At 39.9% G+C, this 72089-nt stretch overlaps 1 protein-coding gene and 1 pseudogene across 1 annotated transcript in view; both read right to left on the bottom strand.

Moving 5' to 3' along the window:
* The window catches only part of LOC102965530 (nuclear RNA export factor 3), a 33819-nt gene extending 31996 nt beyond the window's left edge, over positions 1-1823 (bottom strand). The window contains exons 1-2 of the mRNA XM_042973962.1: positions 1725-1823; positions 289-410 (exon numbers count right to left, since the gene is read on the bottom strand). Of these exons, the coding sequence (XP_042829896.1) occupies positions 289-410; positions 1725-1823 (221 nt within the window). The remainder of the gene's footprint in view (positions 1-288; positions 411-1724) is intronic.
* Positions 1824-12699: 10876 nt separating this feature from the next.
* On the bottom strand, positions 12700-67209 carry LOC122235280 (annotated as a pseudogene).
* Positions 67210-72089: the final 4880 nt, after the last annotated feature.

Genomic DNA, 72089 nt, shown 5'->3' with positions numbered 1-72089 from the left:
CACCTCCCTAGCATTCCTCCTTCTCCTTAATGCCCAAGACGCACATGCCCTCAGAGCGTCATGGAACACATCTTTGTCCACACAAAATAGCCCAGGGAATGAGAGAAGTAGAGGCAGACCCTGGCCCCACGCTGGGGTCACCGTCCCCAGTTGATGGTATCTTTTTACAAGTAGGGCATCATCAGTCATTTGCGATCTCTTCTCTTGATCCGTGAAGTTTGGAGTCAGGGATTAAAATCAACACACCATTTCCACTTAAGTAAGGAATTTTGTGTCCTCTCAGTTTACCTGCGGGTTAACATCAAAGAAGCATGTATTCTCTTTGAGCTCCTGGAGATACTGCAGAGGGACAAGAGCTGTGAATCTGTAAGTTTGACGACCCTCTCAGAAGACTCTCCCGTGAGGCATGTCTAGGGAATATGAGAAGATTGGGTGAGCAATAAAAACAAAAGCTAGTAATACCTGGCATTGCTGGAATGAAGGGGAAAAGTCATTCCCACAGGTTGTTGGTGCCAAATGATGCTTTATTTGTTTTCTGGGGCCCATTTGATCATGGCTTAATAACCTAAGTGGCCTTTGATACAAAAGCCCGATTTCCACCTTTTGGGGAGATTCAGAGAAGGGTAAAGAAAAGAATCAGCAAGGTGATTCTGAAGCACCCAAGTTAAGGGGCCCTGGCTGAGAGGGCAGGACAAGTTGCCACAGGAGTTCCCGGCTCCAGGGAGGAAAGACAGCTAATCTTTACAGAGGAAACTGCTTACAAGGCTCTGACTCCTGTTTTTCATTCAGTGGCTGGGTTAAATCTCAGGATAACCCTGGTAGTGAGGTATGGCTATCCTTCCTTCATGGGTGTGTGTGACTCCAAAGCACAGACACACATGGCGAGGAGGTTATGCCTCTTTCTCCAGATCTCTGCAAAGAGTGGGTCTTACCACATTATTAATATTAATCCCTAATGTGATATCACCCCTTTAGAATATTAGAATGCTTTCATTTTTCCCTATCTCACTTCTCTTTTAATGACATATTTTTCATACACATTTCTAAGTGTTTAGCTAATGGTCCCATTTTATGCCTCATAGTATGTCCTACAATAATTCTAGAGTTTGACAAGCAAACCTGCTCAGTGAGTTTCTGTTTATTCAGCATCCTGTTTAGATGGAAATTGGCTGGAACAGGATAATGAGAACTCCATATACTGCTGGAGGAGAGCTAATTTGGTTCTTTGCAACTTCTTTGCAGAGACATTAGGCAACTTATGTCAGAGAGGAAAGTGGGGTCCCATCAGCAGCCCCACTCTTATTTCTGACCTGCAGAGAACTTAGGAACCTGTGCCCGAGGAAGCATGTGTAAGAAGGGCCATGGAAACATGGCTGGTCATATCAAAACAGCCCCACCGTCACCTTATTAGAGAAGTCTCAGAAACACTATTTTCAGAGAAAAGAGGATGCCAAAGGGCACTTACACCACGATAACACTTATATGTTTGTAGCTGAAACATGCACACAATTATATATGTGCAGCATTCTCTCACAAAAATTCTCTGAGGATGGCATCATTATATCCATTTGACAGATGATAAACTCAGACTCATCACAAAGGGAAGTCCATCTTCCAGAGTCACCTAGGCAGGAACAGGAATGAGATTCTACCTCTTACACTCCCCAAAAGACAACCAACAGTCTCCTTGATAGATGAAAATCTTCTAGGGCTTGAAAACTTGCAGTTTCACACATTTCCAGTATTGTGCCCACGTGGATACACACTCCCCAGCCCTTCTCTTTGAAGAAGCTGATGGTGAAGCTGATGGAATTCCGGTGCATGGTCCCGTAGGGTGTAATGGGTCTGGTGTCTGGGTCAAGGGCTTGTGATTCCTGCCTCCTCTTTATCTGCACTCTCTCTTCATTTGGGGGCTCCACGGGAAACTGCTTTTCCAATATCAATGTAGAAGATAAACATAGAAAAGGGATATGACAATGAATTAAAGGGCACAGCTTGATGATCTTCTTTTCTCACCCCCAAATCCCTCAGCAAAGCCGTCCTGCAACACAGAAATGGTCCTAAAGGTTCATTCATTATGTGAGTGGGGGATACTTACTACCACATTTCCGGGTGGTCTCTGTGGGAGTTATGTTGTTCGGTTTTAGGTAATAGTCATCACTCTCTGGGAAGGAGGAGAAAGATAGGACAGGACGCACATTTCTTGAAGTCTTCCTATGTGTCATGTACTCTGTACCAGGTTTCCCATTTACCTCCCCCTACATTTCTGTAAGGAAAGCATTGTGGGTCTCCTTTTACAGATGACCAAGGGTAAGCCAGTAGAGCCTAAGTAAGATTTCCACATATCATAAACCATACAATTGGGTTCCAGCTTTTGTGCTCATCACAATAATCAATCCATTCTTAACAGATATTAACTCCAAATGGCCTAAAAATGAGGTTTTGAGGGTAGGAAGTTGCTATCCTTTATGTTACAACAGTTCGTGACACTGCAAAGGACCACAGTACTTAAACACTTGGCATTTCACCTGTGGTATTAAAACTTCACGTCCTAAGCAAAAAGGGATTGATAACGGGAAAAGTGTAAAAGCCCTCTGTGGGTGAGAGGGGACAAAATGAAAGAAGAGTCAGGAATATTTCATATATCCAGCAACCTGTTATGTAGATGATAGGCCACCAAGGATTTATGATTGGTCATTTTACACTCCACCATGGGTGCTCACTCAACAACCACTCTTGGAGGTGATGATGATGATGATGATGACGACAACGACGACGACGACGATGATAATAATGGTGGTCCAAGTGAAATTTTGCCCCTGGGGCCGAGAGACCTGGGAATGGGAACCATGCGAATTGACTGTTTTTCAAGGCAGTAGACAGATACGGAGGAGTCAGAGGAACAGGCATTTCCTCCAGGAAAGATGATCTAGAAGGTGGGAAAATCAGCACTGGCAAAGCTAATATAAGCAAATAGTACTGAAAATAGTATCTCCTTTTATCCAAACTCTTATTCAAGTAAACTATTATTCAGTTTATTGTTTAAGTCAGGGTATTTGAAGTTAGGAAAGGCTAAGGAATTTGGAGAAACTGCTATGTGAATGTCTGCTCAGTCATGAAACCTGGAATTATTCTAGTTTCTTCACTGTGCCTTGAAGCCACCAGGGCTCCAATTGCCCTAAGTGTATTTTGGCACTGACATTTGACACTTCCCAAGCCAATGGTTAATTTTTATACTGACCTGTAGTACTTTGTTTTTGCTTTGAATATAGTTGACACACAATGTTACATTAGTTTCAGGTGTAAGACATAGTGATTCAACAACTCCATATGTTATGCTCTGGTCACCACAAGTGTAGCTGTCATCTGTCACCATACAACGCTCTTAAAATACCATTGACTATATTCCCTATGATGCGCCGTCTATTCCTGTGGCTTAGTGACCTGTAGTACTTTTAAATTATCATGTTTTTGACATTTTTTAAACACTGTGAATGGCAATTTCTTATTATTACTGCCTGGTGCCCCCATTTGGAACTTGGGGGCTGCAGGAAGTAGGTGGCTGTCAGGACAGATCTGAATGCATCTTTGAAAGTGTCGGGAATGTTGGAGACCCACAGCTCTAGAAGACCACTCCTTCTGCAGTTCTGAAACAGCTCCAACCGTCTTTCCTAATATAAACCATTAGTACTCGGCTATTGCGGGGGCCTCCAGGGCTTGAATCAAGGAAATAGAACCATTGTCTCTGCTGAGGAGAAAGAAGGATGTGGGATATGCAGGGACTTAAACCGTGTGTCAGAAGGCAGTATCTTAAGGAATGAGAAACATTCAGTGGAACTGGAGGATTTCCCTCTTCATCCATGACCAAAACCCTTGGTGGAATCCCAGGGCTGTGAAAACAGAGTATGATTATGTGAACCTCTTTCCCTCGCTCCCCTCCCTAACTCCTTTTCCCCTGAGATCTCTCACTCTCTATCTAAGCTCAGCCCCTGCCAGAGCATTGAAATGAGTGAGCTGCAAGCATAGGCATTCTGTGTCTAGGGACACACGCATGTGCTTAACCGCTTCCTGAGGAGGCATTACCAGACCGGTGATGGCAGGCCCAAGGACGTGTAATCTTTGAAAGGTTTCCCATGTTTATTGCCAAGCAAACACGTGGAAAGGTTTGGCAGTTAACATTCCATGAACTTGGATTGAGATGACTGCCTGAATTTCTGAGTCAGGGAGGAGCACTGCCCTCCTGAGATTGGGGCCCAAAGTGAGTGAACTAACTCTGGTGTAGAAGGGAGGGGGAGTTGACGAGCGCTCTACTCAGTATGAGGGGGGCAGATTGAAGGGAAAGCACAGGACTTGAGGTCAGCAGGCCTGGATTTCTGTTCTAGTCTCCCCAAGTGTATGTGAAGGCATGGTCAGGGCCTTGGCTCTGGAGACACCAGCTATTCTTATGCAGCAAATGAGTCCCAGGCCAGCATCCTATTAGTCAGCCTTGATCCTAGTCCTCGCCAACATGCAGCGTAAGAGACAGGGAGGGCCTTTGCCTCCTGTGTCATTTAAACCTGGTCCTGAAGGTAGAGAGACATATTTTATTGAGCAGTGTTTTTTACTTCTCTTTGCAGAGGGCAAAAATCTCTGTTATAGTAGCAATCATAAGGATACTCACTAGGCTTGAGAAAAAAAAAAATGAAGACATCAGCGAGACCCTTACCACAGAGATAAAAGAGTTAAAGAAGGATCAATCAGAGATGAAGAATACAATAAATGAGAGATTGGAAACAGGCCTGATGTAATGAACAGCAGGATGAAAAAAGCAGTGGAATGAATTAGTGACCTAGAAGACAAAATAATGGAAAATAATGAAGCTGAACAAAAGGGAGAAAGAATTATGCAACATGAGAATAGACTTAGGGAACTCAGTGATTCCATCAAACATAATACCATTCGTAATATAGAGTCCCAGAAGAAGGGAGAGAAAGGGGGGCAGAAAATCTATTTCAGGAAATAAGGGCAGAAAACTTTACTAATCTGGGGAAGGAAACAGACATCCAGATCCAAGAGCCACAGAAAACTCCCATCAAAATCAGCAAAAGCAGGCCAACACCAATTAATTAATTTTGCAAAGTGTAATTATAAAGAAAAAGTCTTAAAAGCAGCAAGACCAAAGAAGACCTTAACTTACAAGGGAAAAACCCATAAGGCTAGCTGCAGATTTCTCAATAGAAACTTGGCAAGTCAGAAGGGATTGACATGATATATTCAAAGTGCTGAATGGGAAAAGTCTGCAGCCAAGAATACTCTATCCAGCAAGGCTATCATTTAGAATAGAAGGACAGATAAAGAGTTTCCTAGACAAACAAAAATTAAAGGAGTTAATTAAAGGCTGACCACTAAGCCAGCCCTGCAAGAAATATTAAAGGGGACTCTTTGAGTGGAAAGGAGAGACCAAAAGTCACAAAGACAAGAAAGGATCAGAGAAAATCTCTAGAAACAATGACAAAGCAGGTAACAAAATGGCAAAAAATACCTATCTATCAATAATTACTTTGAGTGTAAACAGACTAAATGGTCCAATCAAAACATATAGGGTGTCAGAATGGATTAAAAAAAAGCATCCATCTGTATGCTGCCTGCAAGAGACTCATTTTAGACCTAAAGACACCTGCAGATTGAAAGTGAGGGCATGGAGTAACATTTATCACACAAACGGATGTCAAAAGAAAGCCAGAGTATCAGTACTTACATTGGACAAACTAGACTTTTTTGTTCTTGTTTTTATCCTGCTTTGGTATCACGATAAAATGGGCCTCATAGAATGATTTTGAATGTGTTCCCTCTATTACATTATTTGTAAGATTTTGGCAAAGATTGTCATTAATTATATTTTTTTAAATGTTTGGTAGAATTCACCAGTGAAGCCATGTAGTCTTGGGCTTTTCTGTTCTGGGAGATTTTTGACTCCTAATTCGATTTTCATTATTGTTATTGGTCTAAGAAGATTTCCTATTTCTTGGATTCAAGATTCATGATTCCATCTTGGTAACTTGTGCATTCTTAGGAGTTATCTGTTTTTTTTCTACGTTATCTGATTTGTTAGTGTGTAATTGTTTATACTGATCTCCTATCACACTATGTATTTATGAAGTATCTGTTGTATTGTTTTCTCTTCCATTTCTCACTTTTGTTTCTGAGTCTTCTCTCCTTTTATTCTTAGGACATGAAGTTAATATTTGTTATGTCTCTTTTTACATGATTTAATCAGGGGACTCTTCTGTGTGTACTTGAGGAAAATGTGTATTCTATTTTGCTTGGATGGAATGTGCCATATATATATATTAGAACCATGTATTCTGGGGGCACCTGGGTGGCTCAGCTGGTTTAGTGTCCAACTCTTGATTTCAACTCAGGTCATGATCTCATGGTCGTGAGATCAAGCCTTGCATTGGAATCCACACTGGGTGTGGTGCCTACTTAAGAGTCTCTCATTCTTCCTCTGCCCCTCCGCTGCATGTTCCTTCTCACTCTCTCTCTCCCTCTTTCTGAAAAAATAAATTGAAAAAAGAACCATGTATTCTGAAGTATCCTCCAAGTATGCTCCAAGTTAAAAAAAAAAACATTCTTGTTGATTTTGCATCTGGATAATGAAATTTGTCAAAAAAAATTTAAAGATTAATAAAAAAATAAATAATCGCTGAACATTCCATGTTCTAACAAGGGACGGAGAGACTGATGGTAGAAAGCTGTTAAGTATTTGCAAGAGCCCTGCTTTACACCCTTCTTTGCAATTGTTTCATGTGTATCAGAATGGCCTATAAAGCTCACTATTGCTGGCAGGACCTTATGGGCACTTACCTTGATCTTTCACAGCACAAGATCACTGCGTGAGGAGCATGTTAGATATTGAGTAGACACCTACTTGTTGGTAAGTGGACCACAGAATAGGGAGATGAGTCACTGAGTGGAGATAATGGAGTCAGACACCAGAAATAGGAGTAACACACCAAATTCCCTCCAAAACTGGGGCTCATTCTGCACCCTATCACTTAATGCTTCTAGTGCTTTCTTTGAATACTTGTATTATTTCATTTTTAAACTTACAAGTATTTGAAGCATTTGAAGTTCTTCCTGATTTAAGACAGAGAAATGGGTCCATTTTTACCTATTTACCTGAGTGAATGGATATCTTGTTATCACCACGCCACTTCATTTTTCTTAATTGTTTTTAAATTTAAATTCCAGTATAGCTAACATATAGTGTTCCATTTGTTTCACGTGTGTAATATAACGACTCAATAATTCTTTATATTACTCAGTACTCATCATGATAAGTATAGTCTTTAATCTCTATCACCTTTTTCAACCATTACCCCACACACAACTTCCCTCTGGTAACCATCGGGTTGTTATCTAGAGTTAAGTGTCTCTCTCTCCTCTCTCTCTGTCTCTCTCTATCTCTCTCTTTCCCTCCTTCCCTCCCTCGATTTTCTTTGTTCACTTGTTTTGTTTCTTATTTTTTTCTTTTTTTAAATATAATTTATTGACAAACTGCTTTCCATACAATACCCAGTGCTCATCCCAACAAGTGCCCTCCCCAATGCCCTTCACACACTTTCCCATCTCCCTCACCCCTCATCAACGCTTACTTTGTTCTCAGTGTCCAAGAGACTCTCATGGTTTGCCTCCCTCCATCACTGTAACATTTTTTCCCCTTCCCCTCCACCATGGCCTTCTGTTAAGTTTCTCAAGATACACACATGAGTGAAAACATATGGTATCTGTCTTTCTCTGACTGACTTATTTCACTTAACATAATACCTTCTGGTGCCATCCAAGTTGCTGCAAATGGCCAGATTTCATTCTTTCTCATTGCCAAGTAGTACTCCATTGTATATATAAGCCACATCTTCTTTATCCATTCGTCAGTTGATGGACATTTAGGCTCTTTCCATAATTCGGCTATTGTTGAAAGTGCTGTTATAAACATGGGGGTACATGTGCCCCTATGCATGAGCACTCCTGTATCCCTTGGGTAAATTCCTAGCAGTGCTATTGCTGGGTCATAAGGTAGTTCTATTTTTAATTTTTTTGAGGAACCTCCACACTGTTTTCCAGAGCAGCTGCACCAGTTTGCATTCCCACCAACAGTACAAGAGTGTTCCCATTTCTCCACATCCTGGCCAGTATCTATAGTCTCCTGATTTGTTCATTTTAGCCACTCTAACTGACATGAGGTGGTATCTCAGTGCGGTTTGATTTGTGTTCCCTCATGAGGAGTGACGTTGAGCATCGTTTCGTGTGTTTGCTGGCCATCTGGAAGTCTTCTTTGGAAAAATGTCTATTCATGTCTCTTGCCCAATTCCTCACTGGATTATTTGTTTTTTGGGTGTCGAGTTTGGTGAGTTCTCTGTAGGTTTTGGATACTAGCCCTTCATCCGATATGCCATTTCCAAATATCTTTTCCCACTCCGTCGGTTGCCTTTTAGTTTTCTTGACTGTTTCCTTTGCAGTGCAGAAGCTTTTTATCTTCATGAGGTCCCAAAAGTTCATTTTTGCTTTGAATTCCCTTGCCTTTGGAGATGTGTGAAGTAAGAAATCGCTGCAGCTGAGGTCAGAGAGGTTTTTTCCTGCTTTCTCCTCTAGGGTTTTGATGGTTTCCTATCTCACATTCAGGTCATTTATCCATTTTGAGTTTATTTTTGTGAATGGTGTAAGGAAGTGGTCTAGTTTCATTCTTCTGCATGTTGCTGTCCAGTTCTCCCAGCACCATTTGTTAAAGAGACTGTCTTTTCTTCCATTGGATACTCTTTCCTGCTTTGGCAAAGATTAGTTGGCTACACATCTGTGGGTCCAATTCTGGGTTCTCCATTCTATTCCATCGGTCTGTGTGTCTGTTTTTGTGCCAATACCATACTGTCTTGATCATCACAGCTTTGTAGTAGAGGCTAAAGTCTGGGATTGTGAGGCCTCCCGCTTTGGTTTCTTCTTCAATATTGCTTTGGCTATTTGGGGTCTTTTGTGGTTCCATACAAATTTAGGGTTGCTTGTTCTAGCTTTGAGAAGAATGCTGGTGCAATTTTTATTGGGATTGCATTGAATTTGTAGATTGCTTTGGGTAGTATTGACCTTTTGACAATATTTATTCTTCCAAACCATGAACGTGGAATGTTTTTCCATTTCTTTGTGTCTTCTTCAATGTCCTTCCTAAGCTTTCTAGAGTTTTCGGCATACAGATCTTTTACATGCTTGGTTACGTTTATTCCTAGGTATTTTATGGTTCTCTGTGCAATTGTGAATGGGATCAGTTTCTTTATTTCTCTTTCCGTTGCTTCATTATTGGTGTATAAAAATGCAACCGATTTCTGTACATTGATTTTCTACCATGTGATTTTGCTGAATTCATGTATTAGTTCTAGCAGAGTTTTGGTAAAGTCTGTCCGGTTTCCCAGGTAGAGTATCATGTCATCTGTGAAAAGTGAAAGTTTGACTTCATCTTTGCTCATTTTGATGCCCTTGATTTCATTTTGTTGTCTGATTGCTGATGCTAGGGCTTCCAACACTATGTTAAACAACAGTGGTGAGAGTGGACTTCCCTGTCATGTTCCTGATCTCAGGGGAAAAGCTCTCAGTTTTTCCCCACTGAGGATGATATCAGCTGTGGGCTTTTAATAAATGACTTTTATGATGTTAAGTATGTTCCTACTATCCTGACTTTCTCGAGCGTTTTTACCAAGAAACGATGTTATGTTTTTCCAAATGCTTTTTCTGCATCTGTTGACAGGATCATATGCTTCTTATCTTTTTTTTTTAATGTGATGTACTACATTGATTGATTTGTGAATATTGAACCAGCTCTGCAGTCCAGGAATGAATGTCACTTGATCATGGTGAATAATTCTATTTATATGCTGTTGATTTTGATTTGCTAGTATCTTCTTGAGAATATTTGCATCCCTATTCATTGGGGATAATGGCCTGTAGTTCTCCTTTATTGTGGGGTCTCTGTCTGCTTTGGGAATAAAGGTAATGCTGATTTCATAGAATGAGTCCAAAAGTCCTCCTTCCGTTTCTGTTTTTTGGAACAGCTTGAGAAGGATAGGTATTAACTCTGTTTTAAATGTCTGATAGAATTCCCCTGGGAAGCCATCTGGCACAGTACTGTTATTGGGTGTTTTTTTTTTTATTTTTGATAACTTATTAAGTTTCTTCACTACTTATGTGTCTGTTAAATTTTTCTATTTTTTACCCTTTGAGTTTTGGTAGTGTGTGGATGTGTAGGAATTTTTCCATTTCTTCCTTGTCCAGTTTTTTGGTGTATAATTTTTCATACTAGTTGCTGATAATTGCTTGTATTTCTGAGGGATTGGTTGTAAGAATTCCATTTTCATTCATGATTTTATCTGTCTGAGTCTTCTCTCTTTTCTTTTTGAGAAGCCTGGCTAGAGGTTTATCAATTTTGTTTATTTTTTCACCAAAACAGCTCTTGGTTTCATTGATCTGTTCTACTGTGTGGTTTTTACATTCTGTATTGTTGATTACTACTCTGATCTTTATTATTTCTCTTCATCTGCTGGGTTTGGGGTGTGTTTTCTGTTCTGCTTCTAGTTCCTTTAGGTGTGCTGTTAGACTTTGTATTTGCAATTTTTCTTGTTTCTTGAGATAGGACTGGATTGCGATGTATTTTCCTCTTAGGAGTGACTTTGCTGCACCCCAAAGGTTTGGGATTGTTGCATTTTCATTTTAATTTATTTTCATATATTTTTTGGAATTTCTTCTCTAATTTCCTGGTTTACTGATTCATTCTTTAGTAGGACGTTCCTTAACATCCATGCTTTTGGAGTTTTTCCAGACTTTTTCCTGTGCTTGATTTCAAGTTTCATAGCATTGTGATCTGAAAGTGTGCATGGGATGATCTCAATTCTTTTATATTTATTGAGGGCTGTTTTGTTACCCAGTATGTGATCTATCTTGGAGAATGTTCCATGTTCACTCAAGAAGAAAGCGTGTTCTGTTGCTTTGGGAAGCAGAGTTCTAAATATATCTGTCAAGTCCATCTGGTCCAATGTATCCTTCAGGGCCATTGTTTCTTTACTGATTCTCCATCTAGATGATCTGTCCATTGCTGCAAGTGGAGTATTAAAGTCCCATGCAATTACCATATTCTTATCAATAAGGGCGCTTATGTCTGTGATTAAGTGTTTTATATATTTGGGGGCTACCGTATTCGGTGCATAGACATTTATAATTGTTAACTCTTCCTGATGGATAGACCATGTAATTATTATATAATGCCCCCCTTCATCTCTTGTGATAGTCTTTAATTTAAAGTCTAGTTTGTCCGATATAAGTATGGCTACTCCAGCTTTCTTTTGACTTCCAGGAGCATGATCGATGGTTCTCCATCCCCTCACTTTCAATCTGAAGGTGACCTGGGGTCTAAAATGAGTCTCTTGTGGACAGCAAATAGATAGGTCTTGTTTTTTTATCCATTCTGATACCCTATGTCTTTTGATGGGGCCAGTTAGTCCGTTTACATTCAGTGTTATTATTGAAATATACGAGTTTAGACTTGTTGTGTTATCTGTAGGTTTCATGCTTGTAGTGATGTCTCTGGTACATTTTGGTCCTTGCAACTTTTCACTCACAGAGTCCTCCTTAGGATCTCTTGTCGGGCTGGTTTACTGGTGATGAATTCCTTCCGTTTTTGTGTGTTCGAGAACAGCTTTATCTCTCCTTCTAGTCTCAATGGCAGGCTTGCTGGATAAAGGATCCTTGGGGGCATATTTCTCCTGTTCATCACATTGAAGATTTCCTGCCATTCTTTTCTGGCCTGCCAAGTTTCAGTAGATAGGTCTGCTACTACCCTCATTTGTCTACCCTTGTAGGTTAAGTCCCATTTATCCCTAGCTTCTTTCAGAGTTTTTTCTTTATCCTTGTATTTTGCCAGTTTCACTATGATATGTTGTGCAGAGGATCGATTCAAGTTATGCCTGAAGGGAGTTCTCTGTGCCTCTTGGATTTCAATGACTGTTTCCTTCCCCAGATTGGGGAAGTTCTCAGCTATGATTTGTTCAAGTACACCTTCAGCCCCTTTCTCTCTCTCTCTTCTTCTTCTTCTTCTGGAATTCCTATGATACGGATATTGTTCCGTTTGATTGAATCACTTAATTCTCTAATTCTCCCCTTGTAATCCTGGATTTTTTTTAACCTCTATTTTTCTCAGCTTCCTGTTTTTACATAATTTTATCTTCTAATCTACCTATTCTCCCCGCTGCCTCTTCAATCTGCACTGTGGCCGCCTCCATTTTATTTTGCACCTCATTTATAGCATTTTTTAATTCATCATGACTATTTCTTAGTCCCTTGATCTCTGTAGCAATAGATTCTCTGCTGTCCTGTATGCTTTTTTCAATTAACTTTATGACTATTATTCTAAATTCTTGTTCAGTTATGTTGCTTAAATCTGTTTTGATCAATTCTTTAGCAGTCGCTACTCCCTGGAATTTCTTTTCAGGTGAATTCTTTCGTTTCATCATTTTAGCTAGTTTTCTGTCCCTTATGAGTTTTAAAATTTGTTGTGTGCTCTGCACCTGTGAGCACTGCTATATTAAAGGGTGGTCATACACTGTCCAGGGCCTGGCCCCTCAGGAGGTATTTTTTTGGAAAGTGTTACTTGCTCTCTGTTGTGACTTTGGTTAGTTTAGTTCCCTACTCATAGTCATGTCTTGGACCCTCCACCAGGTGTGCTTTGATTTTTTCCTTGACATACCCCTGTAAAGGAAAACAAACAGACAGTCAAACAGGAGACAAGAACATGCAAACACACAAACATATAAAACAAACAAACAAAAACAAAAAACCAAAACAATCCGACAGCAAAAGCCCAGAAACACCAGCTAAAAGTAAAGAACAGGGTGGAGGCGGTGCTGATGGAAGAGCACATACAAAGAGAAAGGACAGGGGCGGGGAAAAAGAAAAAAATAAACATTAACCAGGCAGAGAGACTAAAAGACTTAATCCAGAGAAAGAGCAAGGAAAATAAGGAAGGAGGCGGGGAAAAGAAATGAGAATAAAATTACCCAGACAAAGAAACTATATGGCTTGATTATTCCAGAGAGAGAGAAAGGAATGTAAAGAACGAGGTGTAGAACATGTATCAAGAGAATGGATTAAATATGTCTGTGTAAACCAACCAATAACCAGAGGAATCAGCCTAGAGGAGGGAAGAGATAAGAGGGAGAAATGGAGGGGGGGGGATATATCTATATAGCAAGAAGTGTCCCAGAATTAATCCAGGCAATGCAGCAGCACTGATCAGGAGGAGGAGTCTGTCTGGTCCTACAGTGTCTACCCAGCTCCAGTAGATACACAGTTACCCAGCGTGGAAGGACCTGGTTTGGCGTAGGCTGGTCCCGCCTCCACTGTGGGCCCTGCAGACCGATCCCTGAGGTCCCACCTTGGTGGTGGTGGGGAGAAAAATGGCAAACCCCCAGTCTCTTCTCCATGACCCAGTGTCCCGAATCACTCCTTTGGAGCCATCCTCCCTGTGCTGCAGGCGCAGACAAGGCTGTCTGTCTTGCTCCTCCAACTCCTTTGCCCTGGAGGCTTGGCTGGGAGTTAAACTCAGCCTCCGTGTGCCCCAGTACTGGGGAAGCGCCTCCCCATATGAGGTCCCGGCTGCTTTTGTCCTGTGCCACAGCCCTTCAGGGGAGGGGACCGGTTTCTCCTACTGTGGACAGCGCCCCTGATCTCCCAGTGAACCCGGGGGTGGCTCCCTTCCTCCCCAGGTGTGCTAACAGGGCAGCGGACCCCAGCCCAAAGATGGGATCTGCAGTTAGAGATCCTCTAACCTGCAGTTAGAGATGGGATCCCTCTCCGTCCTGGTCCGAGGTTCTTCCTCTTGTCCAGATACAGTCCTACACTTCCCCAGCTGCTCTTTGTCTCTCAGCAGAAGGGGATCCCTCCCCTCCGTGCCTACACAGCCCATTTTATCTCCCCCAGTTTGCAATCACCCACCTATGGTCTCTCAAGCTGTCCCAGTTTCTCCCTTGTAGACTCAGTTTCTTTTCCTCCCAGACTCTTGTGGTTCAGAGTCCTTTCGCTTCAGTCCTTCTTTGTTTGGGAGACATGGGAAATACAGATCCCCTACTTCTCTGCCATGTTGTGAGCCTCATTTGTTTCTTAAATGCCACATATGAGCGAAGTGATATAATATTTGTCTTTCTCTGACTGACTTATTTCACTTAACATTATGCTCTCTAGCTCCATTCATGTTGTTTCAAATGGCAAGGTTTCATCCTTTTTATGGCTGAATAATATTCCTGTGTGTGTGCGTGTGTGCGTGTGTGTGTGTGTGTGTGTGTGTGTGTGTGTGTATCACTTCTTCTTTATCTATTCATCTTCGGGTGGGCACTTGGACTGCTTCCATAATTTGACTATTGTAAATAATGCTGCAATAAGCATAGGGGTGCATGTATCCTTTTGAATTAGTGTTCTTGTATTTTTGCATAAATACCCAGTAGTGCGATTACTGGATTGTAGGGTAGTTCCATTTTTAACTTTCTGAGGAAACTCCATACTGTTTTTTACAGTGGCTGCACCCGTTTGCATTCCCACCAACAGTGCAAGAAGTTTCCTTTTTCTCCACATTGTCGGCAACACTTGTCATTTCTTGTGGTTTGGATTGTACCCATTCTCATAGGGGTGAGGCGATACCTCATTGTGGTTTTGATTTGTATTTCCCTGATGATAAGTGATGTTGGGCACCTTTTCTTTTTTTAATTTTTTAATGTTTATTTATTTTTGAGAGACAGAGAGAGGAAGAGACAGAGAGTGAGCAGGGGAAGTGCAGAGAGAGAGGGAGACACAGAATCCGAAGCAGGCTCCAGGCTCTGTCCGTTGGACATCTGTATGTCTTCTGTGAGTAAATGTCTGTTCGTGTCCTCTCCCCATTTTTAAATTGGATTATTTGACTATTGAATGTCACAACAGCACTTCTAAATCATCAGTCACATCTCCAATGATTTGAAATGCTGCTTTAATCACATCCTAATCTTGAAAATATAATTAGGTTGTATTAGTATCATATTTTCTGTTTCATTAGTCATGCTGTCAATTCAAGAGTCAACATCATCTTCTTATATTGTACACTATGTATTGTGTGCTTTAGTATCTGATAGGACCAACTGTCACATCCTCCCATTACACTTATTTTCCAGATTTATTTGACAATTGCTGTTTATTCTATCAAACAATCTGACAATCAACTTATCTAAGCCTATCAAAACAGCTAATGGCATTTTAATGGGATTGCATTAAGTTAGTAAATTAACTTAGGGTCATTGGGACCATTATGATATTGAGTTCTTACCTAAGAATATTATATGTCTTTCTACTGCCTCAAGTTTAATTTTGTGGGGTTTTTCTTTATTCATTGCCCATTGCTAGCTGAGTTTATGACCAATCGTTTCCTTCTCGCCCATTATACCGTATAATGCTTTTGTTTGTTTGTTTGTTTGTACATACGAAGGTTATTGAGTTTTGATGTTGACAGCATAACCTGCTACTTTCCTAGATTCTCTTTTTGTTTGTTGTACTTTTCCTAGCATTGGGGGGGGGGTTCCAACATGTAATCATATTATCAACAAATACAGAGAATTTTACCTCGTCCTTTGCTTCTAATTGCTTGCCCTTGTCAGTTGTATTCATAACACCTCTCACACGGTGTCGAATATTGGAGGAGAAAAGTAGGCATCGTGTCTTGCTTTTGGCTTCATAAGGAAAGCCTCTAGTGATTCTCCATTAAGCAGGATGCTGGGGCTTTGTGTGTATGTGTGTATGTGTATGTATGTATATATGTATATACACAAATATATATACATATTATCCTCTGCTTTCTATCTTCTTGAGTTCTATAACATGGATGGATCAATGGATGAATGTGAATGGGTATTGATGCTGTCAAATGCCTTTTCTGCATCTGTGGAGGTGGTCATGTAATTTTTCTCTTCAGCTCTATTAATACAACAGTCATATTATTAGATTTCATGACATTACACCTTTGCAGTCTTAGGATAAAATGCACCGTGTCATGAACTGGTGTGTGTGTGTGTGTGTGTGTGTGTGTGTGCGCGCGTGCTTGTGCCATAGGATTGTGTTTGCTGATATTTAAGAAACTCCCTTCGTCATATTCTTCTGTGCAATTAGACTGTAATTTTCATTTTTGGTGAAAATTTGCGAGATTTTGGAATCAATTATGTACTTGTTTCATCATCTTATCATTAAAAGTTTGGTAGAATTTGCCTGAGGAAAGTACCACTCCAGCCACTTTTCTTTCTTTCTTTTTGTTTAATATAATTTATTGTCAAATTGGCTTACATAGAGTGTGTAAAGTGTGCTCTTGGTTTTGGGGGTAGATTCCCGTGGTTCATCGCTTACATACAATACCCAGTGTTCATCCCATCAAGTGCCCTCCTCAATGCCCATCACCCATTTTCCCCTCTTCCCCCAACAGACACATGAAAAGATGCTCAACATCACTCATCATCAGGGAAATACAAATCAAAACCACACTGAGCTACCACCTCACACCAGCCAGAGTGGCTAAAATGAACAACTCATGAAACTACAGATGCTGGCAAGGATGTGGAGAAACGGGAACCCTCCTGCCCTGTTGGTGGGAATCCAGTCGCTTTTCTACGGGAGAAGTCTTGAGCCCGTTCCTCTATTTCTTCCAAGTAATGGGTTTGTTTAGACCTTCTGTCTCAACTGGGGTCAACTGGGTTAAGTTGTAATTTTCTAGAAATACGTCCATTTCATCTATGTGTTCAAGTGTAGTTGAATAGAGTTGTGCAAGTTCTTCACTTGAGAGTCTTGAGATCTTCCTTTGTTTTGATGACAATTTCCCACTTGTTACTTGAAATGTTCTGTGTCTGTCCTTTCCTGCCTGTTTTCTTGATTACTATACCATTGATTTGTGCATCTTGTTGATCCCTCCTGAACAAGCCTGCCAATATCTTTATGCATAAGTTCTATTGTAGTTTTGTTTTCTAACCCTTTTATTTCTAATTTTACTTTTAATGATTCTCTCTGTCTACATTCTTTTAGTTTCCATTGTGGTCCCTTATCTGGCTTTTTGGCTGAATGTTTTATTTATTTATGCTTATTTTTATTGACACAGGTATTTTTACCATAAAATTTACTCTGACAATTGTTCTAGCTTCCAATTCTGATATATTGCATTTTCATTATCATTACTCCTCCCATCAAATTCTGTAGTTTTAACCTGAATTTTCCACTTATTTCTAAGATTTGTTTAACAGCCTCAGAAAGAGTCAGTTTTCACGAATGTTCCATGTTCGTCTGAAGAGTAGATGTATTACCTAATGTAAAGCTTCAGAATTCAGATGTCTATCTATAAGGTGTGTCTTTTGCATTCTGATGTTTAGATCTTCTGTATGATTATTACATTTTTGGGGGGCAAATTGGTCATTCTTGGAATGAGGGACTTGTGTTAAAATCATTGATCATCAGTGTCTTTCTTCCTATTTCTCCTTATACTTCCTACAGCTTTTGCTCTATGAATAGTTTTGCTGTGTGACTGGGTACATAATTATTCATAACTCACATCTTCCTTGTAAATTTTATCCTTTAGCTTTATCAATGGTGCTCTTTTTTCTCATCTAAATCATTTTGATGTCAATTCTATCTTCTTGAATATCAGGATTGTAAACCCTGCTTTCTTTTTTTATTTGCAATTGCCTTAACCGTGTGAATGACATTGTTTTAGGTGTATCTCTTGAAAGAGAATGGTTTTGGATGTTGCTTCAATGGCAACCTTGAAATATTTCTACCATTTACACTTTTTGATGGGATCACTATGTTTGGTCATTTGGCTCTGATCTGTTATAATGTTTATACACACATATAAACTATATATGTAACCTCAGTAGGTCTTTCACTAGGTTGTCCACTTCACTCTCTCCTTTTTGTTGGTGTTCAGAATGGTTATTATTTGTTTTCCAGTAGTTACTTCCATTACTCCTTAATAGCCTACTTAATATTCTTGATATGGAATGGACACTTATTTGTAAATAAATAGGTGGGCAAAGGATATCAATACATAATTCACATAAAAACAATACACATACAAACTGTCAGTTATATGATTGAATTAGTTCTGGAGATCTAGTGTACAGCATGGTGACCATAGTTAATAGTATTATATCGCATACTTGAAATTTGTTAAGAGGCTAGATCTCAAGAGTTCTCATTAAAGAAAAGTAACCATGTGACGTAATGGATGTGTTAATTAGCTTGATTGTGGCAATCATTTTGCAATGTATACGTATATCGAATCATCAAATTGTACACTTCAAAATATATACAATTTTAATTTCTCAATTATACTTCAATACGGCTGAGGAAAAAACCAACTGCATACCCACTGCCCTTTTAACATATGCTTAATTAAAATAATTAGAGAAATACAAATTAGTACCCTGGGCTATCATGCTAAGTGCAACAGGCACGTTGCTGAAAAAAATATATAATGCTATCTCAATTTTGCAAAAGGATATATGTATGTGAATATGTTTTGTGTATTTCAACACACGTGCATACACACACATCTCTAAGTAGGTGAATGTGTACACACACACACACACACACACACACACACATCTCTAAGTAGGTAGATGTATGGGATCGTGAGTACTGAGTTCCTGAGTTCCTTTCATAAGCCTGACTGACCTCAGTTGTCTGTAAAATGGTCATAGTAATACTTACCTCACAAAGCTGTTATGAGTAGAGAAGAGAAAACCTATAGAAAATGTGTGACCCATAATGCTTCAACAAATTAAAGTTTGTTCTCCCCAGTGTTCTTCCTCTCACAAAAGGGCTCACTTAAGCATGGATATCTCATAGAGGTACTTGGATCAGAGGCAGCAAGAAATAAAATGTATACACACTTATATGATAAATGAGCTTTGCTGTCATTTCTTTGTAGGAGGAGATACCTACACATGGTGTGGGAGAGGAAGCAAATCATCCCCTAACTACTTTTTATTTGATGTGTGTTATCCTACTTGCCACAAATATGCCACTCATAGATCATTCCTGCTAATGTTTTCACCTGCATTGTATTCTTCCAAAAGTTTTCTTATTCAGGTATTTAGATATTTCTGCATGCATGTATTTATATGTTTATATTCAAAAGATGAGGTCTCAGGTTTCATGTAGTCTTATAAACTTATATCACTCTAGTGGATTTATTTGTGCCCCCCAAAAGGTATGTCCAAATCCTAACCCCCATATCTGTCAACATGACCTCATTTCAAAATAGAGTCTTTGCAAATGTAATTAAGTTAAATATCTCGAGATGAGATTACCCTGAATTTAAGGTGGTTCCTAGATTCAATGACTGCTGTCCTCCTAAGAGAAACAAAAGAGAGATTGCACACACACAGGGAAGAAGATCAGTGGCACTGCCACAAACCAAGGAAAGCCAGGAGCTACCAGAAGTTGGAAGAGGTAAGGAAGGATTCTCTTCTTGAGGCTTCAGGGAGAGTGCGGCCTTGCCAACACCTTATTTTAGACTTCTGGTCTCCATAACTGTGAGACACTAAATTCCCCTTGTTTTAGGTCACAAATTTTGTCATATTTTTTTTAATTGAAGCCCTAGGAAACTAATACACCTATTAGCAACATACTTCAGTGTCATCGGTTGTGAATTCATGTCAGTCTATATCCTTTTTTTTTTAATTCCTGTGGGAATGGTAATATAAATTATGATATATAAAAATAGATATGGCTGAAAATTTCTTATGTGCTAATATTTTATGAATTGTCTCATTTAATGGTCACAGCACTCCTATGAGGTAGATACTGCTGCAAATTCCTATTTTGTAGGCAAAAAGTTGAGGGACACAAAGAACAATGACTTGGCCAGGACCGCACATTTAAGGAGCAGGACAGCTTGGGTTTGTACCCAGTACTTCATGCTCCAGAGCATGCCCCATGCCTAGGAAACTGTCAAAGATTTGCTGCTCATTAACAGAAGCAGTGTGCACAAATATTATTATTTTAGGAGGTTATTTAAATGAATATTCAGTATGTGTCAATATATGAAAAAAGTTGGACCTGGTGACAAAAGATGGCTTGTGATCTTGGTGAAAGCACATTCATTGCAATTATGGGGAAGGAAGACACAGTGCAGTGAGGTAAGGAGTCAATGGGAAGTGAAGAATGATAACAGGAAATGCAGGAAATGACTTCTGTAACTTTGTCTTTGAAGGAATCAAGGAGAGAGGAAGAGACAGAGAGAGGGAGAGAGAGAGAGAGAGAGAAAGGGAGAAAGAGAGAGGAAAGGTGAGAGAGAGAGAAAGAAAAGAAGAGAGAGAGAGAGAGAGGAGAGAGAGAGAGAGAGAGAGAGAGAGAGAGAGAGAGAGAGAGAGAGAGAGGGAGAGAAAGGGAGAGAGACGGAGAGAGTGAGAGCGCACCACCTCTGGCTTAAAGGAGATGAGGGGTCCAAGGAGAGACTATTTTTCTTGTTTTTAATCTTTAATGCCTTGAAAGAGCTAATTTAAAAGTTCGTGTGAAGGAGCCATCTCATCTCAGATTTAACACTTGATTTTGCCCACATATTTATTTCTCTTCTTAGTCTCTTGTTTTAATGATAGAGTTAATGAAATGACTCTAATGGAACAGTATGAGTTTTAAGTTGAATACCACATATATTTAATTATCAGTGAATGAAATAAATGGATAATTGTGTATCAAAGAAATGTTAGCAATTTGTAAGTTTTTGCCTCTCAGGGAGGCATCAGACAGCTGAAATCCTGGTGGATGTGGTGAGATAACATATGATCTGAAGACCCCTGTACTGATGACTGCACAAAAGGTCCAAATTTTTCCTATAAATGTATTAGCATTCAGAGCAGTCCAGGAGCAGCAGTTAAGCTAGTACCACACTGTTTCCCTGGTGTCATTTCTCACTGAGCTCATCAGGTGAGTCAAAAACGAGCCTGTCTTCCCAGCGTGGGGAACTGCATTAGGTTCTGCTCAGAGGCAGGATGGTATTAAACAGCCCTTTGGGGCTTCTGAGTCACTGAAGAAAGTAGAGAACCTTCCCTCTACTATATATTGAGTGCCCAATATCAAGGGCACTCAAAGGCAATTTTATTGACTTATTTTTTTAATGTTTATTTTTGACAGAGAGAGAGAAAGAGAGAGAGAGAGAGAGAGAGAGAGAGAGAGAGAGAACCATGAGCTGGGGAGGGACAGAGAGAGAGGGAGACACAGAATCTGAAGCAGGCTCCAGGCTCTAAGCTGTCAGCACAGAGCCCGACATGAGTCTCAAACACGCTGACCCCAAGACCATGACCTCAGCCCAACGCTAAGACTGGATGCTTAACTGACTGAGCCACCCAGGCACCCCAATTATTTTTTTTTAACTGAGTGTGGGTCACGGTTATGGACTGAATGCTTCTGTCCACCTCCCCATGCCCCCATGCCCCCATGCCCCCACACCCTCGCCAAATTCATGTGTAAGTTCTATCCCCTAAGATGATGGAATTTGGAGTGGGGCTTTCAGGAGCTCATTAGGATTGAATGAGGTCATAGGGGTATGACCCTTATGATGGGATTAGTGTCTTTAGAAGAGGCAATACTAGAGATCTTGCCCTCTCTCTCTCTCCCTCTCTGCCAACTGAGGGCTCAGCAAGAAGACAGCCATGTATAAGCCAGGAAGAGAGCTCTCCCCACATACCAACTGTGCTGGAATCCTGGTCTTGGACTTCCAGCCTCCATAACTGCAAAAAAAATGCACGTTTGTTATTTAAGTCACCCAGCCTATGGTATGTTGTTATGAGTGCCCAAGCTGATTAATGTGTTCACCTTTTCCTCATTTGTATGTCTTGCAATATTTTTGAAAATTAGACCTTCTACATAATACATGTTTGCAACTCTGGCTTCTGATATTTTTCAACAATTTTGCTGTTGCTAGATCTATATCGTTTGTTTGTTTAGCCATATGTCTGGAAGAAACCTTTGAAATTTGCTTCCTTTGTCAAATACAGCAGATGATGCCTTGTTTAGTGTGTGTGTGTGTGTGTGTGTGTGTGTGTGTGTGTATGTGTACTTTTGTGCACATGTAGGAACATGTCTTGCTCAGTTTTGTTCTTGCTTCTATTTATAGGTCTGTCTTATTAAGGGCATCCACTGGTTCTGTGTAGTCTAAGGATGAATAAATGACTGAATAGAGTATGTGCTCCAACAACTCCAGCCAGTAAGGCTTCTGTGCTCTGTCATTATATCTGTGTGTGGGTAGGGGAGCACATTCAAAGTTCTGGGTTCTTGTCACATCTCCTCTGTCTGTGAATGCTTGGCGCTCTCAGGGCTGGGGCCCTGGCTAAGGTTTGGGTTAGGTCTCAAGAGGGGACAGGACCTGGACCCCCAGCAGTGCAGTGGTCTCCCCAGAGGGCTGAGTTGAGGGCACAGGTTAGGATGTGGGTCAGGCTCAGTCTTTGGGTTCAGGTTAGGATGCAGGTCAGGCTCAGTCTTTGGGTTCAAGTGCCAGCCTCTGGTGTGGGCCAAGCTTAGCTTTGACCTCAGCACCCCCCTTGTGCAGCTCCATCCCTGCTTTAGAGATGGCATGATGACTTTCCAGGTTCCAGCTCAATAATCTTGCACCGGTTCTGGGCTCCAAATCCATTCTGTTCTCAGACCTAGGAATTGGGCCCCCATAAGGAAAGAGCCTTGGCTAGGGATAGGGTTAGATCCCAGGAAGGTTCAGGGGCTGAACCGACACCAGTCCAGTGACTTCCCTGGAGGGCTGAGTTGAGGGAGCCTGTTAGGGTGTGGGACTGGCATAGGGTTTGGTTGCAATGGACGACCGATTGTGTGTCCGATGCTTAAGTTTGGGCCCCAGATCCTCCTCTGAGGCTCCATTCAGGCCCTGGAAATATCAAGGTCAACTCACCACTAGTCAGGAGTGTTTGGATAGCTGGGCCCTTTCTGATCTCTGCTATGCATTCATGTAGCTGCAGCCAGGAATATGCTCACCGCAACCATGACCAGAAGCTCAGGCTAGCAGAGTCATTACAGCTCCCACCTATCCACTTCAGAGATAATCAATGCCACCAACAGCTTCCCAAATTCAGCCAATCCCTTTAAGCACAGCAGAAAACCTCCTGTTCCTCCTGACCTGCCACACTGTAGAATTCCATACCTATCAAGCTGGAGGATGGAATGAGATGGAATGGGAACAGCCCCACCCAAACATCACAGAATCCCACTATTTTATGTAAAGTTCAGCAGTTTTCAAAGCATTCAGATTATTGTGCACCTCTGGTCGCTTTCCAAGGCATGGAAATGGCTGGTTATTAAAATGTTGTCCAGCATCATAGTTGCTTTTTTGGGGACAGGAGCTGCCAGTCCTCTCAGTGACCATAGCCAGAAATCCTCCTCCTTTTTCTGAGCCCGACCTTCTTTCACAATTGTAACATTGCTCTTGTTGGCTCCTCTCTGAGCTCCCAAGATAGAGAAACACTTTGTGATGTCAGCTTCGGGTCTGGGCACTCCACTGTGGCTACTGCTTTCCTCCTCATGCTCTAGTGATGACTCAGCCTACAAAGGTGGCAGTGGAAGCAGCTGTACACTCTGGCCTCTTATTGAGTAAGAGTTGCCTCAAGTCCTCATTAAAACAGCATATGTATTTTGATTTAATAGACACCAACCGTCAGTGGCTTGTAAGGAGATGGGGACTTATGAGGAAAGCTTTACACATTCCCAGGCCCTTGTTTATAATCCCAGTAAGAAAAACCCCTGACCTCCCCTGCTTATAGGTAATGTGTTGGCTGAAGGTCAAAACCTGAAATAAATACTGCAACTGGTGTTCATGACTTCAACTCGTAAGAAAGACTGCACTCTCTACAAGGCCAGCTTCCACACATAAATCTGCATTTATTTTATTTTATTTATTTATTTTATCGGGGGGGTATTACTTTAGTTAGTAAAAACACAAGCCCTCCTCCCTGAGAAATTTCTTGACTTCATTTTTTAAACGCATATTTTTTTTCAAAAAGTAATTTTAGGCTTACAACAAAATTTGGAGGAAGGTAGAGATTTTCCAAATACTTTCTTCCCTCACACATGCATAATCACCCTCATTATCATCTTTCACCAGAATGATACTTTTTTTTTAACCACTGATGAACCTACATTGGCACACCATAATCACCCAGTACCCATAATTTGACCTCAGGCTCACCATTGGTGTTGTACATTACGTGGATTTAGACTAATATATAATGACACATTTTTATCACTATAATATCACACACAGCATTTTTATTGCTGTAAAAGTCCTCTGTGCTCTGTCTATTCATTTCTCACTCCCTCCACACACACACTGTCAGCCTTTACATTAAGCCCATAGTTTTGCCTTTTCCACACTGTCATATAATTGTAATCCTACACTTTTCAGATGGCTACTTTCACTTAGTAATATATATTTAAGGTTCTTCCATGATTTTTCATGGCTTGATATCTCATTTCTTTTTAGCACCGAATAAATAAATATGCCATTGTCTGGATGTATCATAGTTTATCTACTCACAAACTGAAGGATATCTTCAGAAACTTGATTGCTTCCAAGTTTTGGCAATTGTGAATAAAAATTCTACAAACATCTGCGTACAGGTTTTTGCGTAGACATAAGTTTTTAACTTCTTTGGACAAATAAACAAGGTGCATGATCGTTAGGTAGTATGGTTAGAGGATGTCTAGTTTTGTAAGAAACCACCAAACTGTCTTACAAAGTGGCTGTACTATTTTGCATTCCCACCAGCAATGAAGAAGAGTTATTTTTGCTCTACATCCTTGCCAACGTTTGGTGTTTTCAGTGTTCCGGATTTTGGCCATTCTAGTAAGTGCATAGTGGTACTTCACTGTTGTCTTAATTTGCATTTTCCTGATGACATATGATGTGACTCATCTTTCATAGGCTCATCTACCATCTACCTATCTTCTTTGATGAGGTGTCTGTTAAGATCTTTGGCCCATTTTTGTAATCAGGCTATTTGTTTCTTATGGTTGAGCTTTAAGAATTCTTTGTATATTTTTGATAGCAGTCCTTTGTCACATGTGTCTTTTGCAAATACTTTCTCCCAGACGGTAGCATGTTTTCTAATTTTCTTGACATTGTTTTTCACAGAGCGGACGTTTTCATTTTAATAAAGTCCAACATATCGGTTATTTATTTCATGAATAGTGACTTCTGAATTTTATCTGAAAAGCCATCACCATACCTAAGGTCATCTAGTTATTCTCCTATGTTATCTTCAAGAAGGCTTATAGTTTTGCATTTTACATTTATGTCTGTGATCCATTTTAAGTTAACTTTTATGAAGAGCATAAGGTCTGTATCTAGATTTTTATTGTTTTGTATGTGGATGTCTGTTTGTTCCTGCACTATTTTTGAAGAGACATTTTTTACCCATTGTATTGCCTTTGCTCCTTTGTCAAAGATTGGTTGACTACATTCATGTAGGTCTACTTCTGTGCCCCTCCATTTGATATAATTTTCTATGACTTTGTCAAAATTACACTGTCTAGATTGCTGTAGATTTATAGTAAGTCTTGAAGTTGGGTATCTTCAGCCCTCTAACTTTGTAGTTATCCTTCAATATTGTGTTGGCTATTCTGGGCTTTTGCCTCTCCATATAAACTTTAGCATTCATTAGTTTTTGTTTTTGTTTTTGTTTTTGTTTTTTTGAAATGGGTTTAGACAAGTTAATTACCAAATACATTGGGCAGAATAAGCATCAAGCATAATCAATACATTCTGGAAAAGAAGTATCATGGGAGGGGATAACAGGTAGTCCTAACAGATACTAAAGCATAGAATATGCACTATAAAAGAGTGTGACACTTCCCATGAATAGACAGAAAGATTAATAAAACAGTACAAAGAATACTTACAACCAACTACATTTGAGAATTTAAAATATAATTAAGACAGTATTTCCAATCAGCAGATATATCACAGATTATTTACAAAATGGTATTGTGATAACTTGATGCCCATAAGCATAAGGCCATTCCACATAGAACAATTCCTGACAGCAGAAGACTAGAAATAAGACTAATGTCCACCAATAGGTAGATAGTTGAATAATCCAACATACATCCATGCTAGAGAGTACTATGTCACTATGAAAACAATAGAGACTCCGTCTCTTTACTGCTATGCAGTGTTCTCTAGGTTATACTGTTAAGTGAAAAAAGAAAGGTGCGGAAATGTGTGTAGAGATGCTGCATTCCAATACGGTATCTACTAGTCATGCATGGCTATTTATATTTAAATTTATTAAATTTAAAAGACACTCAAAATTTAGTTATTCCAGGGTTAGAGGAATAGCAAGGATGAAAGCTTATGATGTATATTTTCTGAAAAATATAATACATATTTACTGGCTCCATGAACTGAGAAGGCAAGAAACAGTGATCAATCCAGTAGTACTGAGCAATTCTAGTACCCAGGGTGATTCCTCTAAAATAATTTCCCACTGAAAGAAAGCCAGGATTCCTTGGAGAAATGGTGGGTTCCAGGTCTGGGGTAGAGTTTTTCACAGGAGAGTCTGGACCAAACTATCATTCCTGAAAACATGTCAAAACCAGTCAGAGGCCAACCTAAAGAGGCTCCCACTGGCCAAACATAGAACGATTTGAGCATCAAATAAAATAATGACTACAATGGATCAAAACACAACACACATACAAATATTTACGAACTCCGCATGACAGTCTAAAAGCAAAGCAAAGCAAAACAAAACAAAACAAAACAAAACAAGCTCATTGCTCATCTCTAGAGGCTCCTAGAGAAACAACTCATTATTGTGAAAAGTGGAAATGTTGCCAGAGAATTAAGCAGTCATCCTACCCTTCTTGTGCATACCATATGCAGCGTGATCTAATAGCCAATGAAAGGAAGTTTCTTGTATATATGGATTCCAGCTAATAAATGAAGAGGTAATTATAGAACTAGAATAGCGCCCTTTTGCAACCTTTAATGAAATGCAGTTCTGGCAACTATCTTCAGACTGCAAAAATCATGTGGTAAAAAGGAGATGGAAATGTTATACTAGATGTATCAGGCTGAGAGCACTCAAACCCAGCCATCAACTTTAACGTCAGAGAAGAGACAAGACACAATGAACCTTCTGGTGCAACTCTATAGGAAGTTCAAGTTTGCTGTCAGAGGGCAAAAACCGTAGATTACCTCACTGGGTCTCTGTGTACTGATAATACTCTCATAGTGTCTCTTTTTTGTTTCTTTGGGTTTTTTTCACACAACACTGTATAAGTTTACAGCGTGCAGCATAGCGACTTAACATACAAATACACTTCAAAATGATCATCACATAAAGTTAACATCCATCAACTCACATAGTTACAAAAATTTTTTTTCCGTGTGATGAAAACCTTTAGGATTTACTGTCTTAGCAACTTTCATATATACCATACAGCATTGTAAACTATAGTCACGATGCTATACATTACATCCCAAGACTTCTTTATTTTATAGCTGGAAGTTTGTATTTTTTTGACCATTTTCACCCAACTCCTCCTTCCCCTCCCCCCGTACCACCACTGCTTTTGCTAACCACTAATCTGTTCTTCGTACTTAGGAGTTCAAGTGTTTATTTGTTTGTTTGTTTGTTTGTTTGTTTGTTTTAGATGCCACATGTAAGTAAAATCATATGGTATTTGTCTTATTTGACTTATTTCATTTAGCATATCATAGTGTCTGTTTTTTTAAACCACACAAAATCCTTGACAACAGGGAAATGTTTTGCTTCACAACACTGAGCAGAGTTCTGCCAATTGCCTGGGTCCAAATCTAGTGCCTCTAGTATGCTCTTGCAGTCAGTGGTGTGAAGAGCCAAGGTGTTTTGTTTTCAGCAAAGGGTTAGGGACCTAAGGCAATGCCAAGATACTTCTGATACAGAGAACAAGTCAGTGAATCATGGTTGCCATTGAAACCTAATGTTATTATGGTGAACATGAGGACTTTTCATCATGACTTTACAGACAGACATGGCCATGGAGAAGAACAGGTCCTGTCTTCAGTTATTTGGGTCTCAGAAGAAACTGTGAGTGTCTTACTGTGGTGGATGAGTCGACTTGGGGTGTGGGGAGACAAAGGGATCTTAGATCCATTCACCTCTTTCCTCCTTTGGGACTCAATGTCCTGGCCATCTCTTAGGGAGATGAAATGGCCTTTGGAGTCCCACCTGGCTCCAGTAAGTGTAGTGTCCAATTACAGGGGTGTCCTGGAACTATTTTCTTTTTTAAAAGGCAGGGTGACTGACTCTTTCTGAACCTCAGCTTCTCCTTCTGCAAAACAGGGATGAGAATGCTGCACCCACACGATCGCTGAGAACGTTCAGTGATACACATGAGCAAGCTTCTGCCCTTGTGGTTATTGCAGGATCATGAATGCCTGTATGAATTTAAGCCACTTCTTATTCCTTTTCAACTTTGTAGTTAGGAGGTAGATGAGGGAAGATGAAGAAAAAGGCCTCGTGAGAAGTCCATTATAACATGTCCCTGTTATGTTGTATCATTGTATCATTGTCACTAACCCAGTGCCTCACACGGCTCCCAGTACCAAGTTACATCAGCAAAGCGTGGTGATTGCTGGATTTCTCTCTCCCCCCCCCTCTCTCTCTCTCTCTCTCCCTCCATGTACATCTCTTCATGCCAGTGGAAGAGCTCATATAAAGAGCCTGATGGAGACAGGTCCTGAGTTTCTGTGTCCTGATGGCTGCTGAAGCTTCTACTCCAGATTCAAGGGCAGCGGTCCTCACATTTTTATTGGGATATGATGCCTGGCTCAAATGAGTTCATAGATCTGGGAAAAAAAAAGCATGTTGTGGAATTTCTCCTGTGAGGTTCACACATGAGCCTTAAAGTAGAGAAGCTACTTTAATCTCATCATGGGAGAAGAAGTTTAGCAGGTGAAATTTCATTCCACCAGCAGCTATGTGCTGTGTAGCAGCCCTTGAGCCCCATCTTAGAGATTCCAGCTTTTGCTGAAAGGAATGAATTGTCCTACTTGAAGAAGGAATTTGATCTTCAATATGCATTTGGAATGAATGTACCTACATTGTCCTCATTTTATAAATATTAGTCAGAGATTCCTATGTTTCTCTCAGATGGATTTGATATATGCAGTTGATTAGAAGCTCTTCACGGCAAGTGGAGATTTTAGCATGGATTTCTCCCTGACAGCCACATTTTATCCATTTTGCAATCAATTTTTTAAATCCAGAAAGCTTGCAAGTGTTACTTAGAAATTGTCAGTTATGAGAATATGATAATTTCTAAAATAATAATTACTATAGAATTTTCGCTGCTGTAGTAATACCCAGCCACATTCCCTAAAACAACCAGGCATTCTTAAAGAGCACTATGGTTCTTTTCCCAGGATATAACATTTTCAGTTCTGTACTGTAAGGCTTTCTCTCCTTACTCCTCTGCCACAACTCACAACTTGCTCTGTCCCCAGGCAACCACTGATATTCTGCCACTATAGATTATTTTTTATTTCCTACAATTCTGTTTAAATGGAGTCAATGGAACCATAAAGGTTGTATTATGTTATTAGGGGAGGTCTTCCTACTTTCCTTCAGGCTATTTATTTATAGATTTTTCCATATTATTGTATATGTCAGGAGTTCCTTCACTTTTATAGCTGAGTAGTATTCTGGTATATGAATATACCACAAATTGTTATATCCATTCACTTGTTGATAGATATTTGGTGGTTTCCATTTGGGGGCTCTGGTAAAAAAAGCTACTAGGAACGCTTGTGTGCAGGTCTTTACATGGACGCATACTTTCTCTAGGACAAATGCTAGAACTGCAATGGCTTGATGATATGGTAGATGTAAGGTTAACATTGTAAGAAACTGCCCAACAGTTTTTCAAAGTGGTTCTACCATTTTTGTCCTACCAGCAGCGTATGAGAAGTCCACCCTCCACAACTTTGCTGATGTTTGCTATGGTCAGGCTTTTCAGTTGTGGCTATTTACAAGAGGTTGCAAAGGTACCTCACTGCAGTTTTAATTTACATTTCCCTAATGATTGATGGTATTGAGTATATTTTTGTGTGCTTATTTGCTATTCTCATGTCTTCTTTGATGGAGTTATGTTCAAATCTTTTGCCTGTTTATTTATTGGACTGAGTCTTTCTTATACACATTTCTTTTTTAAATTGTGGTATAAAAACATAACTTAAAATTTAGTATCTTATCCTTTTAGCTTTACAATACTGTTTCCTTATGAATCTTGTTGTGCAGAAGGCCTCTTAAATTTTTCAACTTGCAAAACTACAACTATATGGCCATTGAACAACAATTTCTCTTTTCTCCCTCCCTAAGCCCCTGGCAACTGCCGTTCTACTTTCTGTTTCTACGAGTTTGACTACTCTAGATATATCATACTACTGGAATCATGCATGTGCCTTTTTGTGACTGACATGTTTAACTTAAATAATGTCCTCAAGGTCCATCCATGTTGTAGCATATGACAGAACTTCCTTTTGTTTTAAGGCTGAATAATAATCCATTGTAGGTATATACCGCTTTTGAAATCCATTCATTCTATGATGGACATTTTGGGTTGCTTCCACCTCTTTGTTACTGGGAACAATGCCGTGATGAATATGAGTTTGCAAGTATCTCTTTGAGAACCCATTTTCAATTCTTTTGGATATATACCAGAAGTGGGATTGCTGGATCACATGATCATTCTATTTTTAGTTTGCTGAGGTGCCTCAATGAGGTTTTCCATAGCGGCTTCACCAGTTTACATTTCCATCGACAGTGCACAGAGGTTCCATTTTCTTTACATCCTAGCCTACACCTGTTATTTTCTGTTTTATTTGAGATTGGCCATCCTAACGGTTGTGAAGTAACATCACATTCAGTTTTGATTTGCATCTCCCTGGTTGTCAGAGATGTTGCACATATTTTCATATACTTGCTATCCATTTGTATATCTGCTTAAGAGAAAAGTCTATACAAATCTTTTTCCCATGCTTTAATTGGATCATTTAGAGTTTTTGTTGCCGCTGTTCCTGTCGTTGACTTGTAGGACATCTGTATATATATATATATATATATATATATATATATATATAATATATAGTATATATAGCATAGTACATATAGTATATATATATATATATATATATATATATACACCAGATATACTAGATATTTACCTTTTATAAATGGTCTACCAATATTTTCTACCAATATTTTCTCCTATTCCATAGCTTGCCTCTTCAACCCCTTGAGTGTTTCTTTTGCTGTGCAGAAGTTTTAAATTTTGATGTAGTCATATTTGACTACTTTTGCTTTTGTTGCCAACGATTTTGGCGTCATACTCAAGAAATCATTACCAAATCAAATGTCATGAAGATTCTCCCCCATGTATTCTTCTAAGATTTTTATAGTTTCAAATCTTAGATTTCAATCTTTAGTCCATTTTAAATTACGTTTTGTATATGGTGGAAGGACGATACAGCTCCAACTTCAGTCTTTTGCATGCGGATACCCAGTTTGCTCAACACCATATATCGAAGAGACTATACTTTCTGCTTTCCATAGCCTTGGCAACCTTGTCAGAGATCATTTCATCATACACATGAGGGTTTATTTCTGGGTTATCTAATCTGTTCTATTGGTTTATATATTTGTCTTCATGCCATTACCATACTATTTTGATTACTGTGCCTTTGTCATATATTTGTAAGCAGGAAGTGTGAGGCCTACAGCTTTGTACACCTGTTTCAAGACTGTTTTCACTATCGGAGAGGAGTCTTTGAAATTCCATATAAGTCTTAGGAAAATATTTTTTCTATTTCTGCAAAAAAATGCCATATTAAAAACTGACATACAATTATCCTGCAGTGTTATACAGTATCAGCTATACAATGTAATGATTTAACAATTCTGTATGTTTCTCAGTGCTCAAGACAAGTGTACTCTTAATCCCCATGACCTATTTCACCCATCCCCCCTCCCACCTCCCCTAGAGCAACCATCTGTTTTTTCTTTCTATTTAAGGGTCTGTTGTTTGTTTGTTTGTCTCTTTTTTTATTTGTTTGTTCCCTTGTTTTGCTTCTTAAATTCCACCTATGAGTGAAATCATGTTATTTTTCTTTCTCTGGACTAGCTTATTTCGATTAGCACTATACCCTCTAGGTCCACCCATGTCACTGGAAATGGCAAGACTTCATTCTTTTTTATGGCTGAATAGTATTCCTTTGCATGGTGTGTGTGTGTGTGTGTGTGTGTGTGTGTGTGTGTAGCACTTCTTTTTTTATCAATATATGAAATTTATTGTCAATTGGTTTCTATACAACACCCAATGCTCATCCCAAAAGGTGCCCTCTTCCCTACCCATCACCCACCCTCCCCTCCCTCCCTATCAACCCTCAGTTTGTTCCCAGTTTTTAAGTCTCTTATGCTTTGGCTCTCTCCCACTCTAACCTCTTTTTTTTTCCTTCCCCTCCCCCATGGGTTTCTGTTAAGTTTCTCAGGATCCACATAAGAGTGAAACCATACGGTATCTGTCTTTCTCTGTATGGCTTATTTCACTTAGCATCACAATCTCCAGTTCCATCCACGTTGCTACAAAGGGCCATATTTCATTCTTTCTCATAGTGTAGCACTTCTTTATCCATACATCTATCAGTGGACACTTGACTTGCTTTCATATCTTGGCTATTGTACATAATGCTGCAACAAATATACACATGCATATATCTTTTCCAGTTAGTGATTTTTGTATTCTCTGGGTAAATACCCAGTAGTGGAATTTCTGGGTCATATAGCAATTCTATTTTTAATTTTTTTGAGCAATGTCCATACTGTTTTGCACAGTGGCTGCACCAGTTTGCGTTCCTGCCACAGTGGTTCCTTTTTCTCCACATCCTCACCAGCGCTTGTTGTTTCTTGTGTTCTTGATTTTAGCCATTCTGACAGGTATAAAGTGGATATCCCATTCGGGTTTTAAGTTTCATTTCCATGATGATTACTGATGTTGAGCATCTTTTCATGCACATATATTGGAAGAATCAATATTGTTAAAACGTCCATACTACCCAAAGCAATCTACAGATTTAATGCAATCCCTATCAAAATATCAACAACATTTTTTACAGAACCAGAAAAATCAATCCTAGAATTAGTATAGAACCACAAAAGACCCCAAATAGCCAAAACAATTTTGACAAAGAACAAAGCTGGAGGTATCACAATCCCAGATATCAAGGTATGCTACAAAGCTTCAGTAATCAAAACAGTATGGCATAAGTCTTTTGATACGGATTGCACTGAATCTGTAGATCATGTTAGGTAGAAAGGACATTTCAGCAATTCATAGCTTCCAATCCACAAACATGGATGTCTTTCCATTTGTTTATGTTTTCTTTAATTCTTTTCAGCATGGTTTAGAAGTTTTCACTGTACGAGTCTTTTGACCACTTGGTTAAGTTTAATTCTAAGGATCTTATTCTTTTTGATGCTATATAACATGGGATTACTCTTTGAATTGTTCACTGTTAGTACATAGAAACACAACAGTGTTGCTTTTGTGTCGGGCAACTTGGCTGAATGTATTTGGTAGTTGTGGAATGTTTAGGGTTTTCTACATACAAGATACTGTCATCTGTGAACACAGATAATTTCACTACTTCCTTTCCAAATTGGATGTATTTTATTTCATTTTCCTTCCTAATTGCTTTGGCTAGGACTTCCAGTCCTCTGTTGAATAGAAGTAACAAAAGAGGGTATCCTGTCTTTGTTCCTAAGGAACACTTTGAGTTTTTCACTGTTGAGAATAATGTTAGCTATGGTCATTTCATACATGGTCTTTGTTATATTTCTATAACTTCCTTCTATTCACAATTTTAGTGTGCGGTGTTTTTGACATGAAAGTGTGTTGAGTTTTGAAAATGCTTTTCCTGCCTCGAGAAGATCATGTGATTTTTGTCCCTCATTCAGTTTAATATGGTGTATTACACTGATTGGTTTCCCTACCTTAAACTATCACTGCATTCCAGGAATAAATCCTACTTTGTCATACAATATAATACTTTTAGTGGGTTGTTGAATTGAGTTTCCTAATATTTTGTTGAGGATTATCCCATCAATATTCCTCAGGTATATTCGTCTCTAGTTTTCTTTTCTTGTAGCATCTTTGTCTAATTTTGGCATCAAGATCATGCCAACCTCATAAAAATGAGTTTTGAGAGAGGAGCCAAGATGGCAGAAAAGCATGGAATTTTTTTGTGTGTCTTGCATCCATGAAATACAGCCAGACCAACACTAAACCATCCTGCACACCTAGAAAACTGATCTGAGGATTAACACAACAATCTTCACAACCTGAACCAAAGAATTCAGCAGGTACGTGGCACAGAGAGGTGAACTGGGGGAGAGGGAAGCAGCGTAGGGCAAGGAGCCACTTTTGCGTGCGGAGAGAGGATGGAAAAGGTGTGTGGGGGAGAATACAGGAAAAGCGCCCCCCACAAAGCAGCTGGGGAGAAAGTGGAAAAGTGGAAACAGCCGCAGGGACAGAACTAAAAAGGGAGAAAGGAGAAAGGGGAGGGTTTAAGTTACATTAAGAATATAAACAGAGGGAGTGCAGAGTCTGAAACTCCACAGCTCGATACCAGGCGGTGCTCTGGTGGGAAGGGCAAATCCCCAGGAGCAGAGTGGAGTCCAGGGTTCTTCAGGCCACATGGGGAGAGGCAGTTCCCCAGCTGGGAAGACACCTGGTAGAGGCTGTGTGAGTCCTCTGAAAGCAAGGCCCCAATGGACCCAGGAGAACAACCACATTCACTGGGGCTGGAACAAGGTCATTAAGGGTGAAGCCTGGTGCCAGATGTGTGTTGTGATTTTTCATAAGCCCTGAAGCACTGCTGCTACATTATCTCGTGAACTTTTTCTGAGGTGGGCCGGCACCTGGCCGCAGTCTCTGGGCATCAGCAGCAGTGCAGACCCGCAAACGTTTCTGGGTGCAGCCAGCACCTGGCCATTGCTCAGTAAGACCCTCCGCAGAGGGGCAGAAAAGGTCAAAGCCGCAGTCCCTCAGAAGGGGTCAGGAAAAGCAGCCCCATCTGAGACAAAACTCAGGAGGGAGGTGCTGCCTGGGGCTTGGTCACGGACAGTGTAAAAGCAGGGAGTGGATGGAAGCTGAAGACAAAGGACGGGTGTGCAAGTGCTGATCAGGGAGAACAGAGTTCTGATACTAGAGACTGGGTAGCTGGGTGATGCCATTTTCACCGCTTCCGTGCACGTGCATATGCACCTACAAGCGCCACAACAATCCACCCCAGTAGGCTAAGCAGCACCGTCTAGTGGAGAATTGAGCCATTACACTAAGCCCCACCCAACATGGCCAACTTTGATCTTCAGGAACACAAATCTCTCCACCTGCTTACTTTATGGACTATAAAATTCTTCATAGTTTGACTTCTAGGGGAAAAAGAAGTAACTTCATTTGTATTTCAGTCTGTTCACCGGACCATCTATTCAATTTTCTTTCTTTCTTTTTCATTTTCTTTTTTTCTTTTTTCTCTTTTTCATTTCTTGTCTTTTTCATGAATACATAAAGAGAAACAATTCATTTTTACTTTCAGTTTTTATTAAAAATATATTTTTCAACTACATTTTCTGGTTTTGTGCAAATTTTTTCAAATTCTATTTTACTTCCATCATTTCATTTTAGTCTACTTCATGTATTCATTTTTTTTCAAATTTTCAAACAATTTCCTTTTTCTTTCTTTTTTTTCCTTTCCCCCTTTTTCTCTAATCTATCAAGCACCTTTCAACACCCAGACCAAAACACACCTAGTATCTAGCATCATTTATTCCATTTGTGTGTGTGTGTGTGCATGTGTTTGTTCTTTTTTTTAAATTTTCATATGTTTATTTAATTTTAACATTTTTCATTTTAATTTCTTTACCTCATTAATTTCTTTTCTCCCTTCAAAATGACGAAATGAAGACGAAAGCAGGAAGAAACGACAGCCATGGACTTAATCAACACAGATACAAGCAAGATGTCTGAACCAGAATTTAGAATCACGATAATAAGAATACTAGCTGGAGCCGAAAATAGACTAGAATCCCTTTCTGCGGAGATAAAAGAAGTAAATCTTGTCAGGATGAAATAAAAATGCTATATATGAGCTGCAATCTCTAACGGATGCCACAGTGGCAAGGAATGAAAAGGCAGAACAGAGAATCAGCGATATAGAGGACAAACTTATGGAGAGTAATGAAGCAGAAAAAACAGGGAGATTAAGGCAAAAGAGCACAATTTAAGAATTAGAAAAATCAGTGACTAATTAAAAAGGAACAACATCAGAATCATAGGGGGTCCCAGAAAAGGAAGAGAGACATATAGGGGTAGAAGGGTTATGTGAGCAAATCATAGTGGAAAACGTCCCTAATCTGGGGAAAGACACAGACATCAAAATCCAGGAAGCACAGAGGACTCCCATTAGACGCAACAAAAACCATTAGACCATCAACAAGCCATACCATAGTCAAATTCACAAAATATTCAGGCAAGGAGAGAATCATGAAAGCAGCAAGGGAAAAAAAAGTCCCTAACCTACAAGGAAAGACAGAGCAGGTTTGCAGGAGACCTATCCACAGAAAGTTGGCAGGCCAGAAAGGAGTGGCAGGATATATTCCATGTGCTGAATCAGAAAAATATATGGCCAAGAATTCTTTAGCCAGCAAGGCTGTCATTCAAAATAGAAGGAGAGGGGCACCTGGGTGGCTCGGTCAGTTAAGCGTCCGACTTCGGCTCAGGTCATGATCTCATGGTCCATGAGTTCAAGGCCCGCATCGGGCTCTGTGCTGACAGCTCAGAGCCTGGAGGCTGTTTCAGATTCTGTGTCTCCCTCTCTCTCTGCCCCTCCCCTGTTCATGTTCTGTCTCTCTCTGTCTCAAAAATAAATAAACGTAAAAAAAAATAAAAAAAATAGAAGGAGAAATAAAAAGTTTCCCAGACAAACAAAACTTAAAGGAGTTTGTGAACAATAAACCAGTCCTGCAAGAAATTTTAAGGGGAACTCTCTGAGGGGAGAAAAGATGAAAGTAGAAGAGAGAAAGAAAGAAAGAAAGAAAGAAAGAAAGAAAGACACCAAAAACAACAAAGATTACAAAGGACCAGAGAACACCACCAGAAACTCCAAATCTACAAGCAACATAATGGTAATAAATTCATATCTTTCAGTACTCACTCTAAATGTCAATCGACTGAATGCTCCAATCAAAAGACATAGGGTAACAGAGTGGAACAGAAAACAAGATCCATCTATATGCTGTTTACAAGAGACCCACTTTAGACCTAAAGACACTTTGAGATCGAAAGTAAGGGGATGGAGAACTATCTATCATGCTAATGGTCAACAAAAGAAAGCCATAGTAGCCATACTTATATCAGACAATCTAGGCTTTAAAATAAAGATTGTATCAAGAGATGCAGAAGGGCATTATATCATAATCAAGGGATCTATAGACCAAGAAGACCTAACAATTGTAAACATTTATGCACCAAATGTGATAGAACCCAAATATATAAATCAATTAATCACAAACATCAAGAAACTCATTGATAGTAATATCATAATAGTAGGAGACTTCAACACCCCACTCACAGCAGCGGACAGGTCATCTAATCAAAAAATCAACAAGAAAACAATGGCTTTGAATGACACACTGGACCAGATGGACTTAACAGATATATTCAGGAAATTTCATCCAAAAGCAACGGAATATACATTCTTCTCCAGTGCACATGGCACGTTCTCCAGAATAGACCACACACTGGGACACAAATCAGCCCTCAACAAGTACAAAAAGTTCAAGATCATACCATGCATATTTTCAGACCATAATGCTATGAAACTCAAAATCAACCACAAGAAAAAATGTGGAAAGATAACAAATACTTGGAGACTGAAGAACATCCTACCAAAGAATGAATGGGCTAACCATGAAGTTAAAGAGGAAATTGAAAAGTACATAGGAGCCAATGAAAATGATAACACCACAGTCCAAAACCTCTGGGAGGCAGCAAAGGTGGTCATAAGAGGGAAATATATACCAATCCAGGCCTTCCTGAAGAAGGAAGAAAGATCTCAGATATACAACCTAACCTTACACCTTAAAGAGCTGGAAAAAGAACAGCAAACAAAACGCAAGAACAGCAGAAGACAGGAAATAATAAAGATTACAGCATAAATCAATGCTATCGAAACCAAAAACACACTAGAACAGACCAATAAAACCAGAAACTGATTCTTTGAAAGAATTAACAAAATTGATAAACCACTAGCTAGTTTGATCAAAAGGAAAAAGGAAAGGACCCAAATAAATAAAATCAAGAATGAGAGAGGAGAGATCACAACCAACACAACAGAAATAAAAACAATAAGAGAATATTATGAGCAATTATATGGAAATAAAATGGGCAATCTGGAAGAAATGGACAGATTCCTAGAAACATATACACTACCAAAACTGAAACAGGAATAAAAAGACAATTTGAACAGACCCATTACCAGTAATGAAGTCGAATTAGTATTCAAAAGTCCCCCCAAAAAACAAGAAGTCCAGGGTCAGACGGCTTTACCGGGGATTTCTACCAAACATTTAAGGAAGAGTTAACACCTATTCTCTTGAAGTTGTTCCAAAAAAAAAAAATTGAAAAGGAAGGAAAACTTTCAAACTCTTTCTATGAAGCCAGCATTACCTTGATTCCAAAACCAGACAGAGACCCCACTAAAAAAGAGAATTATAGACCAATTTCCCTGATGAATATGAATGCAAAAATCCTCAACAAGATACTAGCCAACCGGCTCCATCAGTACATTAAAAACATTATTCACACAACCAAGTGGGATTTATACCTGGGATGCAGGGCTGGGTCAATATCCGCAAAACAATTAGCGTGATTTATCGCATCAATAAAAGAAAGGACAAGAACCGTAGGATCCTCTCAGTAGAGGCAGAGAAAGCATTTGACAAACTACAGCATTCTTTCTTGATAAAAACCCTCAAGAAAGTAAGGATAGAAGGATCATACCTCAAGATCATAAAATCTGTATATGAAAGACCCAACGCTAATATCATTCTCAATGGGGAGAAACTGAAAGCTTTCCCCTTAAGGTCAAGAAGAAGACAGGGATGTCTACTCTCGCCACTGTTATTCAACATAGTATTGGAAGTCTTAGCCTCTGCAATCAGACAGCACAAAGAAATAAAAAGCATCCAAATGGGCCAGGAGGAGGTCAAACTTTCACTCTTCACAGATGACATGATACTCTATATGGAAAACCCAAAAGATTCCACTGGAAAACTACTAGAGCTGATTAATGAATTCAGCAAAGTTGCAGGATATAAAATCAACGCACAGAAATCGGTTGCATTCCTATACACCAACAATGAAGCAACAGAAAGGGAAATCAAGGAATTGATCCCATTTTCAATTGCACCAAAAACCACACACACACACAAAAAAAATCCTGGAATAAATCTAACCAAAGGGGAGAAAAATCAATACACTGAAAACTATAGAAAGCTGATGAAAGAAATTGAAGAAGACACAAAAAAAATGGAAAAAGATGCCATGCTCCTGGATGGGAAGAAAAAATATTGTTATAATGTCAATACTACCCAAAACAATCGACATATTCAATGCAATCCCTGTCAAAATAACAACAGCCTTCTTCACAGAACTACAACAAATAATCCTAAAATTTGTATGGAACCAGAAAAGACCCCGAATAGCCAAAGCAATCTCAAAAACGAAAACCAAAGCAGGAGGCATCACAAGCCCGGACTTCAAGCTATACTGCAAAGCTGTAATCGTCGAGACAGTATGGTACTGGCACAAAAAGAGACACTTAGATCAATGGAACAGAATAGAGAACACAGAAATGGGCCCACAAACGTATGTCCAACTAATCTTTGACAAGGCAGGAAAGAATACCCAGTGGAATAAAGACAGTCTCTTCAGCAAGTGGTGTTGGGAAAACTGGACAGTGACATGCAGAAAAATGAACCGGGACCACTTTCTTACATCATACACAAAAATAAACTCAAAATGGATGAAAGGCCCAAAACAGATGAACATAAGGGAAAGGAAACAAAAATAATATAAAAACAGGGAGGGGGAGAAAAGATAAGAGACTGTAACTATGGAGAACAATCAGAGGGTTGCTGGAAGGGTTGTGGGAGGGGGGATGGGCTAAATGGGTAAGGGGCCTTAAGGAATCTACACCTGAAATCATTGTTACACTGTATGCTAATTCATTTGGATGTAAATTTAAAAAAATTAAAAAAATTAAAATAAATGGATGGAAGACCTAAATATAAGACAGGAAGCCATCGAAAGCCTCGAGGAGAAAGCAGGCAAAAATCTCTTTGATCTTGGCCGCAGCAACTTCTTACTTAACATGTCTCCGAGGCAAGGGAAGCAAAAGCAAAAATGAACTATTGGGACCTCATCAAGATTAAAAAAATAAATAAATAAACTGCTGCATGGCATAGGGAACAATCAGAAAAACTTAAAGGCAATCGATGGAATGGGAGAAGATATTTGCAAACGACATATCAGATAAAGGGTTAGTATCCAAAATCTATAAAGAACTTATCGAACTCAACACCCAAAAAACAAATAATCCAATGAAGGAATGGGAAAAAGACATGAATAGACACTTCTCCAAAGAAAACACCCAGATGGCCAATCAACACATGAAAAAATGCTCAACATCACTCATCATCAGGGAAATACAAATCAAAACCACAATGAGATACCACCTTACACCTGTCAGAATGGCTAACATTAACAACTCAGGCAACAACAGATGGTGGCGAGGATGCGGAGAAAAAAGGATCTCTTTTGCATTTTTGGTGGGAATGTAAGCTGGTGCAGCCCCTCTGGAAAACAGTAAGGAGGTTCCTCAAAAAATTAAAAATAGAACTACCCTACGACCCAGCAATTGCACTAGTAGGCATTTGTCCAAGGGATACAGGTATGCTGTTTCAAAGGGACACATGTTTATAGCAGCACTATCAACAATAGCCAAAGTATGGAAAGAGCCCCAATGTCCATGTATGGATTAATGGATATAGAAGATGTGGCATACACACACACACACACACACACACACACACACACACACACACAGTGGAGTATTACTCGGCAATCAAAAAGAATGAAATCTTGTCACTTGCGACTACGTGGATGGAATGAGAGGGTATAATGCTAAGCGAAATTAGTCAGAGAAAGAAAAATATCATATGACTTCACTCATATGAGGACTTTAAGACAGAGAACAGATGAACATAAGGGAAGGGAAGCAAAAATAATATAAAAACAGGGATAGGGACAAAACTTAAGAGACTCTTAAATATGGAGAACAAACAGAGGGTTGCTGGAGGGGTTGTGGGAGGGGGGGTCAGCCAAACAGGTAAGGGACATTAAGGAATCTACTCCTGAAATCATTGTTGCACTACATGCTAACTAATTTGATGTAAATTTTAAGAAAACTAAATTTTTTTAAAAAATGAGTTTTGATGCGTCCTTTCTCCTTCAATTTTTTGGAAAGAGTTTTGGAAAGACTGATGTAAATTCTCCTTTAAGTGATTGGTAAAATAGGAGGCTCCTGGGTGGCTCAGTCGGCTAAGCGTCTGACTTCAGCTCAGGTCATGATCTCACAGTTCGTGGGTTCGAGCCCCGCGTTGGGCTCTGTGCTGACAGCTCAGAGCCTGGAGCCTGTTTCAGATTCTGTGTCTCCCTCTCTCTGACCCTCCCCCGTTCATGCTCTATCTCTCTCTGTCTCAAAAACAAATAAACGTGAAAAAAAATTTTAAAAAAATGAAAAGCATTGCTGTTAGATTTGCAACAAAAACTTAAAATTTTTTGAATCCTCTGATGTCTAATTTCGTTGTCAACTACTCCTGCTACTCAACTTTAAATGCCTATCTGCTCCAGCGTGTTAGATCAGTAACACTTCTTTCATTTAAGTAATATTTTTCTAGTGATTTATATGTCGCTGGGCACACAGCACAGAGAATGTGACAGGCAGGCTCCCTGGAGTTTTCATTCTGGTTTGGGAACACTGGAAGTTAGTAGGCAAAGAAATTAATAAGCATATTAATGTCATATGAGGAATTGTGCTTTGAAGAAAATAAACACCTGAGTAGAAAATGACTGGAACGGAGATTATTATGGATGGGGTTTTCAGTGAAGCTCTTTCTCAGGAACTGACATGTTAAATGAGTCCTGAACAGAAGAAGAAGGCAGGCATAGGCAGGCCCCCTTAACTGGGAGAGAAGGCCTTACATGTAGCAGAAACCTCCTGTCATCTCAGATGGACCCTTTCATAGACTACATCGGAGAGACCACCCTCCTGGGAATAAGGCAGACAGATCAAAAATCTACCACTTTGAATAACAAAGAGGTAATGGAGAAAGTAAAACCTCTAATCCAGGCCCAGGAGAAGAACCAACATTGAAACTACACAATGGTTGCCTTGTCCTTCAGTCTCTATTAAGAGAGATTCTATCAGGAAAAGGTAATAGTCTGTTAGCTCTATGCAAGAAGACAAATGTTTGGGTTACAAGTTGCCTCAGTTTCCCAAGCTCGCAACTTCTCCCCCACTCAATTGTACCGTTTTGTGCTTTGATGCTAGGATTCCAAGAGTCAAGGTCAAGCTTGGACTAAACTTGCTTGGAATGGCGTCCACTTGAGATCATAGTTCACTATCCTATGGGGTGGGCACTAACATCTATCTTGCTCCCTGTGAACATTTCCAGTTATGCAGGTTTAGAGATCAAGAGAGGGAGGGTTGGAATGCAGACAAGGAATGGACAACAGTGCCTGACAGACAGTAAACACCCAATACAAATTAACAAAATAATGAAACGTAGATGCAGGAGCAAGCAGGAAACAAAACTACTACGTATCTGTCCTCTCAACCTTTTCATACACATATGACTTTTTCAAAGAGAATTAGGACCAGACTGTACTTACTGTTTCATAATCTCCTTTGAAGGAAATATTTTGCTTCTGCTTCTAAAAAAACCTATGCCTTTTCAGTGGGGGGGGGGGGAAGACTCCTAGAAAATGGACATAGATGTCACCAAATGATCATAAGGCATGTGGGGGGAGTGTGGGAAATACACTGATTCCATTGTGTAAGCCAAAGCGTTCTGCACTTTTCCACACAGAGTCACTTATCCTTCCTTCTATATATATATGTCCATCATGGGATCTTCAAGTCCGGGGCCTGGAAGTCCTGCTTCTAAGCAAACTGAAGAGAAAGCTGCATGAGTTAGCATGTACAATTATTGTGAAGATGCTTGAGAGTTAGAAACACACATATGCCCACATGCACACTGACATGCATGTGTGCATACATACATGCATGCAAACGCTATCAAATAAATTGTTCTAATCTGCTCCTTTACCCATAAAACCTATACTGGGAATATATTTCCAAAGCAATGAATATAAAAGCATCATATTCATTATCAGTTCAAAATCATCCTATATTTCCAACCTTTTATTCAATAAAATTTTCGTATTTTAAACCCTACAGAAATTTAAATTTAAAATAAAAAATATCCTCTCTCACCAGCATGCACACATCGAATTATTTTCAAATGAAACCTTTACTGTGTTATTTTTTTGCAACAGTATATGAACATATGTCTAAGTCAATAAATGTATTCCTGCACTACCATTTTGTGACTCAATTTACAGATTTTCCCATTTTACTAAACTTTACCTCTTTACCATTGTCAGATTACCAATTAATACCTTTCGTTGTTTATTGAGTATGAAACAATATATAAATGTTTATTTAGAAACTGAAATTATTCTATCCTTCCCTACTCTCCCACTTTCTGCTCCCCGTAATACAAAGACAGTCTCTGTTAATTTATTTGTGCCTGTTTCCCAGAATTTTCCTCTGTGTGTAATGCACCTCTTAACAATCACACACACTCTTGTACACTCATGTTGGTATATATTATTTTGCATAATGCAATCATATTATTCATAATATTCAACAACTTCTGTTTTGCATAATATGATTCATTTTCATTTTAATTACTTTGTGTTTGGGGGCATATGTCCAAGTGTTTATTGGAGGTTTATACTTCTTTATATGTACATTCTTCCTTGATATTATTGACTCATCTCTACTGTTGAGTATTTCATACATCAAGGATATAAACACTGTAGCTGAATAGAAGTTGTAAATAATTTCTCATCACTTTTCACATGCCTTTTGATTTTTAATTTTTGGTACATGGATGGCATTCTACACTTTATAATGATGTTTAGCATTTAGAAAGTACCTCAGCACATTGTTTTTATTTATTTATTTATTTATTTATTTATTTATTTTTAATATGAAATTTATTGCCAAATTGGTTTCCATACAACACCCAGTGCTCATCCCAAAAGGTGCCCTCCTCAATACCCATCGCCCACCCTCCCCCCCCACCCCCATCAACCCTCAGTTTGTTCTCAGTTTTTAAGAGTCTCTTATGCTTTGGCTGTCTCCCTCTCTAACCTCTTTTTTTTTTTTCTTCTGCTCCTCCATGGACCTCTTTTAAGTTTCTCAGGATCCACATAAGAGTGAAAACATATGGTATCTATCTTTCTCTGTATGACTTATTTCACTTAGCATAACACTCTCCAGTCCCATCCACGTTGCTACAAAAGGCCATATTTCATTCTTTCTCATTGCCACGTAGTATTCCATTGTGTATCTAAACCACAATTTCTTTATCCCGCACATTGTTTTAAAAAGAACAACTGACTAATAATGCGTTGAGGTATATCAAATGTCAGCTTATAGGACAGAGTGGCAAAAAGCTTAGTCTTTTGTGCAATTTCAGGTTTTGAGTCCCGGAGCATTAATTTATAATGTGTTTTCTTAGGTCATGTTACTTATTCTTTTAACTTCAGTTCCATTGTCTGAGTAATAGGGATAATTATTGTTCTTGAATGGAGCTATTAGTATTACATGAGATTGAACAGAAAAAGAAAAAAAAAACCTGCATAAGATACTTTTGTACCTGTTAATATCTTACCATTCAGGTTCCCTTTCCAAAAGTCAACAGTCAGTGCTGCTTCCTTGGGTCCATTAAAACATCTCAGGAATCAGCCACTCTATGTGTCCCCATACCGAGGCCTATTGACCCATGGGGCAGGATTTCATGCCCACCATCATCTTCATGCCCAATGGAAGCATGACACAACCCAGTTTACATTTGAAGGAGTTTCCCACAATTGGGTCTTAAGCCCAGGAAATCAATCACCTAAACAGGAGGCTGCCGGTTGGCCTGTTTGACTCTGGAAAATTTACACAGCTCTGTAAATGTGAGTTTGGTCATCTCTAAAATGGGACTAAGAGTGGTGCCTTCCTCACAGATTTGTTGTAAGAAAAAAAAAAAACAGAGAAACTCTCAAAGAATGTCTGGTACATAGCAGGACTTTGATAAATGTTACTCTCAGCCCACCCCACATCTTCTGTCCCACAAGATAGAAGATTTGAAACAAGACCACATCTGGAAATGTAGCAGCAAGAAGTAAACTTTGGTCCCATCTCACCATTTCCTTTTTTCCAAGTACTTTCCTATCTCTCCATTTTCTTTCTAGCTTGACTAGAAGCAATTTCTTATTGTGCTCCAGAAAGGAGAAATAGTATGGAAGAGCATAGAATAGGAACAGGTCAGCTACACAGAAGATGGGAGTCATCAAACATGCATCTCAGTTGCCAGACTCATTAACTGACCACAGGATATTGGGCAAGTCCCTTTCCCTGTGCTGGCCTCCAGCCTAACACAGAAGAACACTCAATATACAAACAGGGGTTAGAGGCATCAAATGTGGGATCAGAAATGACCAGGATTTGACCCTGGGAATCATTACTTGCTGGTCGTATGATGCTAACCAAGAGTTTTATCTGTTAATCTACTATCTGCTCTATGACTATCGATGTCTTTTGTGATTGTTGATTCTTATTATTCCCACCATCAGTCCAAAGGGTGAATAAAGAGGGGTAGTGATTCCCTTGCCAGCTGTTACAATTTCCCAAGAATCTATTATTTTATCACTGTTGGATAAAGTGGTTGGTGTACAATGTAAAAGAACTTTAGGAAGCTCATGAACAGACCAGGATGTACAACATTATTTAATATATAATGAATTTGGCATTTCCAATCAAATTCAGTGCTCAAGGTTTGGATCTCTGTCACTTCACTAAGTGTTCATTAATAAATACAATTAGATCATCTCTTATACCCTGACATTTAATCAGAACTCTTCTACTTGCTGGTACTTAAGGTACAAATTAAGATAAAAAGGAAAGCAAATAAAAAAACACCCAGAATACTTACCTCTATATTTGGTATGATAATAGTTCTATGAAACATATACATGTTACATTCGTATGCACAGAAAAAAAAATGATGGAACAAAATAGCAAAATGTGAATTTCAAAGATGATGGGATTGGTGTGAACTGAGATGTTTAACCTCTGCCTTTGTCTCAGTATGAAACATTTGCTAAGATGAGTATGGCTTTTATTTATGATAAAAAGTGTAGCTCTTACAAGCTCTACTACTTATGAACAACAGTTCAAATAAAAAGCATAGAAAGCTATAAATTTAATTGAGGTTAAGGAAAAATTTTGTTCCTCTGTAATTACATCTTCTTTGTCTTCCTCTAGAGATAATCACTATCCAGAGTGAAATAAGTGTCAGGTTAACACATCGCTTTATCTTTTTATGCCATATAAGAACGTACTTAAACAAAATACAGTATTGTTGTTCACACTCTCACTGCACACTCACACACACACACACACACACACACATTCACAACACATACACGGTAGGCACCCTTATCCCCCATCTTGCTAATTTATTTAACTGTGTGTGTGTGTGTGTGTGTGTGTGTGTGTGTGTAAGAGGGAATGTGCAAGAGAGAGAGAAAGAGCTTTGTAAAGAAATCACGGTGAACCCTTTTTCAAGATCCCAAAACCGTGTTTGACCCATTGTCAATGCCAGTGTTTGTTTCCTTCCCATCTGTGTTAGTCTTAACAAATTACCAGACTGGATGGCTTAAACAGCACAAATTGACTTGTTGAAGTTTTGGAGGCTAGAAGTCGAAGATCAAGGTTCTGGCAAGGTTGATTTCTGGTGAGACCTGTCTCCCTGGTTTGCAAATGGCCACATTCTCACTGGGTCCTTACATAGCCCTTCCTCTCTGCGTGTGTGCAGGGAGAGAACCAGTTCTAGTTTTTCTTCCTCTTCTTATGAGGACACCAGTCCTATAGGACTAGGGTCCCATCCTTATGACCACATTTAACCTCAACTACCTCCTTAAAGTCCCTATATCCAAAGAGAGCCACGTTGGGGATCAGGACTTTAATATGTGAATGTGAGCATAAAATTAATTCCATAATGTTCTGCCCTCTGAACCCCCAAAATGCATGTTCTCACATGCAAAAATACATCCACTGCCATCTCAACAGCGCCAAGAGCCTTAACTCACTCCAGCATGAATTCCAAGTGTAAAGCCTCATGTAAATATCATCTAAATGGCATATGGATGACTTGGAGGTATGATTAAACCTGAGCCATAATTCCTCCCAGCTGTGAACCTGTGAAACCAGACAAGCTGTGTGCTTCCAAAATACAAAATGAGGGGGACAGGCATAGAAAAGACACTCTCATTTGAAGAAAAGAGATATCAGAGGGAAAACATGGATAAACAGATTCCAAACAAGTCAAATACACAGCAAGGCAAATTCCATTATTCTTTGAGCTCAAGAATAATGCTCTTACGCTGGATGATCTCTCAAGACTCACTGGGACAGCAGTTTCACTCTAAGGGCCTAGACAGCATCCCCACCCGCATAAAATAGCCCTACAAGGCAGTGTGGTCCCTGAGGCACTGGCCACTGAAACTGAGGAGGTGGCCCCACCAGTGAAACCCAGGATAAACCCACAGACTTGCCCCGTTGACTTGTAGTGGGAGGAGATAGAAGCACTGATGTCTTGGAATAGTCTTTGGAGGGTGATTCTTCCCTTTTCCTGAAGGATAGAACATGTTTGCAACCAAGTAACTGCACTCCGCTCCCTCCCCCAAAGTCCCCACAATTCCCACAGCCTTTTTTCCCTTCTATCCCCATTTTTTTTCTGTCCATTTCAATCCCAGGTGGCAGTGTCTCTGCTGGTAGAATCCCATCTCTATTTCTGAATTCAGCTGAGATGGCTGATTAAATCCAGAGGTAATCTCTTCCTGGAGTGATTTCCCAGCCATATCGTTGGTGTTTTCTCCTGAACAAGCTTTCTCACATTTTTATACTATACGTAGGCTCAGAATGTTCCATACCTTCAAGGCCCATTTATTTTTTGCTTGCTAGTTCATTGGATTTATCTCTCCTCTCACATTTTATTATCAGTAGTAAGGGGAAACCAGCCCACACTTCAACATTTTGCCTAGAAATCGCCCCTGCTAAATATCCAAGGTGGTTACTCACAAGTAGAAACACTAATGGTGCATTCTGGCATGATGATAATCATAAGAATAGTTAATATTGCTGTGCCCCACCGTGTTGTATGTGCTAAGGCTAAACTTACTCATTTTATCCTCAGCAGAGCCTATGAGGAAGAGCTATTGTTCCCTGATTTTAAACACCAGGAAACTGAGGCACAGTGAAGGCAGAGCTAGCAAGTCACAAGACAGATTTGAACAGATTCTGTGTGGCTGCTGAGCCCCATATCTCTCCAGTGTACACTATTGCTTCTCATCTGATAAGGCCCTCAAAAGACAAGAAAATAAAAGAAAGAAAAACTGAATTACAACGTTTTCCCACATTTTAATAGGCAGGAATTTAAAATATTGACAACAATCGCTGTGGTTTGCAATATGGAGGGAAATTATCTTGTTATATTGAGGAAAGGGTTTCCTTCACATCTTGTCTTCTTTCCAGTCCCGTAAGTACGTTCCCATTCTAAAGGCTTTCCTGTGGATGGTCTAAGAATACACTTTCTTCCCTGTCACTTATTATTATTTTTTAAACTGCAGTTTCTTTTTTTTCAATACATGAAATTTATTGTCAAATTGGTTTCCATACAACACCCAGTGCTCATCCCAAAAGGTGCCCTCCTCAATACCCATCACCCACCCTCCCCTCCCTCTCAACGCCTATCAACCCTCAGTTTGTCCTCAGTTTCTAAGAGTCTCCTATGCTTTGGCTCTCTCCCACTGTAACCTTTTTTTTTTTTTTAATTTTCTTCCTTCCCCTCCCCCATGGGTTTCTTTTAAGTTTCTCAGGATCCACATAAAAGTGGAACCATATGGTATCTGTCTTTCTCTGCATGGCTTATTTCACTTAGCATCACTCTCCAGTTCCATCCACGTTGCTACAAAGGGCCATATTTCATGCTTTCTCATTGTCACGTAGTACTCCATTGTGTATCTAAACCACAATTTCTTTATCCATTCATCAGTTGATGGACACATAGGCTCTTTCCACAATTTGGCTATTGTTGAGAGAGTGCTGCTATAAACATTGGGGTACAAGTGCCCCTATGCATCAGTACTCCTGTATCCCTTGGGTCAATTCCTAGCAGTGCTACTGCTGGGTCATAGGGTAGGTCTATTTTTAAATTTTTGAGGAACCTCCACACTGTTTTCCAGAGTGGCTGCACCAATTTGCATTCCCACCAACAGTGCAAGAGGGTTCCCATTTCTCCACATCCTCTCCAGCATCTATAGTCTCCTGATTTGTTCATTTTAGCCACTCTGACTGTCGTGAGGTGATATCTGAGTGTGGTTATGATTTGTCTTTCCCTGATGAGGAGCGACGTTGAGCATCTTTTCATGTGCCTGTTGGCCATCTGGATGTCTTCTTTAGAGAAGTGTCTATTCATGTTTTCTGCCCATTTCTTCACTGGTTATTTGTTTTTGGGTGTGGAGTTTGGTGAGCTCTTTATAGATTTTGGATACTAGCCCTTTGTCTGATATGTCATTTGCAAATATCTTTTCCCATTCCTGTCAGTTGCCTTTTAGTTTTGTTGGTTGTTTCCTTTGCTGTGCAGAAGCTTTTTATCTACATAAGGTCCCAGTGGTTCATTTTTGCTTTTAATTCCCTTGTCTTTGGGCATGTGTCAAGTAAGAAATTGCTGCGGCTGAGGTCAGAGAGGTCTTTTCCTGCTTTCTCCTCTAAGGTTTTGATGGTTTCCTGTCTCACATTCAGGTCCTTTATCCATTTTGAGTTTCTTTTTGTGAATGGTGTGAGAAAGTGATCTAGTTTCATTCTTCTGCATGTTGCTGTCCAGTTCTCCCAGCACCATTTGTTAAAGAGACTGTCTTTTTTCCATTGCATGTTCTTTCCTGCTTTGTCAAAGATGAGTAGGCCATACGTTTGTGGGTCTATTTCTGGGGTTTCTATTCTATTCCATTGGTCTATGTGTCTGTTTTTGTGCCAATACCATGCTGTCTTGATGATGACAGCTTTGTAGTAGAGGCTAAAGTCTGGGATTGTGATGCCTCCTGCTTTGGTCTTCCTCAAAATTACTTTGGTTATTCGGGGCCTTTTGTGGTTCCATATGAATTTTAGAATTGCTTGCTGTAGTTTCGAGAAGAATGCTGGTGCAATTTTCATTCGGATTGCATGGAATGTGTAGATAGCTTTGGGTAGTATTGACATTTTGACAATATTTATTCTTCCAATCCATGAGCACGGAATGTTTTTCCATTTCTTTGTATCTTCTTCCATTTCCTTCATAAGCTTTCTATAGTTTTCAGCATACAGATCTTTTACATCTTTGGTTAGATTTATCCCTTGGTACTTTATGCCTCCTGGGGCAATCATGAATTGGATCAGTTTCTTTATTTGTCTTTCTGTTGCTTCATTGTTAGTGTATAAGAATGCAACTGATTTCTGTACATTGATTTTGTATCCTGCAACTTTGCTGAATTCATGTATCAGTTCTAGCAGACTTTTGGTGGAGTCTATCGGATTTTCCATGTATAATATCATGTCATCTGCAAAAAGTGACAGCTTGACTTCATCTTTGCCAGTTTTGATGCCTTTGATTTCCTTTTGTTGTCTGATTGCTGATGCTAGCACTTCCAACACTATGTTTAACAACTGCGGTGAGAATGGCATCCCTGTTGTGTTCCTGATTTCAGGGACAAAGCTCTCAGTTGTTCCCCATTGAGGATAATGTTGGCTGTGGGCTTTTCATACATGGATTTTATGATGTTTAAGTATGTTCTTTCTATCCTGACTTTCTCCAGGGTTTGTATTAAGAAACGATGCTGAATTTTGTCAAATGCCTTTTGTGCATCGATTGACAGGGTCATATGGTTCTTATCTTTTCTTCTATTAATGGGATGCAGCACGTTGATTGATTTGTTAATGTTGAACCAGCCCTGCAGCCCAGGAATGAACCCCACTTGATCATGGTGAATAATGCTCTTTATATGCTGTTGAATTTGATTTGCTAGTATCTTATTGAGAATTTTTGCATCCATATTCATCAGGGATACTGGCCTGTAGTTCTCTTTTTTTACTGGGTCTCTGTCTGGTTTAGGAATCAAAGTAATACTGGCTTCCTAGAATGAGTCTGGAAGTTTTCCTTCCCTTTCTATTTCTTGGAATAGGTTGAGAAGGATAGGTATTATCCCTGCTTTAAACATCTGGTAGAACTCCCCTGGGAGGCCATCTGGTCCTGGACTCATTTGTTGGGAGATTTTTGATGACTGATTCAATTCCTTCGCTGCTTATGGGTCTGTTCAAGCTTTCTATTTCCTCCTGATTGAGTTTTGGAAGAGTGTGGGTGTTTAGGAATTTGTCCATTTCTTCCAGGTTGTCCAGTTTGTTGGCATATAATTTTTCATAGTATTCCCTGATAATTGCTTGTATCTCTGAGGGATTCGTTGTAATAATTCCATTTTCATTCATGATTTTATCTATTTGGGTCATCTCCCTTTTCTTTTTGAGAAGCCTGGCTAGAGGTGGATCAATTTTGTTTCTTTTTTCAAGAAACCAACTCTTGGTTTCATTGATCTGCTCTACAGTTTTTTTAGATTCTATATTGTTTATTTCTGCTCTGATCTTTATTATTTCTCTTCTTCTGCTGGGTTTAGCTACCTTTGCTGTTCTGCTTCTATTTCCTTTAGGTGTGCTGTTAGATTTTGTATTTGGGATTTTTCTTGTTTCTGGAGATAGGCCTGGATTGCAATGTATTTTCCTCTCAGGACTGCCTTCGCTGCATCCCAAAGCATTTGGATTCTTGTATTTTCATTTTCGTTTGTTTCCATACATTTTTTAATTTCTTCCCTAATTGCCTGGTTGACCCACTCATTCTTTAGTAGGGTGTTCTTTAACCTCCATGCTTTTGGAGGTTTTCCAGACTTTTTCCTGTGGTTGATTTCAAGCTTCATAGCATTGTGGTCCGAAAGCATGCATGGTATGATCTCAATTCTTGTATACTTATGAAGGGCTGTTGTGTGACGCAGTATGTGATCTATCTTGGAGAATGTTCCATGTGCACTCGAGAAGAAAGTATATTCTGTTGCTTTGGGATGCAGAGTTCTAAATATATCTGTCAAGTCCATCTGATCCAATGTGTCATTCAGGGCCCTTGTTTCTTTATTGACCGTGAGTCTAGATGATCTATCCATTTCTGTAAGTGGTGTGTTAAAGTCCCCTGTGATTACCACATTCTTATCAATAAGGTTGCTTATGTTTATGAGTAATTGTTTTATACATTTGGGGGCTCCCGTATTCGGCACATAGACATTTATAATTGTTAGCTCTTCCTGATGGATAGACCCTGCGATTATTATATAATGCCCTTCTTCATCTCTTGTTACAGCCTTTGACTGAAAGTCTAGTTTGTCTGCTATAAGTATGGATACTCCAGCTTTCTTTTGACTTCCAGTGGCATGATAAATAGTTCTCCATCCCCTCACTCTCAGTCTGAAGGTGTCCTCAGGTCTAAAATGAGTCTCTTGTAGACAGCAAATAGATGGGTCTTGTTTTTTGATCCGTTCTGATACCCTGTGTCTTTTGGTTGGAGCATTTAGTCCATTTACGTTCAGTGTTATTATAGAAAGATATGGGTTTAGAGTCATTGTGATGTCTGTAGGTTTCATGCTTGTAGCTATGTCTCTGGTACTTTGTCTCACAGGATCCCCCTTAGGATCTCTTGTAGCGCTAGTTTAGTGGTGATGAATTCCTTCAGTTTTTGTTTGTTTGGGAAGACCTTTATCTCTCCTTCTATTCTAAATGACAGACTTGCTGGATAAAGGATTCTCGGCTGGATATTTTTTTTCTGTTCAATACATTGAAGATCTCTTGCCAATCCTTTCTGGCCTGCAAGTTTCAAAAGAGAGATCAGTCACGAGTCTTGTAGGTCTCCCTTTATAAGTTAGGGCACGTTTATCCCTTGCTGCTTTCAGAATTTTCTCTTTATCCTTGTATTTTGCCAGTTTGACTATGATATGTCGTGCAGAAGATCAATTCAAGTTACGTCTGAAGGGATTTCTCTGTGCCTCTTGGATTTCAATGCCTTTTTCCTTCCCCAGTTCAGGGAAGTTCTCAGCTATTATTTCTTCAAGTACCCCTTCAGCACCTTTCCCTCTCTCTTCTTCCTCTGGGATACCAATTATGTGTATATTATTTCTTTTTAGTGTATCACTTAGTTCTCTAATTTTCCCCCTCATACTCCTATATTTTTTTTATCTCTCTTTTTCTCAGCTTCCTCTTTTTCCATAACTTTATCTTCTGGTTTCACCTATTCTCTCCACTGTTTCTTCAATCTGAGCTGTCGTCGTTTCCATTTTGTTTTGCATTTCGTTTAAAGCGTTTTTCAGCTCCTCCTGACTGTTCCTTAGTCCCTTGATCTCTGTAGCAAGAGATTCTCCGCTGTCCTCTATACTGTTTTCAAGCCCAGCGATTAATTTTATGACTATTATTCTAAATTCACTTTCTGTTATATTATTTAAATCCTTTTTGATCAGTTCATTGGCTGTTGTTGTTTCCTGGAGATTCTTCTGAGGGGAATTCTTCCGTTTGGTCATTTTGGATAGTTTTTGGAGTGGTGTGGACCTGCAGGGCACTTCCCCTGTGCTGTGGTGTATAACTGGAGTTGGTAGGCGGGGCAGCAGTCAGACCTGGTGTCTGCCCCCAGCCCACCGCTGGGGCCAAAGTCAGACTGGTGTGTGCCTTCTCTTCCCCTCTCCTAGGGGCGGGATTCACTGTGGGGTGGCCTGGCCTGTCTGGGCTACTTGCACACTGCCAGGCTTGTGGTGCTGGGAATCTGGCGTATTAGCTGCGGTGGGTAAGCAAGGTGCACAGGGGCAGGAGGGGTAGGCTTAGCTCGCTTCTCCTTAGGTGATCCACCTCAGGAGGGGCCCTGTGGCAGCGGGAGGGAGTCAGACCCGCTGCCGGAGGGGTGGCTCTACAGAAGCACAGCGTTGGGTGTTTGCGCGTAGCAAGCAAGTTCCCTGGAAGGAACTGGTTCCCTTTGGGATTTTGGCTGGGGGTTGGGTGAGGGAGATGGCGCTGGCGAGCGCCTTTGTTCCCCAACCAACTGAGCTCTGTCGTCCGGGGGCTCAGCAACTCTCCCTCCCTTTGTCCTCCAGGCTTCCCGCTTTCTGAGCAGAGCTGTTCACTTATGAGCTCCCAGATGCTAAGTCGAGCTTGCTGTCGGAACACACTCCGTCCAGCCCCTCTGCTTTTGCCAGCCAGACTCGGGGGCTCTGCTTGGCCGGTGGGCCGCCCCTCTGCCCCGGCTCCCTCCCGCCAGTCCGTGGAGCACGCACTGCCTCGCTGCCCTTCCTACCCTCTTCCGTGGGCCTCTCGTCTGCGCTTGGCTCCAGAAACTCCGTTCTGCTAGTCTTCTGGTGGTTTTCTGGGTTAGTTAGGCAGGTGTAGGTGGAATCTAAGTGATCAGCAGGGCGCGCGGTGAGCCCAGCGTCCTCCTAAGCCGCCATCTTCGGAACCCTCCATTTATAGCATTTTTTAGCTCCTCCTGACTGTTCCTTAGTCCCTTGATCTCTGTAGCAATAGATTCTCTGCTGTCCTCTATACTGTTTCCAAGCCCAGCAATTAATTTTATGACTATTATTCTAAATTCACTTTCTGTTATATTGTTTAAATCGTTTTTGATCAGTTTGTTAGCTGTTGTTATTTCCTGGAGATTCTTTTGAGAGGAATTCTTCTGTTTCGTCATTTTGGATAGTCCCTGGAGTGGTGCAGAACTGCAGGGCACTTCCCCTGTGCTGTCTTGAATAACTGGAGTTGGTGGGCGGGGCCACAGTCAGACCTGATGTCTGCCCCCAGCCCACCGCTGGGGCCACAGTCAGACTTGTGTGTACCTTCTCTTCCCCTCTCCTAGGGGTGGGATTCACTGTGGGGTGGTGTGGTCCGTCTGGGCTACTTGCACACTGCCAGGCTTGTGGTGCTGGGGATCTGGCATATTAGCAGGGGTGGATCAGCAAGGTGCACAGGGGTGGGAGGGGCAGGCTCAGCTCACTTATCCTTTGCCGATCCGCTTCGGGAAGGGCCCTGCGGCACTGGGAGGGAGTCAGACCCTCCGCTGGAGGGATGGATCCTCAGAAGCACAGTGTTGGGTGTTTGTTCGGTGCAAGCAAGTTCCTTGGCAGGAACTGGTTCCCTTTGGGGTTTTGGCTGGGGGATGGGCGAGGGAGATGGCACTGGCAAGCGCCTTTGTTCCCCTCCAAGCTGAGTTCTGTTGTCCAGGGCTCAACAACTCTCCCTCCCGTTGTCCTCCAGCCTTCCCGCTCTCTGAGCAGCACTGTTAACTTATACCTTCCAGGTGTTAAGTCCTGCTTGCTGTCAGAACACACTCCGTCTGGCCCCTCCGCTTTTGCAAGCCAGACTCGGGGGCTCAGCTTTGCCGACGGGCTGCCCCTCCATCCCGGCTCCCTCCTGCCAGTCCGTGTAGGGCGCACCTCCTCTCCGCCCTTCCTACCCTGTTCCGTGGGCCTCTTGTCTGCGCTTGGCTCCAGAGAATCCATTCTGCTAGTCTTCTGGCGGTTATCTGGGTTATTTAGGCAGGTGTAGGTGGACTCTAAGTGATCAGCAGGACGTAGTGAGCCCAGCGTCCTCCTACACCTCCATCTTCCCTCCTGAGATATAAACTGTAGTTTCAAAAGCAATAGGTCATCTGGATGTCTTCTTTAGCGAAGTGTCTATTCATGTTTCCTGCCCATTTCTTCACTGGATTATTTGTGTTTTGTGTGTGGAGTTTGGTGAGCTCTTTATAGATTTTGGATACTAGGCCTTTGTCCGATATGTCATTTACAAATATCTTTTCCAATTCCGTTGGTTGCCGTTTACTTTTGATTGTTTCCTTTGCTGTGCAGAAGCATTTTATCTTCATGAGGTCCCAATAGGTCATGTTTGCTTTTAATTCCCTTGCCTTTGGGCATGTGTCAAGTAAGAAATTGCTGTGGCTGAGGTCAGAGAGGTCTTTTCCTGCTTTCTCCTCGAGTGTTTTGATGGTTTCCTGTCTCACATTCAAGTCCTTTATCCATTTTGAGTTTATTTTTGTGAATCGTGTAAGAAAGTGGTCTAGTTTCATTTTTCTGCATGTTGCTGTCCAGTTCTCCCAGCACCATTTGTTAAAGAGACTGTCTTTTTTCCATTGGATATTCTTTCCTGCTTTGCCAAAGATTAGTTGACCATACTTTTGTGGGTCTAGTTGAAAAGATGCTCAGCATCGCTCTTCATCCGGGAAATACAAATCAAAACCACACTCAGATATCACCTCACGACAGTCAGAGTGGCCAAAATGAACAAATCAGGAGACTATAGATGCTGGAGAGGTTGTGGAGAAACAGGAACCCTCTTGCACTGTTGGTGGGAATGCAAACTGGTGCAGCCACTCTGGAAAACAGTGTGGAGGTTCCTCAAAAAATTAAAAATAGAGCTACCCTATGACCCAGCAGTAGCGCTGCTAGGAATTGACCCAAGGGATACAGGAGTACTGATGCATAGGGGCACTTGTACCCCAATGTTTATAGCAGCACTCTCAACAACAGCCAAATTGTGGAAAAAGCCTAAATGTCCATCAACTGATGAATGGATAAAGAAATTGTGGTTTAGATACACAATGGAGTACTACGTGGCAATGAGAAAGAATGAAATATGGCCCTTTGTAGCAACGTGGATGGAACAGGAGAGTGATGCTAAGTGAAATAAGCCATACAGAGAAAGACAGATGCCATATGTTTTCACTCTTATGTGGATCCTGAGAAACTTAACAGAAACCCATGGGGGAGGGGAAGGAAAAAAAAAAACAAAACAAAAAGAAGTTAGAGTGGGAGAGAGAGCCAAAGCATAAGAGACTCTTAAAAACTGCGAACAAACTGAGGGTTGATGGGGGGTGGGAAGGAGGGGAGGGTAGGTGATAGGCATTGAAGAGGGCATCTTTTGGGATGAGCACTGGGTGTTGTATGGAAACTAATTTGACAATAAATATCATATATTAAAAAAATAAAAAAATTAAAAATTAAAAAAAAGCACTATGTATTTATCTTAGGTAAAATAGATAATATGGAAGAGAGGGGAAAAAAGCATTACCCCAAAACATACAACCAACAGACGGCCCCTGAAAGTTTTAATCTGCATTATATTCTTCACGAATGCATTACATTCTTGCGTATGCAGGTATTTTATGTTTGTTCATGTATGCATATGGTTGTATATTTATATAGGAAAGGTAAGATCTTCTAACCTAAATGTCATGGTAATGGATTAATTTATGTCCTGAACAAGATATGTCCAAACCTCAACCTCTGAACTTGTGATGGAACCTTATTTGGAAACAAGGTCTATGCACACATAGTTAAGGACCTTGAGATCTAGGGTAGTCCCTAAATCTAATGAGTGTTGTTCTTATAAGAGAAACAAAAGGAGGCATCACACACAAGGAAGAAGGCCATGTGAAGATAGGGCAGAAGTTAGAGTTATGCTGGCACAAACCACAGAAGACCAGGAACCACCAGACACTGGAAGAATCAAGAATGAATTTTGCCCTAGAGCCTTCAGAGGAAGCATGGCCCTGTCTGACACCTTGATTTTGGGCTTCTGACATTCAGAACTATGAAAGAATACATTTTTGATATTTCAAACTACAGAATTTGTGGAGACTTGTTATGGCATCCTAGGCAATTAACACACTCACTACAACATATCCCATATATCACTGTGAATAATCCTTAGACAATATCTGAACCTAGTGAGAATAAAGTGGCTTGTGACCTTGGTGAGAATGCATCATTGCAATCATGGAGACAGAAGCAGTGAGATAAAGATTTGGTGGGAAGTGAAGGTCAAAATCTCTGGAACTTTGATTTTGAAGGGGAAGGGGGGGGCAGAAAGATGGAGAGACAGAGTGAGAGGCTTATGTCTGCATGGGAATTAGGGGTCAGAGAAGGGAATTTTTTTCTTTCTTTTTATGTTTTTTTTTAACTTGTTTTATTTTTTATTTTTAATTTACATCCAAATTAGTTAGCATATAGTGTGCTACAATGATTTTAGGAGTAGATTCCTTAGTGCCCTTTACCAATTTAGCTCATCCCCCCCAACCCCTCCCGTAACCCTCAGTTTTTTCTCCATATTTATGAGTCTCTTCTATTTTGTCCCCCTCCCTGTTTTGATATTATTTTTGTTTCCCTTCCCTTATGTTCATCTGTTTTGTCTCTTAAAGTCCTCATATGAGTGAAGTCATATGATTTTTGTCTTTCTCTGACTGACTAGTTTCACTTAGCATAATACCCTCCAGTTCTATCCACGTAGTTGCACATGGCAAGATTTCATTCTTTTTGATTGCTGAGTAATACTCCATTGTATATAGATACCACATCTTTATCCATTCATCCATCGATGGACATTTGGGCTCTTTCCATACTTTGGCTATTGTTGATAGTGCTGCTATAAACATGGGGGTGCATGTGTCCCTTCGAAACAGCACACCTGTATCCCTTGGATAGATGCCTAGTAGTGCAATTGCTGGGTCGTAGGGTAGTCCTATTTTTAGTTTTTTTGGGGGAACCTCCATACTGTTTTCCAGAGTGGCTACACCAGCTTGCATTCCCAAAGGGAATTAAAAAAAATATTTGATGCCCTGAAGTTTGAACAAGTTTAAAAGTTAATGTTTAAGAGTTATTTCATCTCAGATTTAACCGTTGAATTTTCCAGTATATTCATTTTCCTCCTTATCCTCTTATTTACACTACATAATTAATGGAACACTTTCAATGGACAGTATGGGTTTTAAGCCAATATATATTTAGTTATTAGTGAATGAAAGAACTGACAAGTGTATGTCAAAGAAATGCTAGTAAATCTTGGTTTTCTGCATCTCAGGGAGACAGCAGTTGGCTGAAATTCTGGTGTGATATGGTTGGATAACGCATGGTCTGAAGGCTCCTGCAATGGTGACTCCAGGACTGGTCTAGAATATTCCTGTAAATGTATTAACCTATGGAGCAGTCCAAGAGCAGCAGTTAGGCAAGTACCACACCTTGCTGCCATGATGTGCTCTATCACTGAGGTGAGTTAAAAACAGGCCCGTCCTTTTAACCATATGTGGAATTTAAGAACCAGAACAGGTGAACATAGGGAAAGGGCAAAAAAAGAGAGAAGGAAGCAAACCGTCAGAGACACTTAACTGTAGATAACAAACTAAGGGTTGCTGGAGGGGAGGTAGGCCAGGGATGGACTAAATGGATGATTGGGTATTAAGGAGGTCACTTGTTGTGTTGAGCACTGAATGTTATATGTAAGTGATGAATCACTAAATTCTACTCCTGAAACCAATATTACATTATATGTTAACTAAGTAGAATTTAAATAGAATTTTGAAAAAGAAAAAAACACAGAGCTGTCTTATTGCATCATTAATTATAATAGACAAGATATGGAAGCAACCCAAGTGTCTATCAATAGGCAAATGGATAAAGAATATGTGATACACACACACACACACACACACACACACACACACACACCACAGTGGAATATTACCCAGCCATAAAAAGAATGAAATCTTGCCATTCACAATAACATGGATGGACTTAGAGGGCATTATACTCAGTAAAACAAGTCAGACAAACAGGCAAATACCATATGATTTCACTTATATTTGGAATCTAGTAAACAAAACAAATGAACGAACAAAACATAACAGAAACAAGCTCATAAATACAGAGAACAAACGTGGTTGCCAGATGGTAGGAGATGAAGGGGGGATGGGTGAAATAGATGGAGGGGATTAAGAGATACAAAACGGAAGTTATAAGATAAATAAGTCGTGGGGATGAAAAGTACACCACAGACAATACAGTCAATAATATTTTAATAACTTTGTATGGTGACAAAGGGTGTCTACGCTAATAGTAGTGAGCATTTTGTAATGTATATAATTGTTGAAACACACTTTGTACACCTAAAACTAATATAATATTCTGTGTCACCTGCACTTCAATAAAAAAAAAGCAAACAAAAAGTAAACGAATAAGCAGTCCTGTCTGCCCAGGGTGGGGAACTGGATTAGGGTCTGCTCAGAAGCATGATGTTGAGCATTGCTTATAAGCTTCTGATTCACCCAAGAAACTAGGGATCCTTCTGTCTACAAGATTTTAAACACAAGGTGTATAAGAGAAATATATGCTTCTTTCATAAGGATATCTATATTTTCATTAGGAGAAACAGTGAGAAATACCTTTTCACTATGCCTGCCTTAGCCCTGAAGCTCAGCCAGCCTCTATTGCTGCGTCTCAACTTTTAAAGGGCCCTTGAAGTCCCACTACATGCCATATATTCTGAGTAGGTTTTCTCATTTTTCCCTTGGGACACTTGTGTGGCAAAAGTATCCTGAGTCCCATTTCACAGATGGCAAAGCTCATGCTCACAAAACCAAATTCACCTCTCCAGTTAAATGGCAGGATGGGAATGAGGTTCCATCCTTCACCCTCTCTTGAGGACACAGAGCAGGCTTGCTTTTAGAAGATGGGTTTCTAAGCCTTGATAAATGAGCATTTCACACTCCCCTGATATTGTGGCACCATGGGTATTCATCCAAAAAGCCCCTTTTAACAATGATGGTAGTAATGCACATGTATGTTCATGTACATGTACATTCTTCATTTCATAAACACTCATTATATTCAATTTTATAGGAGAACCAAGTAGGTTTCAAAATTGAATTGATTCTGTGTGTGTGTGTGTGTGTGTGTGTGTGTGTGTGTTTCCTCTGGCTCAACCACCCCATCTCAAGTGTAGCTCTAGATTCAGTTCATACAAGGGGTGGGTTCTGAACTCAGATTTAGATATCCCAGAAAATGATGGACACCAAGGAATTACTGCCATGAAGTGAAAAATTCCCAAAAACTTTGGCTGAAACCATTCAACCAAGATCACAAACTCCATCTTTCCTTCTTCCTTGCTGAGCCTCCTGGTCTGTGCCTCAGACCTGCAATTCTGGCTCTGGCTATCAAGTGGCATCCGTCTCCATTTTCTTTTTCAAATAAACCAAGCAAAGAATAAGAAAAGTCTTGGAATCATTTGTTTACTAAGATTATGTTTGGAAAATTCATATGTATATTAAAGCAGTTCCATTTGCTGTTGGCCCCAAACCTATATCGCATTTAGTGATGTATTTTTTTCCCTCTTCAGTGCAGGTTGACCATGTCCACAATGTAGCATGTCCCTCCCAGAGACAAATTTTCTCCCTCCACCACCCCACCCCCATACAGGCTTCCCAGTCTCAGTCCAGTGCCCCATTCTCTCTCAGGCACCTCCTACCTGTCCTGTTCTGCCCTGCCCTAAGCCCACCTGCCTTACCTCCTACTGCCATGGTGCAACACTATCGCCTGTGTATCATTTTAAGAATGTCCTGGGGTGTAGGGGCGCCTGGGTGGCGCAGTCGGTTAAGCGTCCGACTTCAGCCAGGTCACGATCTCGCTGTCCGTGAGTTCGAGCCCCGCGTCAGGCTCTGGGCTGATGGCTCGGAGCCTGGAGCCTGTTTCCGATTCTGTGTCTCCCTCTCTTTCTGACCCTCCCCCGTTCATGCTCTGTCTCTCTCTGTCCCAAAAAAAAAAAAAAATGTCCTGGGGTGTATATATATATATATATATATATATATAATCTATACATATATCTATACATATATCTATCTATCTATCTATCTATCTATCTAACCCATCAGTTCTATCAGACAGAATTTAAATTATATAAATTATTGTATACAGTTGGTTCACATGCTAGGTCTTAAGGGAAGGTGTTTTTGTTTGTTTGGTTGGTTGCTTGGTTGGTTTTTGGTTTTTGCCCCTTGAATAAACAAACCTCTTGTAGAGAAATTGATGGTGGAAGTACGTTGGTGCCACCTCGTGACAGGAGCCTGAGCTGCAGTTTGAGCATGGCTGAGCAGGAAGGTGGGAGGGAGGGGCTGTGGTGAAAACCCACCAGACAGCTTTCAGGACATCTGAGTAGAAAGGGGGCATTCCCAAGGGTACAGAGACATTCTCAAGGGTGCCTGTGTGAGGTGTCCAGACTCTTTCCATGCTGAATAAAAGCTCTAGGCCACTGGAACAACAAGATCACTTTGATTTTATGCCTTGAGACCTCTGGATAAATAGGTATATGCCTATATAAACAAAAAATGGATCTGTGCCCTTTATGATCATTGTAACCTGTTTTAGCACATTTTTTTTACCATCTTTCTATGTAAACACATATTTCAATGATAATATTTTCAATTACTTTACAAAATTTCACTTATTTTTTAAATAAAGACCAGTTGTGGCATCATATGAATGGCCCAACATTTATTTCTCCAATACTAGTAATGTAAATATAGTTCTTTTACCACATTTTCTATTACAAACAATAGTATGCTAACATTCTCTCTTCTTAAAGTTTATTTATTTATTTTGAGAGAGAGAGAGAGAGAGAACGAGTGGGGGAGGGGCAGAAAGGGAGGGGGGCAGAAAGTCCAAAGCGGGCTGGGTGCTGACAGCAGAGAGCCCAGTGTGGGACTGTAACTCATGGACTGCAAGATCATGACCTGAGCTGAAGTCGGATCCTTAACTGGCTGAGCCACCCAGGCAGCCCTCTCTTGTCTTAATTTTAAATCCAGTACAGTTAACATGCAGTGTTCTGTTAGTTTCAGGTGTACAATATACTGATTCAACAATTCTATACATTACTTAGTGCCTATCATGATAAGTCTTCTCTTAATCCCCTTCACCTACATCACCCACCTCCTCTCTGGTACTATCAGTTCTCTGTAGCTAAAGAGTCTGTTTCATAGTGTTTTGTGGTCTCTCTCTCTCTCTCTTTTCCTTTGCTCATTTGTTTTGTTTCTCAAATTCCACATAGGAGTGAAATCGTATGGTATCTGTCTTTGTCTGACTGACTTATTTCACTTGGCATTATACTCTCTAGCTCCATCCATGTTGCTACAAATGGCAAGATTTCATTTTTTTTTTATGGCTGAGCGATATTCCATTGTATATATATACTACTTTTTATCCATGAATCAATCGGTGGAACTTGGGCTGCCTCCATAATTTGTCTATGGTAAATAATACCACAATAAGCAGAGAGGTGCATGTACCTTCTCGAATTAGTGTTTTTGTATTCTTTGGGTAAATACCCAGCAGTGAAATTACTGGATCGTACGGTAGTTACATTTTAACTTCTTGAGGAAGCTCCATACTGTTTTCCAGAGTGACTGAGGCAGCTTGCATTCCCATCAACAGTGCAAGGGGGTTCCTTTTTCTGCACATCCTCTCCAACATTTGTAGTTTGTTGTGTTTTTGATGGGGGTCATTCTGACAGGTGTGAGGTGATATCTCACTGTGGTTTTGATTTGCATTTCCCTGATGATGAGTGATGTTGAGCATCTTTTCATGTGTCTTTTGGCCATCTGGATGTCTTCTTTGGAGAAATGTCTGTTCATGTCTTCTGCCCATTTTTTAATTGGATTATTTGTCTTTTGGGTGTTGATTTGTATACATTCTTCATAAATTTTGGATGCTAAGCCCTTTTATTATTTAATTTACTTTTAAAATTTACATTCAAGTTAGTTAGCACATAGTGCATCAATGATTTCAGGAGTAGGTACCTTAATGCCCCTTACCCATTTAGCTCATACCCCCTCTCACAACGCCTCCAGTAATCCTCTGTTTGTTCTCCATACTTAAGAGTCTCTTACGTTTTGTCCCCCTCCCTGTTTTTATGTTATTTTTTCCCTCCCTTCCGTTATGTCCATCTGTCTTGTATCTTAAAGTCCTCATATGTGTGAAGTCATATGATATTTGTCTTTCTCTGACTAATTTTGCTTAGCATAATACCCTCTAGTTCCATCCATGTAGTTTAAAATGACAAGATTTCATTCTTTTTGATTGCCGAGTAATACTCCAGTGTGTGTGTGTGTGTGTGTGTGTGTGTGTGTGTATCCCTGATGATGAGTGATGTTGTGCATTTTTTCATGTGTCGGTTATGGATGCTAAGACTTTATCAGATATATCGTTTGGAAATATCTTCTCCCATTGAGTAGTTTGTCCTTTAGTTTCGATTTTTTTCCTTTGCTGTGTAGAAACTTGTTATTTCGATGTAGTCCCAATAGTTTATTTTTGCTTGTGTTTCTCTTGCCTCAGGAGTCATATCCAAAAAAGAAAAAAAAAAGGAATTGTTACAGTCGGTGTCAGAGAAATTACTGCCTGTGCTCCTTTCTAAGATGTTTTATATTTTCAGGACTCACATTTAGTTCCTTAATCTATTTTAAGTTCATTTTTGTGTGTGGTGTAGGATTGTGGTCTGGTTTTATTCTTTGGCATGTAGCTGTCCAGCTTTCCCAACATCATTTGTTGAAGAGACTGTCTATTTCCCACTGGATATTCTTGCCTCCTTTGTCAAAGATCAATTGACCAAATAGTCATGGGCTTATTTCTGGGATCTCTATTCTGTGCCACTGATCTGTGTGTCCATTTTTGTGCCAGTGCCATACTGTTTTGAGTACTACAGTTTTGTGATATAAGTTGAAGTCTGGAATTTTGATACCTCCAGCTTTGTTTTCCTTTCCAATATTGCTTTGGCTGTTCGGCATCTCTTATGGTCCCATACAAATTTTAGGATTGCTTGTTCGAGTTCTGTGAAAAATGCTGTTGGTATTTTTTGACAGCGATTCCATTAAATCTGTAGACTGTTCAGGATAGCATGGACATTTTAACAGTGTTTGTTCTTCCTATCCATGAGCATGGGATGTCTTCCCATTTGTGCTGTCTTCAATTTCTCTCATCAATGTTTTATAGTTTTCAGAGTACAGGTCTTTTATATCCTTGGTTATGTTTATTCCTAGGCATTTTATTATTTTTGATACCATTGTAAATGGGATTGTTTTCTTAATTTCTCTTTCTGCTGCTTCATTATTAGTGTGTAGACATGCAACAGCTTTCTGTACGTTGATTTTGTATCCTGAGACCTTACTGAATTCATTTATCATTACTAGTAGTTTTTGGGGTAGAGTCTTTAGGGTTTTCTATATATGGTATCATGTTTTTCTGCCAATAGTGAACGTTTTACTTCTTTCGTACCAATTTGGATGCCTTGTATTCCTTTTTCTTGTCTGATGGCTGCGCCCAGGACTTCTGGTACTATGTTGAATAAAAGTGGTGAGAGTGGACATCCTTGTCTTGTTGCTGACACTAGGAGGGGAAATCTTTCAGTTTCTCCACGTTGAGTATGATGTTCACTGTGGGATTTTCGTATATGGCTTTTATTATGTTGAGGTATGTTTCCTCTGAACCAACTTTGTTGAACGTTTTTACCATAAATGGATCTTATACTTTGTAAATGCTTTCTCTGCATCTTTCTAAATGATGACATGGTTCTTTTTTTTGTCACTGAAAAATTGTTTATTCAGGGGTTAATGGTTTATATAGTTAGTTCAATATTTATGTAATTTAAAATTATGAATTACCTGTGAGTAATCTAGATATCTACAATACAGACATTTGTGTAAACTACTATATTTCTTGGTATTTAACATAATTGGACTTCTCTAACTTCCAATTATGAGTCAAATAAAACATTAAACTTTCGAAGTTACACCGTTGGGAGTTCACAAATTCCTATTTGTTCAAGTTTCTATATTTACCTATATACCTTCTTATAGGAGGAAGCCAAAACCCACAAATCAAAAGTTTTAATCTGCCCTTCACAATGGGTACCAAGTCATCATAATGTACACTTTAAATATCTTACAATATTGTCCACTATGCCCCAATACAATAAAGCTGAAAAAAATGAAATCCCACACTAAAGTCTTAATCTGAACCAATGCTGAGAAATAGAGCAATAGAAGGCCTTTTATTCATTGCTTGAGCAAAAATACAGAATATATTTTTAATTAATATACTTATACCTAAAGAGAATATACTTTGTATTTAGATAAATAAGAGATTCGATGTTGGGAGTTGCTTTTGGAGAATGATCAATCAGCGCCTTATCAATGGAAGGATACTGATACAAGGGACCATCGCCTCTGGGATGCATTAACTAACCTTGGTACTTCCAGTTACTTTAACCATAAATCAGACTTTTCAGCTTCAATTTGAAAAATAGCCATTGTCTTTTCATAATTCTTTTCAGGGCCATCGAAGAAAGTTCTGGAAATCCATCTTGATATAGGATGCTTGAAACATTCCCAGTGTTCCAGGATTTGGCCTTCTGGAATTTCTGCTAACTCAGGCTTCACCAATGAATATATTCACCAGAGTTATGCCAATTGCTACTGGAATCCCACTCAACAAAAATGTAGAATTTCATTAAACTCAAATAACACCTGTCATAGAATCCAGAAGGTTTGGTGATAAACAGTCTTTTCTCATTGTTTCCACTGTGTCGCACTGAGCTGCAGTCTTCAGAAAGCCATGGGTGAGGAAGCCCTTGAATCCAAGCTGAGTGCCGAGACAGTGGCCAGAGAGAGTGGACACTGCAGTGACAGAAACCCACTGTAATGAACTCATGACCACCATGGCTACTGCAAGCAATTCGGATCATATGGTTCTTATCCTTTCTTTTATTAAAGTGGTAAATCACGTTGGTTGATTTGCAAATATTGAACCACTCTTGTATCCAATGACTAAACCCCCTTGATTGTGGTGAATTATTTTTTAAGTGTATTGCTGGATTCGGTTTGACAATATTTTCTTGAGGATTTTCACACCTATGTTCATCAAAGTGATTGGCCTGTACTTCTCTCTCTCTCTCTCTCTCTGTCTCTCTCTCTGTCTCTCTCTTTCTCTGTCTCTCTGTAATGTCTTTATCTGGCTTTAGTATCAGGCTACTACTGGCCTGATAGAATGAATTTGGAAGATTTCCTTCCTCTTCTATTCCTTTTTTGGAATAGTTTGAGAAGATTAGGTATTAACTCTTCTTTAAATGATTGGTAGAATTCACCTGTGAAGTCATCTGGTCCTGGACTTTTGTTTCTTGGGATATTTTTGTTTTGTTTTCTTTTGTTTCATTACTGATTCTGTTTCATTGCTGTTAGTTGTTCTGTTCAAATTTTCTATTTCTTCCCGATTCAGTTTTGGGAGGTTACATGTTTCTAGGTATTTATCCATCTCTTCCAGTTTGCCCAGTTTGTTGGGATATAATTTTTCATACTATTCTCTTATAATCCTTTGCATCTCTGTGATGTCAGTTGTTATTTATCTTCTTTCATTTGTGATTTTGTTTATTTGACTCCTCTCTCTTTTTATGATGAGTCTGGCTAATGATTGATCACTTCTGTTGATCTTTCCAAGGAACCAACTCCTAGGATCATTGATCTGTTCTTTTGTTTTTTGTTTTGCTTTGTTTTGTTTTGTTTTGTTTCTTTTTCATTTATCTCTTCTCTAATCTTTATTATTTCCTTCCTTCTATTGTTTTTGGATTTTGTTTGTTCTTTTTCTAGTTCCTGGAGGTGTAAGGTTAGATTGTTTACTTTTAGATTTTTCTTGCTTCTTCAGGTAGGACTGCATTGCTGTAAACTTCCTCCTTAGGACAGCTTTTGCTGCATCCCAAAGATTTTGGATTGCTGTGTTTTCTTCTTCTTTTATCTCCATGTATTTTTATTTTAATTCCCCGTTTATTTATTTGTTAGCCCATTCATTGTTTAGTAGCATGTTATTTAACTTCCATGTATTTGTGCTAGTTCCAGATTTTTCTCTTGTGGTTCTTTTCCTGTTTCACAGCACTGTGGTCAGAAAAGGTGCATGGTGGTATGACTTTGATCCTTTTGAATTTGTTGAGACTGTCTTGTGGCCTAATATGTGATATATTCTGGAGAATGTTCCATGTGCACTCGGAGAAAAATGTGTATTCTGCTGTTTCTGGATGGAATGTTCTGAATATATGTGTTAAATCCGTCTGGTCCAAAGTGTCATTCAAAGACATTGCTTCCTTGTTGATTTTCTGTTTAGGAGATCCACCCATTGATGTCAGTGGGCTGTTAAAGCCCCCTACTATTATCGTATTATTATGAATTGCCTTCTTTATGTTTGTTATGAACGGCTTTATGTATTTGGATGCTCTCATGTCAGGTGCATAAATATTTACAATTGTTATATCTTCTTGTTGCATTGTCCCCTTTATGATTATATAATGTGCTTCTTTGTCCCCTCTTACAGTTCTTGTTTAAAATCTATTTTGCCCAATATAAGTATTGCTACCTTGGCTTTCTTTTCATATCTATTTGCATGATAAATGTTTCTCCATCACTTCATTTGCAATCTGCATGTGTCTTTAGGTCTGTAGTGAGTCTCTTGCAAGCAACATATAAATGTGTCTTGCTTTTTCACATTTCTGTCACCCTATGTCTTTTGATCAGAGCGGTTAGTCCATTTACATTAAAATTAGAGATAGGTAGGTAATCATTACCATTCTGTTACCCAATTTATGGTGGTTTTTGTGGTTTTTCTCTGTTCCTTACTTTTCTTGCTCTCTTTCTTCACAGTTAGTTGGCTTTTTTATTGATAAACTTGGATTCCTTTCTCTTTAGTTTTTGCTTATCTGTTACTGTTTTTTTTTTTTTCTTTTACCGTTCAGCTTGTATATAATATCTTGTGCAAATAGTTGATGGCTGGTTAAGTTTGAACTCATTCTTTACTCCTCTCCCCTCACCCCACGTTTTAGGTGTATGTTGCCATAATTTACATCCGTTTGTTTTGAGAGACCCTTCGACTGTTTTTTATAGATGTACTTATTTTTACCGCTTTGATGCTTCCTACATTTCTTATTTCTGCTTATGGTATTTCCTTTCCACTCAAAGAATCCCCTTTAACATTTCTTGTAGGGATGGTTTAGTGATCATGGATTCCTTTAGCTTTTGTTTGTCTGGGAAACTCTTTATCTGTCCTTATATTCTGAATGGTAGCCTTCCTGGATAGAATATTCTTGGCTGCAGATTTTTTAGTTTCGCCACTTTGAATATATCATGCCACTCCCTTCTGGCCTCCAAAGCTTCTGTTGAAAAATCCACTGATAGCTTTATGGGGTTTACCTTGTATGGAATGGTTTTCTTTCCTCTTGCTGCTTTTAAAATTATCTCATTGCCACTGCTTTTTACCATTTTAAGTATTATGTGTTGGTGTTGACCACTTTAGGTTGATTTTTGGGGGGGCCGCCTGTGCTTCCTGGATCTGGATTTCTCTTTCCTTCCCTAGATTTGGGATGTTTTCTTCAGCTATTATTTTTTCAAATTAATTTTCTGCCCCCTTTTCTCTCTCTTTTCCTTCTGGAGCCCCTATAATGTGAACGTTATTACGCTTGATGGTGTCACTGAGGTCCCAAAGTCTGTTTTCATTTTGTGTTTTGTTTCCTCTCAACCGTCCAGCTTGGTTGCTTTCCATTACCCTGCCCCCCAGGTTGCTGATATGATCTGCTTCATCTAGTCTACTATTCTTTATATCTGGTGTATTTTTAATTTCAGTTATTGGGTTCTTCATCCCTGATTGTTTCTTTTTTATGATTTCTATCTCTTTGTTCAGGGTCTCACTGAGGTCCTCCAAACTTTTCTCGCATCTCATGGTATCTTTATGATCATTACTGTCAATTCTCTGTCAGACATACTACTCAATCCCCATTTCACTTAGGTCTCTTGCTGTGATTTTGTCTTGTTCCTCCATTTGGGACATATTCCTCTGTCTCCTTATTTTGTCTAACTCTCTGCACCTGTTTCTGTGTGTTAGGAAAGTTAACCACATCCCCTGCTCTTAAAACCAGTGGCCTTATGAAGAAGCAAGCCTGTAGTGCCTGCAGTGCAGTGTCCCCTATTTACCAGAATTTAGCGCTTCAGGGTTTCTCGTATGTTTGTTGTGTGCACCCTGCTCTTGTGGATGAGCTGCTTTTTCCTTCAGTTCAGCCATCCACAATGGCGCTCTTTGCCTGTGGTGGGCAGGGTTTGGTCCCTGTGTTCCTGGTGGGCCAGTCTGGGGCCACCTTGGGCTTGATTTGAGTCAGACCAGGCATCTCCCAGGGATACACTAGCACTGAACTACAGGGTACTTTCCCTGTTTTGTCCCCTGAGAAGCTTTCCTTGATGGGCAAGGCCTGCAGTCAGACCCCCTGTCTGCCCACAGCCCACTGCTGGGGCCACAGTCTGATTGTTGTGTGTGGTTATGTTTCTCTCTCCCCAGGGCAGAAGTCACTTTGGGGTGGCACTGGCCCTTCTTGGGGCTGCTTGCAAACTTCCAGGCTTGTGACACTGCTTTACATAAGCTCTGTCCAAGAGAGGATTGGAGGGGGTGGATCCATGGAAGCGTGGGGGGCTGGGGAGGAGAATGGACGTGCAGTGTTAGCAAGGTTTGCATGGGTCTGCTGTGGGAGAAGACCTGGAGCCAAGGCCCGATTGGAGGGGGCATGTCCACAGTGAAACACGAGGGCCGGGTGTCCTGTCAGCAAGTTAAGTAGGGAATGTCAGCACCTCACTGGTTCTTTGTTTGTTCCCCCAGGTGGCTGTGTGTTCATGCTGCGGTTGGGGGGAGGAAACTGGCTCCCACCAGCTCCTTTGTTTGTGGGCAAGTCCCCCACACATCCCTGCCCTTTCAACACATGCTCCGAGATCAGTAAGTAAATCTCCCTCCCATGTCCCCATGTGATTTTCAAACTGCCCCTTCTATGCTGTATCTCCACAGGGCTGTTTGTTGTCCTGTCTCTTTAAAGGTGGGAACTCAATTTCCCCTCACCATGCTGGGTTTAAGTCCCACTGGTTGTACAAACTCGTGAAATTTGGCCCTTCTGGTTTTTGCAGCCAATGTGATGAGAACTTGTCTTTCCTGTGCGGGCTACATAGTGTGAGAGTCTATTTCTCTCCCCTCTCCACACCTTGGGCAGCCCTCTCTCCTGAGGGCAGTCTCGTGGGTCCATTTAGTACCCCACTGCATCTTCACCCTTCCTACTTTCTTTCATCAGCTTCTTCTCTATATTTATCTGTGGAGAGTTTCTTCTGCAAGTCTTTGGGTTGTCTCATGGGCTATTTACACTGATATGAATGCTATCTGGTAGTATCAATGAGCCAAGGTGAGCTTAGAGTTTTCTGACTCCACCATCTTCCCGGGGAGTCTCTTAACATTCTTCTTCATAGGCATTCAGATGTTTTAGTAAACATTTCTCTTAATAAGTTCTTGAAAGTGTTTTTTTCAAAACCATGAAAACTGTATTTTATATGAACACAACTTTGAAAGAAACTATTTTATATTTCTAACAACGCTGTATGATAGTGCCTGTTTCCCCACACATTACAAATGTGAATCATTGCTAATCTGATAGGCAACAAATCGTCCCTCCTGGTTGTTTTCATTACAACTCATGTTTGCTCCCTGCATAGAATTGTACCTTTTCTTTTTTTTTTAATTTTTTTAACGTTTATTTA

Source organism: Panthera tigris, chromosome X (genome assembly GCF_018350195.1).
Source record: "Panthera tigris isolate Pti1 chromosome X, P.tigris_Pti1_mat1.1, whole genome shotgun sequence".
NCBI lineage: Eukaryota > Metazoa > Chordata > Mammalia > Carnivora > Felidae > Panthera > Panthera tigris.
The sequence above is the reverse complement of the archived record's forward strand: the minus strand, read 5'-3'. Positions and strand labels throughout refer to the sequence as shown.